At 39.6% G+C, this 72,089-nt stretch overlaps 1 protein-coding gene across 1 annotated transcript; it reads right to left on the reverse strand.

Moving 5' to 3' along the window:
* Positions 1 to 524: 524 nt before the first annotated feature.
* TBX20 (T-box 20) lies at positions 525 to 48,725 on the reverse strand. Its single transcript, XM_027539513.1, has 8 exons — positions 48,073 to 48,725; positions 44,473 to 44,731; positions 43,309 to 43,473; positions 39,252 to 39,360; positions 35,806 to 35,964; positions 26,606 to 26,682; positions 8,005 to 8,117; positions 525 to 5,638 (listed from the first exon to the last, which is right to left on the reverse strand). Exons 1-8 carry the CDS (start codon positions 48,197 to 48,199, stop codon positions 5,298 to 5,300), a joined length of 1,350 nt encoding a protein of 449 aa, XP_027395314.1. The 5' UTR covers positions 48,200 to 48,725; the 3' UTR covers positions 525 to 5,297.
* Between the last annotated feature and the right edge of the window lie 23,364 nt (positions 48,726 to 72,089).

The raw sequence follows: 72,089 nt of genomic DNA on the forward strand, positions 1-72,089 counted from the left end.
GAAAGCACAAGGTTTGATAACGTCAAGCATTTTGAGGGACTGTTACATGGAAGAAGTATTAAGACTTTGAATTTGGCTAATCTTATTTTGTGTCAGTATGCTTTGTGTAATATCATTATAGCACATCCAAGAGCTCATGACTGGAATGAGAGGTAGGAGTTCTTTAAACTTTGTGGAGTCTTCAGTATCATTCAGTACAGAGAAGTGCAAAGACTGGCTCATCAGGTAGAGTGAATGAATGAATAAATGAAAAGAACTGGGTGTAGAAAAATGGGAACTGGTAGCAACTTGAGAGCAGTGTCTTCTCTAAAGACTTTCAAGTACAAAAAGACAAAACCAAGAAAACCCTGTGTAGTACTCCTGTGGGTTGTGTCTGTTCTGGGAGTGACTAGTGGGGACCCCTAATCTTACCTAATCTTCCTCTTTTTATTCCAGGTGAGGAAAGGGTACCAAAAGTCACAAAGCAAAATGTGTGAGATAATGAAAGGTGTAAGTGTGTGCATATATATCAAAAACACACCATATTTAATGAAAGAAATTAATATTCACACATTTGTACTTCTGTACAATTTTGAGTAATATATAATTTTAAGCTGTTTACAAATAGCATGTAATGCTTCAAATATTACATAATGTTGATAATACATTTCTAGCAGAAATAAATATATTGCACTTAAAAAGAACTTCATTAGATGTTACTTCATAGTATTAGGCTTATAACTTCTTTTTCCATAAAACATTTCCCATGCCCTTCCCCCCACCCCCAACACACACACTTCATTACAGTGACTGTTCTCACGCAATTCATTAAGCAAATAAACACAGCAAACAATAGAACTATGATAGAGTCTACTAAAGAGGCTAGATCAAATTTTATCTTTTAGGAAATGAAAGATTTTCTTTTAGGTTTCTGAAACTAACAAAAGCAACAACTAAATATAGTATTTTAAAGTACCAGAAGTAAAATACAAGTTGTATTTTTTGTCCAGATGTACTATTCACCAAAATGTTTTTATTTTCTTATTATGGGGAGGGGGGATTAGAATTATCTAAGGGAGAGACAGAGAAGTAAAGACCAAAAAATACTTAATTGTCTATCAAATATTAATAAATGAACCTTTGCATATTTAAGCATGATGAAGAAAGCTAAGTACTGGCATATTTTATAAGTGACATGGGATAGTAGTGACAAAAGGATGTTATGATTTCCTAAAATTTTAAACGTTTTAACCTTCCCTTTGCTTGTTTACATAAAAATCCTTATTCTAAAATAATACAAAAATGTATAAAATGTATCCACCCAAGCCCAGCTCTCTAAGGGAGGCAGCTGAAACTCTTTTCTGTCCAGTGCTTTATTTCTGTCCAGTCTAGATGTAGAGTATGATATTGTTTTGTTTGTAGTAATTATCAATTCATACACATTTAATAATGAAAAGTTTTCTTTAGTCAATGCAATTGAGTAAAAATGTTGTTTTTCTTGTAATATTTGATCCTGCACATTATACAACTGACATTTTGAACTTTAGTTACTAAGTCATGGTTTGAGTTTGACCATGTTTTCAATGGGGTGGTCAAGTCACTGTTTGTTTTATTTGAAGTTCATTTTTCTTAATATTATTCAACTTAAATATAAGCAGGACAGCCTGAAAAGCTAATGTGAAATCCAGAACTGGGATAAATATCCTAATATCTCTGTGAAAAATTTTTAGTCTGTATGAATAGGCAGATGCTTTGCTGCTAAGGATACTTACTATTCTTGGGCTTTTGGGGTTTCCATTTTACCCCCCAGGATGGGTACTGTGACTAGAGAAGTGCAATGACAAAGATACGGATAATAGTGGAGGGAGATGGTTTTGGAATATCTCACAAGTCAGTGTGACTCCTGCACAGGGTATTTACTAGATGAGACATCGTCATCAGGAAGCCTAACATCTCCTACTCTGTGCCCACCTACTAGAAATGATGGTTGACCTTTCAGACAATATACCATTCCTATAATTCCGCAGTGTAATACAACTTCATTAATGTAGACCTTGTTACCTAATAATTTGTGTTATGTTAGACACAAACTGGATAGGCTTACCTTTATACTGCCAACGGTAGGCAAGGGGCAGGGGTTAGATTTACTAAGTAAGAGAAATGAAGAGCTTACTCAGAATTATTGATAAATATTTTAAAAACATATCACATATGTAGAATCTACTAAGTTATGTATTAATTCTTTGGGGTTAGATAAAGCCATTCAGGCAGAGCTGCTTTTTAGCAGCACTACACATTACCCAAGCTTTTTGATACCATAATATAGCTGGGGGGAACCCTGAATTTATTCCAAATATACCATAAATCATGCTCTTTACCATTCAATTGCCTTTCTCACTAATTATCTAGTTCTTGCAATTGCTTTTGATAAAACAGGCTTTATAGAGTTTTAAATGTTAAATACCCAAAGAGTTAAATAATAAATAGAATAGCTCAGAAGGACCCTTGTGGGGCAAACATCTATCCCTAGTTCCCATGACTAGTGACTGATCAGGTTAAGCTCCATTTCACTTGTGCTTTTACTTTCTTGTTCAAATAATGCTAAATACTTTTTTTTTTAAGTATCTGATTTAGAATTTCAGGTGTGATTTTCCAAGAGCATGCTTTGGTGTCTTTGTCTCTGCTTTTTTCTAGTATGCTACTTATTTTTAGTCTTATATTGATTGATTACAAAATAAAGTTATAAATTCAGGGCTTACTATCATAAAACAGTATTTAATAAAAACATATAAACCTACTTTTAGACACACCAGTTGGGAAAAAATGTCAAAATAGTATTAAAACGATCCTTTCATTCTCCTTGAAAAGAAAATTCAGGTATGGGTTCACTTTAGTAGACCAGTCATTTATTAGAGTGTTAAGTAGCATCATATAAAATAGCAGTCACTTTTGTTATTCCTGCTTTAAGTAGTAGTACTCTATGTTAAAAGCACTGACAAACAGGCCACCTATTAAATAGTAAATCCTTATCCTAAAGTCTGTGGATATTTACTTTAAACATTATGCATAACTAAATTTTTAAAGAAATGCACATCTGAGCTATGTTTGAAAGTAAACTACCTGTGAATACTATAGCATAATGTGCAGGAAGTTAGAAACAAGCTTCAGTGTCTGCCATGGGACTTTGAGATGTTCAGTTAATGCAGCTTCATAAATAAACCTTGGGATACAGTGGAGAAAGGCAATTGCAAGGTCCAACAATAGCATCAGTTAGACAGGCTGTGCCAATTATACCTTGTTTCATAGGCTGGAAATGCCCAGGAAAGGCATTTGATATGGAAAAGCCTAACATTAAAACAACCAAAGAAAACCCCGTGTGTGATACGATAAATATATTACATTTCACTTTCAAATACACTTCTACTCAGCAGCAAGATTTCCCATCTCTTTGAACAGATTCAATACTTTCATAGTTAGAACAAAGTAGAATGGATATTACATTAAAAAAAAGAGTATTGGGGAACTTTGTGAAGAAGACAGGTTAAATCTTGTATCTAGAGTGCATTATATCTACAGCTGAAGGACCACAAACTTCATTAAACCTTTGTTATTAGGGAAATGAACTGTTGCAAAATGCCAAATATACTGCCCTGATTGTAAATGCCTACATATATATGGCTCAAAAATAATACAAGCATAACTATGATATAGTTAAACTATTATAAATATCAAAATAAGCCTTAAGAAGATAGCAAGAGTTGAAAATAAAGTGGATAAATTCTTTAGATTTACTTATAAGCACTTTTAACGTTTCAGTCAGGGTATCATCGTGTTAACATGCAATTTCATATTTATGGACCTAGAAGAATGACTGAGTCACTGAATGTAACACAGTGAGAAAAAGGAACCAATCAGATATATGAACATATAACTATTCATGACCGTAGGTTAAGTGGTTAAGTAGTGGCTATATGGGCATTGAGAATGGTCATTCATAAGCCTTGTCAGTCAGCGGCAGTGGCTGATCAAACAACAAAGCAGATTTATTGAAAATGAGAATTTGATCTGGTGCATTTTAACATCCATAAGGTTTTCCAAGGGGCTTCCCTGGTGGCTCAGGGAAAAGAATCTGCCTGCAATGCAGGAGATGCGGGTTCGATCCCTGGGTTGGGAAGATGCCCTGGAGAAGGAAATGACAACCCACTCCAGTATTCTTGCCTGGAAAATTCCATGGACAGAGGAGCCTGGTAGGGTACAGCCTATGAGGGTCACAAAAGAGTCAGATACAACTTAGTGATTAAACAACAACAAACGAAGTTCTCTCAAAGCTGAAGTAAAAATGAAAGGGACTTTGGTACTCACGGCAGAAAAATTCCTTTCAGAATAGGGCAACCATCTTTTTATTATAGCTGTTAAGTGAAACAAAGTCTCACATGTCAAGGTGTAGAGACTTTGAGTGTCCCTCAGTGAATAAGTAAGCAGTGTATTTACAATGCAGCCTAGAAAAAGAAAACCTCAGTTTTACAATGTAACAAACAGAGCCTCTTATTTCACAATTGAATATGGAAAATTTTTCCTACATAAATGGCAAATAATTGCAAGAAACAGAATTAGGAAGAAAGAAGACAAGACTGTGAAAAAGAACTTGTCAGGTACTGGCCCTTTGGTATTACAGAAAGAACTTTGTGAAGTCATTACCACCTACTCATCCACAAAATAGGATGCATTAGCATCATCTCAGCTCCTTCCCCAGCAAACTAACACAAAGGAAAACGAAACATGCTTGAGCTACAGCACTATAAATACTTCTCTATTGGCTCTCGTTTCCACAGACAGAATTGACTTAAGTTAGTCATTATGCATTATGGTCAGTATGTTATACAGTATTGCCCCTTTGAAGATTCTTTTAACCTGTGGAAACTGGAAAGAAAACCTATACATGTTGACTTTATACATTACTGCATTGACACAGCATTTTTAACCACTAGGAATAATGCACCTTAAGATTCATCTGCTTTGTATTATTAAACTTTCTGGGTAGATTGATATCCTTTCAGTTCCAGGACTTAGGCTAGCTAAGAACTTTACACTGATTCTCTCTCAAACTCAAAAGCTGTCCCCCAGCTACAGATGAAGCCTGGTCCATGGTGCTTTCCCTCAGTGGTAGGTTTTATTGTTGAGTCCAGCTCTCCTCTTTCATAGGTCCCATGTCTCCTGGAGAGCCCCTGCTCCAACACCCCACATCCCACCCACCACCCCTGTCCTATATTTGCATACCCATCTGCACATTCTGGATCTGGACTCTCCTTTTAGAAGAGTCATACAAACGGCGTCATCACAGCAGAGGAATGGCGCAGTCCTTGGATAGCAGCATAGGGACCCTGCTGAAAGTAGTGGTGATACCGCGGCATGTGGAATGAGGGGAATGTCGGGCCACTCCCCTGCATGGAGCTGGCAATGGCTGATGGGGTCAGAGGCATCCCAAGTCGGCTGTATGGTGGCAGAGAGCCCTGTATGGGGTGAGGAATGGGTGTTGCTATGGATGCCGTGCTGGTGCCGAGAGCAGTCAGGGACTGTGGGTGCTGAAATGCAGGAAAACTGGATGAAGACGATACCCAGGAGCTAAGAGACAAATTATCAGATGTTGTAAAGGCTGATCCTGAAAGGAAAAAAAAAAAATCTCATTAGACAAAAACTGTACTTCAACATGCAAATCAAGAATTACATTATCTGTAAGCATCAATTTAAAAAAATATATAGATATAGATCTACAGTTTTAAAAGAGAAACAGTTCAATCAGGAGGCATCTCTACCTTTCCACACAAGAGGATATCATTTATACCATATATGGAAGAGAGAACTTGATAAATAGAAAAAGATTTACTCATTAGATTGCCTGCATACTCTGAGAGTGGCTACAGTGCTAGCACCCTGCCTTAAGATAATGACCTGATTCCCTTTAAAGAAGTTCAAATAGCTTATCACTGTCTTAACCTCCAGCATCCCTGTAAGGCTGGACAGACAAGCTTCAACAAAGCTACCTGGTTGCCAAAGCCATTGTGAAAACCCACAAGAGTGTTTTTCTTTTCTTCTTTTTTTTTTTTTTTAGCTTCTATAACCCTTTTATTTTTGAAATAATGAGAACATTTACTATGTTGATTATATTTAAGACAGATACACAAAAATCAAACATATTTTAATGTGCCAGCTATACCCAGAAGTTGAAATGTGGGAGTAATAAACACCAAAAATAAACAAAAAATACTTAGAAATTACTCTAAAAAAATGCATGATACTTACTAGAAGTTTTTCACACAACTACTGAAAGATGGAAGGAAAGGTTTTAATAATTGGAGACACATGCCATATTCTGGGATGAAAAATAAAATGCCTTTTTAAAATTCATTTATTCCCAAATTAATGTATTGGTTTAGTATAAAGCCAATGAATGGCTTCCCTGGTGGCTCAGATGGTAAAGAATCTGTCTGCAATACAGGTGACCTGAGTTCAATCCCTGGGTTGGGAAGATCCCCTGGAGAAGGAAATGGCAACCCATTCCAGTATTCTTGCCTGGGGAATTCCATGGACAGAGGAGCCTGGTGGGTTACAGTCCATAGGGTCACAAAGAGTCAAATACAACTGTGTGACTAACACCTTAACTTTAAAAACCAGTGAGATGCCAAACTTTTTTCCACGTTCAATTTGCAAAATTATCAGGACAAATAATGTTTAGAATATTAAAATATTTTTAATTATAACAAGCATAGATTTCCCCTACCAGATATAAAAACATGTTACCATGTTTTAAAAACAAAATACTGTGTTTAAGAAAATAGCATAGTACTGACCAAGATTAGAAGCCACATCAATAGAAAATAACAAATTATCACAATATAAAATATATGTGCATATTGTATTATCATATACTTAGTATGTAGTAGGGGGGCTTCCAGGTGATGCAGTGATAAAGAATCTGTCTGCCAATGTAGGAGATACAAGAAATGTGTGTTTGATCCCTGGGTAGGGAAGATGCCCTGGAGTAGGAAATGGCAACCCACTCCAGTATTCTTGCCTGGAAAATCCCATGGACAGAGGAGCCTGATGGGCTGTATGTAATCCATGGGGTCACAAAGAGTTGGACATGACTGAGGGACTAACAAACATTCAAAGCCTGAGCACACATGCACATCATTACAGACTATGAGGAATAACAGCTTAGTTTCCATAATTTTTTATTAGCTAATTAACAAGTTGCAAGAGTAAGTTTTTCTTATATCACAATATCCAGAAGTTTAAACAAAGGTTGACAGTGAATTTTCCAACTGCATAATTACTAGTAGCTCATTTGGATTTATTTACAAGAGATGTCATATGTTTTGTCTGTTTATGCTATTACTTATCATGGACATAAGAATATGTCCATATAAGACTCTCCCTATACAAACATCCCTGTGCCCAGGCACCCTCTAGTCTCTTTTGTCTGAACTCCCAGATACAAAGAGCTCCTCCCTTAACATATGCAACAGAGCAACTTTTTAATATTCCCGGACTCTCACCACCCAGGACACCACCTCTACACAATACGCTCCACTAAGAGAATCTTCATTTTTTAAATATTTTCCATTCTAATTATTGATCCTAATAAGATATTCCTGATATAAGTAAAACAGATATATTCCCTGATTTTCAGATTGTAAAACAGATTCAGAAAGATTAAGGAACTACCCCTCATATCCACTAGTTCTTTGGTAGTAGATAACAGAGAAATAACTCCTAAGCCCTGACTCAGAGGCTCAGTGTCCTTTTACTGGAAAACAAGCCACAGGAAAGCTTCAGGCAACATAATCACTTAAGAGGTAGAGGCAAAATAATGATCAGCCTCAGGCTGTCCCTTCCTGAAGAGGTTCCTAAAATACTTTGGGGCCATCTCTCCCTTGAGGACTAGAAGTCTCATCACCTCCCTGTCTTTGTTCTCCATTGGGCACTCTTGCTCCTAGCAGTTGCATAGCCTGGAAGCAGTCTTACCTCGATTTTGTGTTGTCTGAACCTCATCCCCCAGCACATCCTCTTCTCCTCCATAGGTACGGATGGGTGAGCGGGCATAGGAATGCTTTTGAATCAGGCTCTCCACACTTTCCCTAGGTTAGAGAATGACACATGGTGAGTAAACCAAAAAGTTAAGTAATCAGAGGAGAGGAGTCTTAAAAATGATGTACTAGTCAGTAAAACCATTTTCTCAGTCAAAAACCCACCACTTCAGAGGCAGACAACATTCAAAACATGCACATTTCATTGTAGATGGCTCAGAAACATGACCTCAAGCATACAAATATAAGAAACTTTGTATTTGTTTCTAATAAATACAAGGAAACAAATAGGACAGGATAGGGACAGTCCCCCGAAATTCTACAAAATTAGGGGCAAACGTGAACAAGGAGCTATAAAATATAACCATAAGAATATAGAGATTAAGGACGTTAAAAAAAATAATGAATTTACCACAAGGAGCTGCAGTCCTGTGACTTTATCAGCTAATGAACACAACACTCACCTGATATGAATGGCACTAATTGAACATCTGATGAAATACTGGCCCATAGTTCAAAATATCATTAGCCATACAAAGACTCGGTGTTTACTAATAAAACCAGTAAGTGCATAGAGTATATGACAATTGCTGAGTCACTTACTCAAGGTCTTAATTCATTATAATATTAGAGCATGACTGTCTTTCTGGGTAACTTGGGTAATTAAGAAAAAAGTCAATTGAGATGTGCAAATTTTAATAAAATGACAACTATAATATTCAAGCTGATTAATCTAATTCAAGCTTTTAATCTAAGCCATGTGTCATATTATTTAAAATGAATTTAGGAAAGAATTAGTTATCTTCACATGAGAAAAGAACTTGCTTCAGATACCCTGGAAGACATCTTCTCTTTGTAAAGTCAGAAAGGCTTGATCATCAATGGGCTGAAATCATGGATGATGTATTTCTAAGGTGTATTCCACTGCCCATCCTAGGCATTTAGACTGCTCTCTCTCAGCATTTAAGTTCAAAAACAGAGTGTAGTATCTGCCTCTCTAAAAATGCCCTAATATAAAATTATTTAAACCTTTTTCACATACACCCAAGAAAAATTGTTTAAATAATAAACTGTGGCTTTGTGAAATATTTTGCCTCTCTATAAGAAGTATATTATATTCATTTTTTCCTTGGCAAATCACTGGTATCATTACTTATTCTCATCTCTAAGAGGGAGGAAAAAAAGGATTTTATTGAAGTGATTTATTTGTGTCAGGCCTGGAAGTGAACTGAAAGCAATGGCAGTTCTTATATAAAGGATGGCATAATTAAATTATTGCCTTTTAAGTGATTGAAAACAGTGGTGCAAATCAGGGCCATCTCTTCGAAGATGTTACAAAGAATAGACAGCCCATGTTGTTTACTTTATGTCTAATCCCTGTTTCCAGTAGGATGAAAAGTGCAAAGAATCTGTTTAGCCTGGAAGACTATTGTGAGCATTTCTAGACTACTGTGCTCTGAAAAATAAGGGATGACTCATTTAATGAGTTAAGTGATTTAGGTATTACAAGCTAGGACAGTGCCTTGTAATGCTCAGTTCTGTTATATCCCAAAGCAAGAGACAGTAGTTAGTTTGGATTTTAATAGATAAATAAAATGGGTAACATTATTGAAGGCTGAATTTCCAATATCTAACACTAACTGATTTTTCTAGGAAAAAAGAATACATCATTATCTTAGGTATCTTTAAGAGATCTCTTCGGACTAATACGTAAGCATCAATTCAAAGAATAATATACATGTGAGAGACACAATCATAGCCAGAAGGTAGGCAAGATAATAGGATAGCTTCAGTTATTATGTTGATTCTGCAAAAATGCTCCAGAAATACTGGAAGTCATCTGAACTATTTGTTCAAACTCCAGATAAGCAAAACCAACATACTGTCATCAGTATTGAGTTGACTGCCAGTCCTCTGTCTCTGAAACTTCAGTACAAATTTCTTAATGCTCAAAAAGCAAAATCTTCCTTTTCCTTCACACTCTTCTTTGCACCACTGCTATACCTAATATATTCCTCTTTAAATGCATTTACTAGATGGATGGCAATTATGTGTTTGCATGATCATCTCTACCACTACACTGTTGGCCTCTGATTGAGGGAGAGAACAATGATTTATCTAGGCTGCTGCTGCTAAGTCGCTTCAGTTGTGTCCGACTCTGTGCGACCGCAGAGACGGCAGCCCACCAGGCTCCCCTGTCCCTGGGATTCTCCAGGCAAGAACACTGGAGTGGGTTGCCATTTCCTTCTCCAATGCATGAAAGTGAAAAGTGAAAGTGAAGTTGCTCAGTCGTGTCCGACCCTCAGCGACCCCATGGACTGCAGCCCACCAGCCTCCTCCATCCATGGGAGTTTCCAGGCAAGAGTACTGGAGCGGGGTACCATTGCCTTCTCAGTAGTGGTTCTCAAACTTTAGTGTCTTATGAACTGTTTATGTCCCCCAAATTCTTGTTGAAATCTTAATCCCCATGGTGATGATTTTAGGATGTGCATCCTTTAGTAGACAATTATGTCTTAAGGGTGAAGCCCTCATGATGGGATTAGTACCCTTATAAGAAGAGAAAGAAGAGTTTGCTTTAGCTTTCTTTTCCTCAGCCATGTGAGGACACAGTGAGAAGATAGCTGTCTATGAGGCAGAAAGCAGGTCCTCATGAAAAACTGAAATCTGCCAGCTCATTGATCTTAGACTCCCCAGCTTCCAGAACTGTGAGAAATAAATGTCTGTTGTTTAAATCTCTCACAGTCTATGGCATTTTTGTTATAGTAGCCCAACCAGACTAAGACAGTGTTCATCAAAATTACCCAGAGGGCTGGCCAAAACACAGATTTATGGACCCCACCCTCGAGTCTTTGATTTAGTAAGTCCAAAGTATGGCCTGAGAATATGACTCGCAGTGTGTTTTCAGGTAACACTGATGCTGCTGACATGGAGCTCACACTTGGAGAACCACCACCCTAGTGTAGTAGGTACTGGAACCTGCTTAGCTCAGATCCCAGTCCTGCCACTTGTTCTGTGTGCCTTTGGGCAAATCACTTCACTTCTCTGTGCCTCAGTTTTCTCATCTGCAGCATGAGGATATTAGGTTTTACTAATTATTATTATTAATAATTAATTCTAACGGGAGGGAGGTCTGGGAGGGAGGGACATGGGTGTGCCTATGGCTGATTCTTACTGATGTATGACAGAAAACCACAAAATTCTGTAAAGCAATTAGCCTTCAATTAAAAAAGTTTTTAAATCTCACTAGGATTATGTGATACAGGCTTTAGACATTAGTCATCCTTGTTACTCATTTCACTTTGGTAAGTCGTGCAGGTAATTCATTTTCTATTCACTGGAAACTTCTCGCCAATTATCTTTTACATGTGTGGTCGTAACAGAGATGTGAAGGACTTAGTATATTTAATTAAGTCAATACTAGACTGAACTCAAAGAATAAACAAAATAATATAACTTAAAAAAAAAGATTGAATGAATTAAACACACAGAGTTTATATTGGCATTTGGCATATAATAAGTGCTCAGTAAATGTTTATAGGTAACAAAATTAAAACTATTAAGTTTCAAAATCATATTTCTAAAGCTGGCTACATAATCACAATCACTTTAAATTAAATTGAGACTTCTAGTTGCTATAACATGCTATGCTTCATTTAAACCATCCTATAATATATATGTCACAGAGAAAATTAAGTAAAAATTAAATGTTATTTCAATTTACATTGTAACTTTCTCTTTTTCTAAATATAAACTGGAAAAAAGCTACATTCAGGGATAAAATGTCAGATTCATTAAAATCAAATTAATTTATAGGAAACAAAATATTTAAAGTTATCCTTGATCATCAGTTTTCTAATGTTTATATCATGTCTTACTGAGCCTTTATAAATAACTGCTTGTCACAATATTCTTCTGAAGATTTATGCAGATAATGTTATAAATTACCATTAGATAATATATCAATATTTGTTGCTTCCACAAAGTACTTAATAAATGAAAACTTTAGATAATATAATTGAAGATGTATTATAAATCATTAATTTTAATTTGAGAACAGAAATACACACAATATATTTTGGAAAAACAAAGTAATTCTAATCTTTTTAAAAGCTCTTTCAGATTTTAGTTTATTTTTATTTATTTGACTTAATCTTACTAATTTTTCTTTTCAATAGTAATCTGCATTTCTGGTTTTATATCATTATTAGCAACTTAAGTAAACTGTACCACTGTGGGGGAAAAAATAGTTCCCTGAGTCTAACCTTTGTGACTAGAACCAAGGTCCCAAGCAAAGTACAGATTATGCAGCCTCTAAAAATAAACTTTAGTAAATTGTGAGGCAGGGAACAAATATCCTTTGTACAGATAGAAAGACACAAGCAAGAAAAAAGGAGGATAAATTATGACCATGAATCAACTGTGAATAACTTTGGTACTCTATCACATTCACTGGTTTGTTTGACACTGTTTTGTAATATAAATGTTTCCTCTTAGAAGCTGTGAATAAATGAGTAACATTTTAAATGCAGGAACATAGCTTGCTAGTTAAAAGAGTTTTGTTGTAACTTCTTATCATTCTGTTAAAAGTCATCCCTTCCTTTCTGTGGTTATTGTCATCAGACTATTTCAATTTACTACATTAATAGATTTTATTTAAAAGCAGGCTTTAACCTGGTTACCAAACAAAATAACTTTCATTTTATACATACAGTCTCTTACACTAACTCTGTCTTCATTGGAGATGATGGAAAAGAAGTTTCTTTAATAAGAAGCCATGTAATCAGATTCCTTATCTGTATCTGGTCTCTGCCTTCTCCCATTAAATGAAGGTATAGCAGGGAAATGGTGGGCTGGATAGATGATCTCTAAGATCTATTATGGCTCTAACAATTTATGAACCTACAAATATATAAATAGAAGTAAAAATTTTAAAGAGTCATTTTGAAAAAGTCCAGTACTAGTTGCAAAGAACCCTGAGTTCTAACCCCAAATCTTGTACTGACGAATTCTGTGATCTGGCAGATCACTCTCTAGGTCCCACTTGCCTCATTGGTATAATGATAGGGAAACTAAAAATAGTTAAAAATCTTTTTGCGGTTCTTTTTGTCTTTAGTGTAGATTCTACTAGAGTGTTTTTGTTTTGGTAGTCATACCACCAACCTAATGATACACATTTAAGTTCATGTTTTATTGTATTTTTTCTTTTTTGGAATTTAAAAAAGCATAATTTTCTTATATGGTTATTTAAGAAATGATTTACATGATTTCAAGACAAATCTAGAGCACATGGCATATTCAAAGGCAAAAAAAAAAACAAAAACCCAAATACACTCTAGTAGAATCTACACTAAGGACAAAAATAGCCATAAAAAGATTTTTAACTGTTTTTAGTTGTCACATTCTTGGAGATATCTAGACATACATGTTCTGAGATTGCTATACTTCTATATGCTGTGAGATAAAGCAAAGGAGCAATGACAGAATATTCTATCATAATTCCTGGTGTCACTGAGAACTAGAGGCTCAGCATGAATGAAAAGAGATATAGGTGTAAGGTCAGAGAGGTTCAGTAAAAACCTTATCATTCTGAATAGAAGTGGAAAGGATTAGTATGAACTCAAGTAGGATTTTACCTTTAAGGTACATGTAGGTATACACACACACATACCCTTCAAATGAGAACAGAGTCTGTCTGGGGAGAGGAGGATTCTGAGAGGTGGAGACTCACATTTGACTTATTTAAAGTTGGAGCCCTGGATTTTTACACATTTAAAATATCATTATTTTTCCATTTTATAATGCAAGTTTGGGAAACATTGGGAAAAGTATTTTCTACTTCCTTAATAATAAACTGGATTGTGTCTTAGAAGCTTTTCTAACACTTACTTTCCCAAATGCCTTTTATACTGTTTTCTAAAGGCCCTGCAAGTTTCTAGTACTCTGAAAGAGAAAAAAAAATTACAACCTATTTTTCAATTATTCATAATTTCTGAGGCATAAGACAAGATATATAAAAGTGGCATAGATATTAAAATGTATAGATACTTTTTAAAAGTATGCATCTCCAGGTTGTCACTTTGTCCTCCTGCTCTGCTGCCTTTCTTCTGGCTTGAACTACAGGTGCTAAAATGACCCCAAGAACATGTCTCAAAAAGTACCACTGTAAAGACAGGGAGGAGAAAGTCCTGGCAGAGATCACCTCTCACCACCTTTGTCAACTAGCATCACCACATGGGCCTCGAAATGAAATTCTGAGTTTCTTCATTTCAAATATCATTCTAAGAAGGTAAAATTTCTGGGTAAGAGTTTTCCTTGCTGCCATCATTTCCTCAGGCCCTTACAGCTCTAAGCCTGGGATCAGCAAATTTTCTCTGTAAAGGCCAGATGGGAAATATGTTAAGCTTTGTAGGCCTTAGGATCTCTGTCATATATACACAGCTCTGTCATTGTAGCCCGAAAGCAACCACATATACATAAATTAAAATACATAAATTGAAAAACATGATTGTCCTTTAATAAAAATTTATAGACAATGAATTTCAATTTTATATTATTACATGTCACAAAATGTTATTTTTATAACTTTTTCAACCATTTAAAATGTAAAGACCATTCTTATCTTGAGGGCTATACCAAACAGGTGGAAGACAATAGGGTTTTCAAACCCCTGTTCTAAGCTATTTACCATATTAGAGATGGGCCCCACTTACCCCACACAGCTCTTATGAAAACTTCACTGCCTCAGAAACTCCACAAGCCAGCTTAGAGCTATGTTAGAACCAACACTACTTTCTTTCTGGCACCAGAAGTCCTTATTTCCTGTGAACGTCTTTAGCAGATCTGCCAAAAAATAATTGATGCTCCATTGCCTGATATAGATAAAACTATAAATTTTCAGAATATCAAATTTGCAACCTTGTTTCCAGAAGTTTTCTTCTTTGGCTAAACTAATAGAGAGTATTTGAGCTCTGAGCAAAAGGACCTGATTTCCCATTGGGCTTGTGTCCAAATTTCATGTGTTTGAAAGTTTTGTTCAATGTCAGGGAGTTTTAAACATATTTTATAGAGACTCTCAATATGAATCCTGAACCACTAAGGTGAGATAAGCCTATGTATTTAATTCTCTGCCCCCCCTGACATGACTGAGAAAACACGGTGGCGTGCCAGCTGCAAACTGACATGTCAGTCACAGGAAAGGACGTGAAGGGAGCACCAAACAGCTCGAGTTCGCTGCTCTATACGGAGGAAGGGTACCTGGGGGCAGTGAGGGTGCGTGCAGTGGGGAAGAGATGAAAAGCCCTCTGTCAGAGCTTAACCTAAACCCCACCTTGGAGCAGCAGAAATCAATGATAGAGGCAGGTCTTTGAGCAGCTGATGAGAAGCAGATTCTCACACTGCTGGAGGCTTTGAGGAAGGAATCCCACAACAGCACGTGCTCAGCTGCACACCGTGGCTTTGGTACACTGAAAGGTGTGGGGCCAGTGACCATCACAGGCTCTGGAAAAGGGCCATGAGGTTGCTTTATTGGGCATGGAGAGGGAGCTGCTGATTTCTAGCTACTGAGGCAGACAGGGTAATTTGATCAAAGTTAATGTAAAGTTAAAACTCCCTTTTCCAAGGCTATCTCCTCCTATCTGCAACAACTTCCTAACCCGAACAGAATAATTATATTTCCACATGGGCATACTCACAATAAATTTATAAATTATTACCCCTTTTTCAGTCTGCACCTGAAAGATTTCATAGATTCACATGGTTTTATTCACAATTAATCTCAGCTCCTAACACTAGACAGACACTCCATTCTATACATGAGCTAGAGAAAGATAAGTGGACATTACAAAAATACTCCGCAATCCAAAAGAAGAAAACTAATTTTAAAAAACGTTAACAAGCAATCTCTTTTGAAACTGCCTTGTTCCAGGCAACAGGGAGAAGTATTTTAAGTCTCTAACTGTACTTTCAAGTTTTTAGTGAGACTTAAGAACACCCTGTATTGATAAAGCAGGACTAGCAGACATGAAAAGAAAACAGTTTGGAAATGTAAAAGTATACTTGAAAAATAACAATATAGTAACTACCACATTTTAAAAGAACTCAATAAGGAGAGCAAACAAAATACCTGATGCCATGGAAAACAGACTCAACATATTAGAAGATTCATATAAGAAATCCTTCCAGTATCAGAGTAAACAGTTAAAAAGATAAAAATTATTAAACAATAGATAAGAGAAGTAGGGGATTGATGTAACATATATACAATAGGAATTTTAGTATGTCTGAATAGAGCAGACAGATTAGAAGCCAGAAGAGGAGAAAAAAATTTTTCTTGAGATGAGAAACAACTTGATTTTTCAAATTGAAGGGCTCAATTATATTGTAAATATTAATGAAAAAAAAATTTACAGTTAAATACTGGTACAATTTCCGAATTTCAAAGAAAACTTTCTAAAAGCATATTTTATCAGACAGAAAAAAAAAGGCAACTTTCCCACAATGGAAAGTTTCCCACAGTGGGTTTAGCATCAGCTTTTACCCTATCTACAGTATTTAAAAACTAGACAACAAAGAAAGGTTGAAAGAGTTCTGAGGAAAAAAGCTGTGACCCTAGTCAGGTTTATGATAATGGCAACGGATCCTCTCAGATATATAGGAACTAATAAAGAGAATAACCCATATCTCCTTCCTCAACCAATTACTCAACATTTATCAACAGCTGAGAATAGCCTGAACACAATTTCAGTAATGAGTACAACAGAAGTGAACATTAAACAGTGAAATGAATAGGACTAGAAGTAAATTGAAGTGATTTCAGTTGATGGATTTCTGATCCTTACATTAAGAAAAAGAATTTAAAGAGAAGATGAAGAAGATACATGAATAAGAAGCTGGACTTTAAGTCCCAGATTATTTAAAACAAAAGTATAGGTTGAGGGAGGGGCACTACAAGGAAATAATCACATAATAAATATCTCCAGTATTCTGGCCTGGAGAATTCCATGGGTTGTACAGTCCATGGGGTCACCAAGAGTCGGACATGACTTTCACTTTCATTTCACTTTCAAATATCTCCTATTTTACAAGAAAAGAAAATATATAGTTTCATTCCTAACAATAACATAGAAACATCAATTTTACAATTAAGTCTTTCAGAATTTAAAAGCATATTTAAAAGAAATATAATGAATAAGAGAAAGGACTTTGGTTTCAGACAAACCAACCTGGGTGTGAGGCTCAGCTGTCACAAATTACACTATGTGAATTTGCATAAAGTATTAATCTCTTTAAGCTTCAGCTGAATAGGAATGATAATCATTCTTTATTATAGAATTATTTTGAAGTATAACTGAAATAAAATGTGTCAACTATATAGCCCACTGCCTGTAACACGTGGTGGCTATGGAATGTTAACCATAATAAAGAGGAAGAAGACTGGATAAATTTAACAAAAGACAGGAAGAGAAAATAAAAGGTAAAACGAATAGCTGAACTTAACAAACAGCAGAAACAGAAAGAAACAAAACAAAACATATCAGCAGGAATACATGTAATACTTGTAATACTTGCAGACAAAATTTTTCTATTAAAACACAAAGACCTTCAGACAAGTTTTTAAAAATACACATACTCTATATGACATTTTACAAAAATACATATCATTATTTACTCAACAAATATTTGAGTGTTTACTATGTACCAGGCACTATTCCAGGTTCTGGGGATATACTAGGAAACAAAAGGCAAAGCACTGGACCAATCAGCAATAGGGGCTGCATATGTGAGTATAAAGGCCCTAACTGGGGCTGAGATGGACCTGGCTATTTAAAAAAAAAAAAAACAAAAAACAAGCAAGACAAAGGTAGATGAGTTCAGAAAGATAACTGGGAGGGTCCGGATCAGACTCTATGGAACCTTTCAGGCCTTGTCTGGACTTTGAGTTTTACAGTGAACGGGAAGATGAGTCACTGGAGAGTTCTGAGCAAGACTGATGTGATCTGACTTTTTTCTTAAAAGATCATTCTGATTGGTGAACTGAAAGCTGACTTAAGAGCAGTAAGAATGGACATAGAAAAATCAACAGAAAAACAGATGATAGAGTCCTAGATAAATCTAGGAGTGGTAGCAGCAGGAATGGTAAAAAGTAGTTGGACTTCTCTGGATATAGTTTGAAAAATTAGTCAACTGTAATTAAGAGACGCTTACTCCTTGGAAGGAAAGTTATGTCCAACCTAGATAACATATTCAAAAGCAGAGACATTACTTTGCCAACAAAGGTCCATCTAGTCAAGGCTATGGTTTTTCCTGTGGTCATGTATGGATGTGAGAGTTGGACTGTGAAGAAGGCTGAGTGCTGAAGAATTGATGCTTTTGACGTGTGGTGTTGGAGAAGACTCTCGAGAGTCCCTTGGACTGCAGGGAGACCCAACCAGTCCATTCTGAAGGAGATCAGCCCTGGGATTTCTTTGGAAGGAACGATGCTAAAGCTGAAACTCCAGTACTTTGGCCACCTCATGGGAAGTGTTGACTCATTGGAAAAGACTCTGATGCTGGGAGGGATTGGGGGCAGGAGGAGAAGGGGACGACAGAGGATGAGATGGCTGGATGGCATCACTGACTCGATGGACGTGAGTCTGGGTGAACCCTGGGAGTTGGTGATGGACAGGGAGGCCTGGTGTGCCGCGATTCATGGGGTTGCAAAGAGTCGGACACGACTGAGCGACTGAACTGAACTGAACTGATGTAGAAGTGAAAGTCTCTCAGTCGTGTCTGACTCTTTGCGACCCCATGGATTATATAATCCATGGAATTCTCCAGACCAGAATACTGCAGTGGGTAACCTTTCCTTTCTCCACGGGATCTTCCCAACCCAGGTATCAAACCCAGGCCTCCCACATTGCAGGCAGATTCTTTACCAGCTGAGCCACAAGGGAAAGTGAGAGATAAAGACAAGCCAGGAAGGGTGACTCCCAGTCTTTTGGCTGAGCAATGGGAAAGATGCAGCTGAGAAGGGAACTGTAAGAGAAGCACAGATGTAGAAGTGTGTGATTGGGCATCCTGTCATAGATGTGTGAGATTTGAGGTACCCTTAAGGGAGAGGGAAAAAGAAGAGAGACAGCCAGAGCTTTGACTCTAGGGAAACCAGAACCAGAGGTGTAAATTTGACAGAAGTCAGCATATAACAGCATTTAAAAGCAGGAAACTAACTGCTCATATCACTCAGGACGGGGATGTGGACTGAGAAGAGAAGAAGTCCAAGGACTAAGGCCTGGACCGTATTACTATCTTACAGATAGAGGACAAGGGGAAGAACCGAGAAGTGGATGGAGAAAGAATGGCCAGTGGAGTAGAATAAAAACCAGAAATTGTGAGAGGTCTTGGAAGCAAAGAGGAAAAAGGGAGAGAATAAATGACAATGTCAAACGCCAGTAATAGGTGAAATAGGACTGAGAAGTGACCATTGAGCTTAGCAGTGGGGAGTTTACTGGTGACCTGGACATGGGTGGACTGGTGGAGTAGTAGATGAAACTCTAAAAGACAGGGTAGAAGAGACAAAGGGAAGAGAAGAACCGAGAAGAAAATGCACAGAACTCTTTTTAAGGAGCTTCACTATAAGAAGGAGGAGAAAACTGGGAGAATCAGTAACTCAAGAGACACATGGCATCAGGAGGAGGCTGTTTTTCACTTGACGAAAGAAATGTCAAGATATTTGTTTAATGATGCAAGAGAAGAGAGGTCTCTTGCTGTTAGAACAAAGATTTTTAAAAATTAAAAGGCAAATAAAACCAACAAATGTTAAGGTATAGCAATATAAGGTTAGACAAAGCAGAACTCAAGACAGGCATTAAATGGGATAGAAGTAAATGCATATCTGACTGATAAACTATGGAACAAACCAAAAAAGTAGTTAAAGGTACTTAATTCACCCCAAGAATTCTCCAGATGAGTTTATGCACAAGATTGTAAAGGATCACATCTTTGGATTTAAACTGATCAAGCAATAAAAAGCAGGAAGATATTTCAGTTCATTCAGACTAGCAGAAACCTGATACTAAAAGCTGACAAGGAAGAAGAAACAAAATGTATCTCTATTATGAAGACTGATACTAAAAGTCTTAAGTGTTAATAAAATATGGGTAAATTAAATTCAGCAATGTATTACAAGAAAAACAGAATCCAGATAGGATGTATTCCAGAAATACAAGGATGGAAGGATGGCTCACCATAGACAATATGACTAGAATTAATCCTATTGTTATGTACAGTAGAAAAATAATTCAAATTGTCTCCATGCATGTTAAAAGAGCATTTAAATTCAGTAACATTCAGAATAGCAAAAAGTTCTTAATTTAGGCATGGAAAGGTATTACTTCAGTATGATAAAGAATATCAATCCAAAACCAAAAGCCAATGAAAACCATATATAATGATAAAATACTAGAGGCATTACTAAATAAGTCAAGAACAAGAGAAAAATGCTAACTATCACAATTACATTTTAATAGTGTTCTGGAAATTTTAATCAATGTAATATAACAAGAAAAAGACATTGTAAAAAGCATGAATATTAGAAGGAAAAAGATAAAATTGTCATTTTTGCAGTTGATATGGAGATCTAAGTGGAAAACTCAAGAGACTAAAAAGAAAAATTATTAAAACTAATGTTTTCTAAGTTCAGTAAAATGGCAGGATGCCAATGACATATAGGAATCAATAACTTTTTATAGATTAGAAAATTCTATTTTCAAAAATAAGCCACCCCTAAAATAACCTTCTAGTACATGCAAGACAAAAGAAAGCTATCATGAGCCATATATGTAATTTTAAATAGTCTAGCTGTCAAAGTTTTAAAAAGCAGATGAGATTAATTTTAGTAATTTATTTAATGCAATATATCTGCAAAATATTATTTCAGCATGTTATCAGTATCCTAAAACTACTGTTGAGATATTTTCCATCTTTTTTCACACTAAATCCTGACAATCAGTGTCTGTTTTTTGTTTTTGTTTTTTTGGTACTTACAGTACTTCTCAATATGGAATAGCCACATTTCTTCACTAACCATCTGTGGCCATTGGCTATTAAACTGGACAATGTAATTCTAATAAACCTAGCTATGTGCCTGAAAAAAATGTGTAGGACTTACAGACTTGAAAACACCCTAACTTCTAAAGAACATAAGTTTCATAAAAAGACAAACATATGATGTATTCCTAGAAGTCTCAGTACTGTAAAGACATCATTTTTCTCCCCCAAATCATTATACAAATTCAACACAAGCCCAATCAAAATTCCAATGACTTTCTTTTTTTTTAGAAGACTGGACAAAATGATTCCAAACACTGGAAGTATAAATGTCAAACAGTATCAAGAAAATTTGAAAATGACAAGTAAAAAGATCTGGCGTTTGTCATATCAGATACCTGACTCCTCTTTTCTCTCCTGTTGCCTGGTAATGTCTATTCTACCTTCTCTGTCAGTATTCAGCACTATATATAACGTATTCCTTTCCCACTTACTCTATTTGTACAAAATAAAAACAAAAAAACCTAACAGAAGAAACTTAATTTTGAACATTCAAATATCTTCATAGTCATCTCTCCTTTCTCAGAAGTAATACCATGCGTTCACTTACTATCTTTCTTTCACTTAGAAAATGTCCCTTCACTCCTCCAAAAAGAAAAAAGAAAACACCAACTGACAGACTATCTGTAAGCTATATTTACTATACGGCACTAGTAGATAATTCTCTCCCTGAACTAAATAGCTATAAATCAGATTATACTGAGAAACCCTTTTGGACTTTTGATTTACTTCTTAGCTGTCCATTGTAGGTATATGTACAAAACATCTAATGAAAATACCTTCTACTTTTGTTAATGACACTAGTTTTCTTTTACAAATAAGGGTGATGTTGTCCCTGGGAGTAAGGCTACATGTGAAGAATGTGACACATTCAGGTATCTCAACAGAACTTCACAAAATGAGAGTGAGAAAACCAGAATGGCTTTTAGAGTATCTACAAAGCTTGTGCAGATGTAGAAGGAATAATACTGTGAGTTTAGAGGTATAAGGCATACATATCCAGTCCTAAAGGCATTTTTGTTTGGGTATCTCATACAGTAGCTGTAAATCTGGGAAAGGAAACTTGAAATCATTAAGGTCACATATTTATAACACCATATTCAATTAGGTTAGAAAAGTGCAATTTCTGTCATCATGTCATAAAAAGATGTGTTTTTCTCTCAGATCTCTTATTTTACAAAAGCTCTCTATATTGTTACAAATAGGGCTGTTTTCAATCAGTTACAAGGGGCAATTCAATTACTAGATGGTTTAGTGCAGTAACTGACTCCAGACTAATTTAATTTCTTTAGGTCTCCAAAGATCAATTGATCTGATTTGTTCCATCCCCAAAGGCTGTTTAGGAAAAATTCAGACTTAAATACCTGGAAATGAAATCCAAAACCTTGGCCAATTTCACACTACTTAGGTCATCTTGCAAACTTGCAGCTAGTCTCATAAGATGCTCTTTTACCCCTCAGACCACTGAAAGCTTCTAAGTTTCATGTACATGTGAGTTCCCGGCATCAGGATGTTTACTCAGTTAAGTGGAATATGTGGCTGCATCATTATCAAGTCCGTCACCCTAAATGGCAGTCAGTCTGGGTACTTGTCTCTCATAAACATAAGTAAAACTTAAGGGGCTATTTTTATTCTAGAAGTATTTTATTAAGATTATTGAAAGTAACTTGGATGGAGTAAAACTATGCTCATCTCAGCTCAGTTCAGTTCAGTCACTCAGTCATGTCCGATTCTTTGTAACATCATGGACTGCAGTATGCCAGGCTTACCTGTCCATCACCAACTCCCGGAATTTACTCAAACTCATGTCCATTGAGTTGGTGATGCCATCTAACCATCTCACCCTCTGCCAGCCCCTTCTCCTCCCGAATTCATCATTCCAGGCATCAGGGTCTTTTCAAATGAGTCAATTCTTCACATCAGGTGGCCAAAGTTTTAAGAGTTTCAGCTTCAGCATCAGTCCTTCCAATGAATATTCAGGACTGATTTCCTTTAGGATGGACTGGTTGGATCTCCTTGCAGTCCAAGGGACTCTCAAGAGTCTTCTCCAACACTACAGTTGAAAAGCATCAATTCTTCAGGGCTCAGCTTTATTTATAGTCCAACTCTCACATCCATACATGACTACTGGAAAAGCCATAGCTTTGACTAGATGGACCTTTGTTGGCAAAGTAATGTCTCTGCTTTTTAATATGCTGTCTAGGTTGGTCATAACTTTTCTTCCAAGGAGCAAGCGTCTTTTAATTTCCTGGCTGCAGTCACCATCTGCAGTGATTTTGGAGCCCAAAAAAATATAAAGTCTTGTCACTGTTTCCATTGTTTCCCCGTCTATTTGCCATGAAGGGATGGAACCAGATGCCATGATCTTTGTTTTCTGAATGTTGAGTTTTAAGCCAGCTTTTTCACTCTCCTCTTTCACTTTAATCAAGACGCTCTTTAGTTTTTTTTTGCTTTCTGCCATAAGGGTGGTGTCATCTGCACATCTGAGGTTATTGATATTTCCCCCGGCAATCTTGATTCCAGTTTATGCTTCATCCAGTCCAGCATTTCTCATGATGTACTCTGCATACAAGTTAAATAAGCAGGGTGACAATATACAGCCTTGACGTACTTCTTTCCCAATTTGGAATCAGTCTGTTGTTGCATGTCCAGTTCTAACGGTTGCTTCTTAACCTGCACACACATTTTTCAGGAGGCAGGTCAGGTGGTCTGGTATTCCAGTCTCTTTCTGAATTTTCCACAGTTTGTTGCGATCCGCACAGTCAAAGGCTTTGGCATAGTTAATAAAGCAGAAGTATATGTTTTTCTGGAACTCTCTTGCTTTTTTGATGATCCAACGGATGTTGGCCATTTAATCTCTGGTTCTTCTGCCTTCTCTAAATCCAGCTTGAACATCTGGTCACCTTGGGTGACCCTACATGGCATGGCTCATAGTTTTGTTGAGTTAGACAAGGCTGTGGTCCATGTGATCAGATTGGTTAGTTTTCTGTGACTGTGGTTTTCAGTCTGTCTGCCCTCTGATGGAGAAGGATAAGAGGTTTATGGAAGCTTCCTGATGGGAGAGAGGGACTGAGGGGGAAACTGGGTCTTGTTCTGATAGGCAGGGCCAGGCTCAGTAAACCTTTAATCCGATTTTCTCTTGATGGGCGGGGCTGTGTTCCCTCCCTGTTATTTGACCTGAGGCCAAACCATGGTGGAGGTAATGAAGATAATGGTGACCTCCTTTAAAAGTTCCCATGCAAGCACTGCTACAGGCAGTGCCCCCAACCCTGCAGCAGGCCACTGCCAACCCACGCCTCCACCAGATGCTCATCTAGTAAAATATAATTATTTTACGTTTTCAGATTTTTAAAGTGCTTTCATAAATGTCATCTTACATGGTCCTCATAATAAAGTGAGCAGTGTTATGTTCTCCATTTTCTACATGAGGAAACAGACTCAGGGTAACCTCTGAGAATCACTTAGAAGTGATCTTACTTAACTTACTTACTTAAGATCTTACTTAAGTGATCTACTTAACTTAGGTAACTTCTCTAGGATCACTCAGCCAGGGAAAGGCAGAGCAGGGACTCTAACCCATGGCTTTGTCTTCATATACCATGCTCAACCCCTGACCTGAAACAGAAGATATGAGGCACACTATAAAAACACATCACTACTGCCCCACTGAACCACTGTCTTCATTTTTGCCTGATACCTGATTAGAAAGCAGAAAAAATTCACCTATTATAATCCCACCTGCATAAATCCAGTGTGAATCAGTGCCTTTGGCACTCTAGAAACAGGAGATGAGAAAGATCACACCTAAATGGAAGTAGCCTTTTTAAAACACCTCCTGGTGGCTCAGATGGTAAAGTATCTGCCTACAATGTGGGAGACCCAGGTTTGATCCCTGGGTTGGGAAGATTCCCCTGGAGAAGGAAATGGCAACCCACTCCAGTATTCTTGTCTGGATAATCCCATGGACGGAGGAGCCTGATAGGCTACAGTCCATGGGGTAAAAAAGAGTCTTTGTAAATGTGGACTCCTTTGTCACCCACACTGCTGATACCGCTTTCTCACTGCTTTGGATCTTGTGGCCTATTTGCATGCCTATGTTCTACCTAATCGAAGAGTTACCTCCTTGCCATCCATTTTGCAAGGCATTTTCAACCACAAGCTCAAGTTCCTTTCCCTGATCTCAGTACCCCCAATCACTTGTCAGACTCTCAACTAACTAATCTTTTCTACTCAAATGCCTGCCCAATTTTCAGTCTCTCCTGCTGGATTCTTTGCCTCCTCACTGAGCTTTTATATCTTTCCCCCCAAAATCAAAACCACACCTTTATGCTCTGGCATTGGGAAGGATGATGGAAGGATCAGACAGATGTTGCTAAAACTTATAATAATCCTTTAATTTGAGTTGCCAGGACAGGAAAGAGAAGTGCTGAGGTCAGGACATATGACCATGTGGTAGGTAACAAAGAGTGTGACAGAACCATGTAGCAGTTGGTGGGGAAACCACCTAAAGATCTGGAGATAAAATAAATCAGAGGGCTGGTAGTTAGGGTACTCCACCTGTCTGTAAAGATTCCAGGACATATAAGAGATTAAATACAGAGGATGAATAAATCTTATGATTTAATTATAAAATGGTGACTTTTATAATTTAAATTTGCAAAGACAGTAGAATTTAAATGTGTTCACAAAAACAAAACAAAACAGAGTAAGTACAGAAAGTTGCATAGTACACTTAGGGGTACAAATAATCAGTTAGGTTGAAAAAAATCTTTTCTTTGAAAAAAACTTTTTTTTCCATTCACATTGGGCAAATATGCATCTCAATATAGTCATTACTCATCACATAAACAGTCTCACACTGTGTGAACCATTTCAGTTAAAATTAGGGTAAATTACAGGCACATGATTGTCACTTGCCTTAAAGGTCCAGATATCCAATAGCCTTCCTATTAAATACAAGCATTCTACGCTGTAGATAAAATATGCACTTTGATTTAAACTGCCTCTTTTTGCTTCAGAATTCCAAGCTACCTTTATAGTCTTTATGTTAGCAAATATATCCACTTCAGAAGGCAAAGGCTATTAAGATTCTATTTTCTCTGTGGATTGCCACTTAAGACACAAAGCTTAATATCATCAAGAGGACTGAGTCTTTGATAACAAACAAGCCCTATTTTTTGCAGTTGAATTAATGTCCTGTTCAAAGAAACCACTTCACTCAGAAATGGAGCATAGAATAGATTCAACTGCAGCAACTGTCAGATTCAGCAGTTGCATATCTGTAGGGTTTATAACTGGACGTGAAGGTGGGGCAGAGAACGGGAGACTGTACAGAGTACTGGAGACTATATACAGTAAAGTTATGTCTCTTTGGTGTTGCAAGGAGTGTGCTCTTACAAACTAGTACTTTTCTTTATCTTATCAGGGCAAAAAAGTAAACAGAAAATTCTCATTACCTCTCAATGTCCGTGAGCCTGGAGGAGTCCCGGAATCCTTTGGCAAAAGGGTTACTATCTATTTTCAGCTTGGTTATCTGGAAAGGGAAGATGAGTAACAAAACAGTGTCATGTCTGTGGTCAAGGAAACAAAATCAGAAACAAAAAGTTTGTTCATTTTCCATCACAGCACCCCAAGAATGTCTAAGAATATCTTAATGTCACTAAGTATTGTGATAAAGGTTGAAATTGCTAAAGAAATTCACAAATTTGGGTGAATTGGTCAGAGAAGGCATCAAGGAAAAGGAAGTATTTGAGGACAGAGTATCTGTTCCTAAAACAGGCTGGAAGTCAATAAATAGAGACAGTTAGAAATGGGGGCCTTTTATGAACAGTGTGCCTGATGTGAGAAGTATTTAAGAGCAGTGAAAGGCTAGAGCTGGACTAGGGAATGAGGAAACTGTCCAGAATTGGACAATACCCGCCAGCATTGGTGGGTAAAGGGAATAAAAACAAGAATGTTGCCTCATGCTGACTTGACAGCCTCATTTGTTAATACCATGGGCACCTATATATACCACAATAGACACCCCAATAATAGCTTCCTGTTCAAAACTGTACTGAAAAATATGACATAAATACATGATATAAACTTTTCAGCATATAAATTTACCCCATTCCCCTTACTATCTGACCAAATTAGAATCAAATTAATGGGTCTCCAGACTCTACACTTATATGGAAAAAAGTATTGCAAAAAAGATTCTTATTTCCTAATAAGAATCACAGTCTGAAGTATTAAGTGTCTATGCTGTGCTAGCCATAATTCCCACAGTACACAATATTAATGTAGAAAGATCCATTAAAACATATGTACTTCATGTTTCAGAAAAAATATATTAGGTACAAAGAAAATAAGTAAATAAAGGAAACACTAATTAAAAGATACTTGACTTGCAAAATTCCTGAGTATTAGAGCTAAAAGGCATGGAGGAGAATGTAGGACACAACTAGTTAGTATCTGAGTTAGAACCACCCTTTAAAGAGAGTCATAGCTCATTTGTGTCCAAATGAGAGCCCACATTCATCTTTGGAAAGAGAGATAAACACACACACAATAGTCTTAACCTGAAAAAAAGTTAGAGGTTGAGGGAGGCATGCCTTCCTCTTTCAAAGTAAATAATAAACACAATTAAAAACAGAACAACAATCAACAACAGTTTGAAATACTGTTTTGCCAATACTTTTCCTTTGATCAGAATGTATCTACTGTTCACTTTAAACCATTACCACCTGAAGAATTGCTTTATTCATTACAAAAGAAAATCATTGTTTTTCTTTCTCAAGTTTTCTCAGTATGTGCTATTCAATGTGGAAACTACAAAAAGCTATATACCTCACTCAGAATAGAACCTCCCACACTGTCCTGGCCAGAGAGATGCTACTTCTCTATCATTAATATTGGCAAGTTGTAAGATTGATTCTTTGATAGTAGTTTTTTTTCTTATACAAGTTATTTATTTTGAGTTTCTAGCATATTTTATTTATTTATTTAAATTTTATTTTTAAGGACACTTGGCAGCACCTCAGAAATTCTTATTTTTAGCCTATGACATTTACTCTAGAGCAGCCAAAAATAAAATTGCTAATTTCCTTTTTAGCTTAGTTAATGGAAAATGGTAAACAGTGAAGAAAATAACCTAGATAAGTAAGAAACATGTTCTTACTGGACAGCAACAGGACTTTAAGTGTGCATAGAAAGAAATATACAGGAACTTCTGAGGTTGTCCCTAATATATGGCCATCAATAGTTTGTAGAGAACCTCTCTCACACTCAGCCACCTCTTTAATTAAGGGCATGGATTTCTAAAGGGTGACTATTTAACTATTTTAACTATTCTTTTCAGACTAGGATTTAGTACTGAAGGTCAATTTTCAGGGCAAAGGCAAAAAATTTTGTCTGAAATAAATTATAAACATCTTATAAAGCCCAAGCAATCAATATATTCTTGGATTATAAATTATCAACAAGATTTCTGAATTCTCAAAGACAGGATTTTTTTCATCTCTTTCTACTGAATAATTATAAATGAAAATGTTTCAGATTTCTAAATTGCTTTATAGTTCATGAAAACACTTTCACAATAATTCATCAACAAAACTGAGAACATGCAGTTCCTAAAATTCCACGGAGCAGGCAAAGGGATACACAGCCGACCAGAAGTGGAAGTCATTTAAGTGTTACTAAAGAGGGTGGCACTACATCCACTGCAGTCAGTGACGTTAGGGGCGAACCAAACCCAGAAATTTTCAAACTGAAACTGTGAGGTACATGAATAAAGTTAAGGCTCCTTTCAAGTTTAGTTCCTACAAGCTCATTTATAAGATTAAAAAGTGAATGGATTTGCCAGTGGATAAAATTTTCTGAAGACAAAAGCAAATAATATCTGATGGAGAAACAATTTTGAACAAAGTCCTTTTGCAACCATCCCTCTAAAATGTGAACCAGCTCAGGAATTCCCTGGCAGTCCAGTGGGTAGGATTCAGTGCTTTCACTGCCAGGTCCTGGGTTCAATCCGTGGTCAGGGAACTAAGATCCTGCAAGCCATGCAGCACAGCAATAAATAAATGAAATACAATTTTAAAAAATGTGAACCACATCAAGCTTTCTTGAACCCAGGTCTCCCGCATTGTAGACAGACGCTTTACCGTCTGAACCACCAGGGAAGTCCTTCATAAACTAAAAGAATATAAAATATTATCTATATAATAACTAAAGACCTTCTAACCACTTTGTCCCTGAAAAGGATTTTGAGAATTGTATTTGTTGTTATTTGTATTTCCAAAAGGTAAAGACTATTAGCTTAGAATGTGATGATTGTGGAGTTACTATAGAGAGTAAATATTTTCAGTGTGTGTTGTCAGCTAATGTGTTACCATATCTAGTATTACCACCATAACTTTGAATGAGAAGTAAATCCAATTCAGCACAGGTTTTCAGATTTCTTTGGAATTTTCTTTCATTTATTAGAATTTTTCTCTTTCTAGTATCTTTATAGTCTTTCTTTCATCATCCCCAAGAGCATCAATGGTAACTTTTCTACTTTATAATTTGATATAATTTCAAACTGTAGCTTCAAGAACAGTATATACAGCTAGATTTACCAATTGGTTCAGCAGTGATTTAAACTTTAGTGTGCTAGTTAGAGAAGCATCTCAGGACATTAACCCAATATTTACTTTCTCTATGGGCCATGTTACCTAATTCCTGTTATCTAATAATTACTGTTGAAAGTTAGAGGATAAAAGCTGAATAGATCTCTTACTACCATTGTTTGGGGGCCCTGAACTAACCACTACAGTCTTGAACAGGCTTTATGAAGTACTGATTAGCAACAGAGGAACTGTGGGTTAAACTTCTTAATGAGCTCACTGTGGTATCACTAGACTCAATCTATCAGGGTGCCAACAATAAGTTCCCCAGAAATGTTTGTTGAACTTTGCTTCAAAAACAAGCAGTCAGAAATATGATTTCATGTTTACCAGTTATAGACTAAGTGAAATTCTTTTTAAGTTTATATAAAAAGCATTTCATTTTGTTTTGTATTTTCAGAAAAAGAAATTTTTAAATAGCAAAGTTTTAACATTCTAGTTAATCATACATTTTTAAAAGTTTAGGCACAGATTTTATCCCATAGATACTTAAATAAAAACCAGTAGCTAACAGAAATTCATTTTTGCAGATATAGTTTTACATCCCTTTATGAAATTTGGGAGAACTGAAAAAGTTATACATTTGAGAACTGATGAAAGAAAGGATCTGAGTTATATACAGTGATTTCAGTTGGACATCATTTTTGTAATATAAAATGCCTGCAGCTTGTAATGCCATTAAACAACGTCACCCATGTCAAAGGTAAAACTAAAAGAAGGATCCCAAAATAGTCAATTACTGAACATAATATGTATAGAACCCATGTGAAACTACCGAAATGTCTTTATGATTCAACAACAAATTTTTAAAATGCGGTGTTTTTCATTTTGTGAGGAAAAACAATTAGCAAGTAAGGACAGTAGTATGTGCTTAAGAAATCCTGCGGTTTCAAGTGTAGCTGCTGCTGCTGCTGCTAAGTCACTTCAGTTGTGTCCGACTCTGTGTGACCCCATAGACAGAAGCCCACCAGGCTCCCCCGTCCCTGGGGTTCTCCAGGCAAGAACACTGGAGTGGGTTGCCATTTCCTTCTCCAATGCATGAAAGTGAAAAGTGAAAGTGTCAGTCACTCAGTGTATCTGACTCTTTGTGACCCCATGGACTGTAACCCGCTAGGCTCCTCCATCCATAGAGTTTTCCAGGCAAGAATACTGGAGTGTAAAACAAACAAAAAAAGAATACTGGAGTGGGTTGCCATTCCCTTCTCCAGGGGATCTTCCAGACCCAGGGATCGAACCTGGGCCTCCTGCATTTCAGGCACATACTTTACCACTTGAGCCACCAGTGAAGCCCATTCCAGCAAAAATACACCCTTTTTTTTTTTTTCTTTCATGTATTATCTTGAAAATATGGATCATAATGCATTTCCTAACCACAAAATTCACTTTTTCAACATCTCCTTTATCTATAGATAAGTGTATGCATAAATAGAGGGCAGATTTTTACACTGCCAGCTGCACCAAAGAGAAAGGGACTTTTTCCAATAGTTATTATTCCATATGATATCACTGGACTCTGAGTAGAGCTGGGGTTCCCAACCACAAGGTGAAATTGGCCCTCAGAGACCATTTCTCCAATTGTCAGGAAAAGATCTGTCCAAAGGCATTTAAAAATGAAACCTGACCTACACTTCAACTCTACAGCAATGGCTTGCCTGCTCAAAAACAATGTATGACCTTTAAATCTTAAATTATAAAATAGTTTGTTGAGAGTGTAATGTATTTAGCTTTAAACTAATAATGTAAAGAAATTCAATCATTTCCTCACAAAAACCAGAGGAAAAAAATAGCAAAAAATAGGGGAAAAAGTACCTTTTTCACTTCTTACAAATAAAACTACAAGACACCATAAATGAGAAGCTTTTTCACAAATTCTATTAGAAACTTTGATCTGGCTTTTAATAGATATGAAAGTAATGTCTATCCAAAGTTTAAAAGATATAAATATGATCTTAAGTGTGAAATTTTACATCTTTTCTTTATTTTCTATTATTTAGCCATGAAAAAATTATTTTATACTGTACTTAGAAGGCAATGGCACCCCACTCCAGTCCTCTTGCCTAAAAAGTCCCATGGGTGGAGGAGCCTGGTAGGCTGCCGTCCATGGGGTCGCTAAGAGTCGGACATGAGTGAGCGACTTCACTTTGACTTTTCACTTTCATGCACTGGAGAAGGAAATGGCAACCCACTCCAGTGTTCTTGCCTGGAGAATCCCAGGGACAGGGGAGCCTGGTGGGCTGCCGTCTTTGGGGTCACACACAGTCGGACACGACTGAAGCGACTTAGCAGCAGCAGCAGCACATATTTAATTCCTATATATTTATTTTATGTTTATTATAGGTAAATCAGTAGACAAGCATGATATAGCAATGTTTATTTCTATGCTTCTACCTTTAAAGCCATAACCCCTAGCACAATGCCAGTGTGTGTGGGCGGGGGGGCGGGGGGGGGGGGCGGCGGGATGTACATATACATACACACACACACACACACACACACACACGTGCACGCACGCGGCATTGTGCTAGGTAGGGATTATGGCTTTAAAGGTAGAAGCACAGAAATAAACTCAGACCTGGCAGGATCTATTGAGAAAATCAGTTCTGATTTTAGTCATTTTTATTGTGGGTTATTTAGCAATGAAATGATATACTAATCATATCACTCACTACACTTAATGATGCAGTGAAAGCTAGATAGGCACTGGTAGGTGGATTTTTGAGCCCACTTATAATCTTAACTAGAAATAAACATTTCTCAAGAGGAGTAACTGGTTTTGGGATATGTGGTTATTAGAATCTTAACCTATTTTAACTAAGTATTTTCAAATTCAGTTTCGAAGCCCTTACACTGTCAGTGGTCACTTTCTTAATCCTGCATTCTAGCATGATGCTTTCAAAAAGTAGGAATTAACACCCAAAAGGAATTATCCCACTTACCAGATTTGGGCTAGTGTATTAGCCCATTAGCCCATTCTGAACCTCAGTTTCTTCATCCACAAAATGGATCTCATAGAGCCTTATTCAGGGGATTAGTATCAGAATTAAGTGATACATTATTAAAAATATATAGAGTTTTTTTTTTCTAAGTTAAAAGTAACATCCAAACCATGAACCTTTGGTGGATACTAGTTTAGGGGAAGGGGGCAGGAGTTATAAAGACATTTGTTGGTCTAACCTGAAATTTTTAATACTAACTCAGTTTTAAATGTGTTAAAAATATTGTGGTTACAAAATAATCTTATTGTCAGTCTGGGCTTGTAGAAGTACTTACAAGTAAAGTATCATGATGCATACAACTTAGTTTCAAATGATTGAGAGAAGGGGGAAAGTAGATACCTAAACAGAGGTTGAGAAATGGAGCAGGGAAGGTAAAGCAAACTGGAAAAAATGTTAATTGTTGAATCTGGGTAGAGAGCACATGTGCTTCATTTTACTATTTGTTTAACTTTTGGATTTTGAAAATCTTCCAAATAAATGTTGACCAGGAACAAAAGAATTCAATGAGATAATGTCACTAAAGCATACAGCTCCTATTAGAAACAGCTAATGCCAGCGGATATTCTGTCAATTTAGAATGATTACCATCTTGTTACACTGACTGCTATCAGTGTGAGGGGCTCCCTGCACATAGCAGGTAAGCAGTGAGCACATGCTGAAAAGAAAAGAAATTAACAGAAAGAACTAAAATTCTTTAAAAGGAATGTCTTCAGTCCATCAGGGTCACAAGCTGAGAGGAGGTGAGGTTCTGCTTTCTTGGGGACACCAAGTGCCTAAGCTTAGAGGTTAAGAACACTGACATTTAACACCTAACCACCTGGATTTAAATCTATGATGGAAGCAGCAAGGTCTCATTGGATAAGTTATTTAACTCCATGCCTCAATTCTTTTGGCTATGAAATGTAACATAAAAATACTGTTGTTACTATCTCAAGATATCATTGTGAGGATTAAATAAGACAATGTATGTTAAATGGTGCTTTGCACATGGTAAGTACCCAAATATTAGCTATTATTATAATCATGTAGATAATAGCCTCCTGTTCCATTTTCTGTGATATGAGAGGTCCTGCCAATATTTATTCAGGATTGTGCTTTTGCCAGTTAGACCAAATCTCAGATGTTATACTTAAAATTCCCTTAATTTTGTTCTGTCCGTAATTTTCACAGATAATTTTCATAAAAGCAATGAAGTTTTCACATGACAAATTTTTGTTTCATTCTCAAACATCAACAGGATCTCTTGTATTTCCCTAATAGCTCAGATGGTAAAGCATCCACCAGCAATGCAAGAATCCTGGGTTTGATCCTTGGGTTGGGAAGATACCTTGGAGAAGGAAATGGCAACCCACTCCAGTATTCTTGCCTGGAGAATTCCATGGACAGAGGAGCCTGGCAGCTATAGTCCATGCAGTTGCAAAGAGCTGGACACAACTGAGCAACTAACACACACACACACACACACACACACACACACACACACACAGTGTTATATGAGTCTTTCCCTGGTAGCTCAGTAGGTAAAGAATGTGCCTTCAGTGCAGGAGATGTGGGCTCAATCCCTGCGCTGGGAAGATCCTCTGGAGAAGGAAATGGCAAACCACTCCAGTATCCTTGCCTGGAAAATCCTTTGGACAGAGGAGCCTGGTGGGTTGCAGTCCATGGGGTTGCAAAGAGTTGGACACAACTGAGTGACTAATACTTTATTTTTTCAATGTTTATAGTATAAAAAGCTACTAATTCAGTTAGTGTAAGTTGAATGAATGTTTCAGGAATCTTTTCTGAACCTGTGATATCTATATTACCTGGGTTCTCAGATAAATTGAAAATGGGATTGTTGATGTCAGTGTTCTAGATTCTAAGAAAAGTAGCATTAGTGTTTTAGGCCTCTGTGGGCTTCAGTCTATACCCAAATTTTTAGCTTGGGCATTCTCTGAAAGTTGCCACTCTTGTGTTATTTTAGGGATAATAAAAATGGTATAGTACTTTGCTTTCATTTAAAGATAAACAGTATGATAATATTCATACATTGATTTCATTATTTATACATTATTTCACTTTTTTTAATGCCATTAACTTTTAAAAATCCATATGGTGACAAATCCTCTTTGGACATTCCAGAGACAGTCTAATAGTCACAACATGCCTTTTTTTGATAGAGTGCCTTAGAGTTTCCAAAGGCATATTTATGCACAGCATCCCATTTGACCTTTACAGGAATTCCCTAAGATGGTCCAGTTCTTAGTCCCAGTTTACAGACAAAGAAAATGGCAGCCACAGTGATGAACTGAAGTCTACTCAAAGTCATATAGAAAGCCTTCAAGTTTATGCTGACTATGAAAGAAAAATGAGTTGGGAAGAATCTTAATAGCATCCAATCCTTAGCAACATTTTGATAATTATTTACCAACTTAGTCTAAGCCTTAGAAATGCATAAATTTTAAATATGATTTACAACAGAGTAGAAAATACAAAACTCAATATTATAAATTAGATATCTTGATGTTTAGATAATACAGTTTATTATCTAAAGAGGTATTTAAAATCATTCTACTATAATTATCTTAGCCTAATTTCAGCTGAATAAGTCTCACAAAATATCTAACAAATCAATAGTTTGGGTAGTTGGCTAGACTATGTGTGCTAATTTAGCAGAAAAACTGAACTTTAAAATTTTATGAAGTCGTGAGTATATGGTTATGTACATCATGAGGCCCTACCAAGAGGAGGTAAAGGAAACTGGTAAGAAGTCAGTTTGGGATAGGTTTTGGCAGGAGAATGGGCAGTAAACAGCTTGACTGGGAAAGTAAAGGTTCTAGGAAACACAGATCTTTAAAACACTGAGCTGCAGTCACTTAACATACTTGGAGGTCCTGGGGCTGATTCACCATAGCTTTCTTCAAAGTAAACTTCTGTTTTGAGTACTGGGATGGCCCTTCTCTCCAAGAAGATAAAAGCATCTCCTAAAACCTCATCTTTTTTGGCAAAAAAAATTGTGAAGGGTACACTCACCAGTTGATTCTGGTAGGCAGTGACCGCTGTAAAAACTGTTTCTGGAAAGATGAATGTTCTGAATTCTTCAGACTTCAGATTGAGTAATGAGGCTGTGTGGTCTTTCTTCTTAATGATGTGCACCCGTGGCTGGTACTTATGCATTGAGTTCAAAATTATCTACAACAAAGAATGGAAAGTACAGTACTGAATTTTAGGTTTTTATATTGCTAAACAGGCCCAATTACAATGAGGCAAAGAAAGAATCATAAAATCTACAGTTTCAAATGTAGTTTTAAGATTAAAATCTACCCTTTCCATTCTCCAGGCAAGTAATTTGTACATAATACTGCAGAGTCATCATTGTGAATCACATTTTACCAAAACAACTGCAAATAACACAGGTTGTTTCAAGTGTTCTTTCTAAAATTATAGAGGACAAAGTCATCTGGAGGATAGGTTTATTTTGAAAAAAATAGTTTTTGTTTTTTAGTCTGGTTAGACCAAAGGCAGTATGTCTCTAAATTTTCTAAAGTAAGAAATTACATATTCAAGGAAGCCAGATTGTTACTTGGCACAGTGGGGGTTTGGGGGTTTGGGTGGGTGGCGGATGGTAGGGAAATAAAAGGCAGTGAGGTGTGAGATGGACTTTGGTTGGAATACTGAATTGATACTTTCTTGCTCTTTTAATCTCGGGCCAAGTGATCTAACCTTTCTCACCCCATTTTCTTAAATCCAAAAGCATTTAAGTTTTAAACTCTCAGGAGTTGTGGTGAGAATCAGATGATGTAACTCTTGTAAATCACATAGCAAATAGGAAGTGCTCAGTAAATATAACTGTATCATCATCATCATCATCATGTCTGATAGCTTCACGGATTCCAACTTCCAGTTACCAACTAAATAGGAATGATAATGACAGCTGTCTTCCATTCTATAGCTAATAAAAGTTGCCCGATACTTAGAAACATACCCTTGTTTACAAAGGCACTATTTTTCATGTATCATTGAAATAAAATACAATTGCCATTATGAAATTTGAGCAACAAATTTACTTTCAGATATTAAAGATTTTCTACATCTCCCCCAACACCACACCCAGACAGCTACCTAAGTATACAAAATTGAGTATGTTTTTCTTGGGATAACAGGGCTCACATTGTATGCCCTTCACCCCAGGAGCCTAGCAGACAGCATGGCTCTCAGAGGAGGTGTTTGATACTTGCTGCGGCAGGACCAGGGCCAACAGCATGCAGTATTGTTGCTCTCTTGTTTCCTTGGCTAACTTGGGTGTGTGGGTGAATGTTAATGCTGGTTGACTTTAGGAGAGTTAACTACTAGTCACTGTGAGATAACTGATACAGAATCAATCTGTTTCTGTCCTGAGATATACACCAACAAAGTTACAGGGCATTAACTGGCATCTTTTTCTGATCCCAAATCTGAATAGGAATTACTAAAGCAAATGAGAGCTTAAAATGAATCAAAATAAACTTTAAAAACTTATCTCTTTGTATAATGCATTTATTCCAAGGAATTGAAGATATCTGTGCTCAGTCCTAAAACGAATAAACTTGAAGTGACAAAGCCAAACATTTGCCTCCTGAAACTGGTATAAGAAAAACCTGAGCATTCAGTACATGTTCTACTAAGAAGACAGGAGTTTTCAAATCACATACGCACACACATATATACACACTGGAAAAAGCCCTAAGCTTTAAATAAGGTCCCCTCTTCCTTATTTATACCAGCCCTAGGTTAATTTCCTTTAGGAAAGGGTATTGACTCTGACAGACTATCAGGCAGATAGTCTGACAGACTCAGGTATCTGACAGACTCAGACCCGAGACTGAGTCTCAGACCCCAGGGCTTCTTGAACCTCTGCTCAGGCTTTCATGGATTTAAGAAACATGGATAGAAATGTAGACTTTATTTCATTGGAGAAATAAATTCCTGGAAATAAGAAATTTTCCTATTATAAAACCAAAAATGTATCTGTAAAGGGGGGCTTCTTCAGGGCTGATTCAGAGAACTTGTCTAAACAACACAAGATCTAAAAAATTTCCTTGTAGTTTTCAGAACATACTGTTTCTGTTGAAAAAGAGATATATTAAATAATAAAATTTTAAAGCCAAAATGGATATTAGCAATCATCTAAGATTTAGGCAAACAATTTGTCACGGTCTGATCTTGGCATTATCAGACTAGAACCCAGAGCTCCTGAAGTATGGCTTAGTGCTATTCCTCTCCATGACACTGATGCTGAAAGGAAAACACACCAATTCTGGACAACTGAGTTGTAGGTTAACCTAGTTACTCTGACTTGGTCAGGATAAACAAGGTCTCCTGTGGGCATATGGATGGTGGCAGTGCCTGAAGTGATTTACTTGGTTTTACGTTCAATCCAATTTTTTGAAACCATGTCTAGAGCTCTCTAATTTATTATCTATGTATATGTAACCAATTTTTTTGAAAAGTTTTGAGACTCTTCTTCTAAATTGCATGGATCCAATAAAAATTAAAACCTTAAGTAACAAGAGCCTTAATAAAAGGGATAAGAGAGAGAATAATTATATCAGAATATCTAAGCCAAGGAGAGAAATTATGAAAATACCAACTTGCTTTCTGGCAAACAGGGCAAAGAAAAAAAAAAGAAAAGAAACAGTATTCTCATCAAAAAGAAGCATACATGTCTGTCTGAAGTTTCCTTAGCATAAAATCTAAAACACTTTTTAAAATGTAAATCTTTACTTAAGCGCATGAAATAACATCACAGATAGTTCCTTAAAAAGCATTCTTAGCAATTGTGTAAAAGCCTGTGTCAACGGCTGTTCTATTAAATGTTGATAGGAGCTCAGAATTCCAGTTTCTCTTTTCTCCACATTTGATGAATTCCTTATTGATATATAAAATCAAATAATTTTGTTTTTAACTGCAAGACTTCTCTGTGTTCTAATACTCATAAGATTCACTACAGAAGAGATATGTAATGAGCGAACAGCACTTTTCCAAATGTATTTGTACGTAAAACCCTTTGGTCCCATTGTATCTCACAAGAATGTATTCTGCAGAACATACTTTGGGAAACCACCATAGGAGGTCTCAGCCCCATTCCCTTTATGCTGTGTTATCTATCACTGATAGAAATTAAATATTTAATCCAAGAATGGGCTGTAGTAACCTCCAAAATGCACATTCCCTTTGTTTAGTTGGCACAGGTGGTAAAGCATTTGCAGAAGTGGGATTACACAGTGCCAAAGGTCCCTGACCCTATTACATAGAAATGGCATACAGCATCTCTGTATGTATCAGGGTTCCCCAAAGAACACAAGAATGTTCTCACAGAATGACTCAGAGCTGGAAGGTTGGAGGGGAAAAGGGAGAAAAGGAAGAGACTTCAACAGAGAAAGTTTCACGTGTCTTCTCCATCTTACCCCGGGAATCCGCGTAGTCCCAGCACTACTTACATGGCCATGTTGATCCAGTTCATTGTTTGTGAGTTTCACCTTTTCAAAAGACACCATCTGTTTGAGTAGCTGCTCGCCAGTAAAAGGAGAGTCTGGATGTACATACAACCTAAGAAAATTATGACAGAATTTTATTGAGACATTTTTAAAAAATCTCACTGTGGGTTTTAAAATATCCTGATTCTAAAGGAACACAGAAATCTCATATAAATGGTGAATTTTTATTTGCCTCATTTAATCTCAAATTTAATAATATAGCAATGCCAAAATGATGCTAAAACATACAAATGTGTTTCTTTGTGTACCAATGATTTTAAAGGGGTAATACTTAATACATTTTCTATTATTGATTTTCAAGGGATAATACTTAATACCTTTTGTATTATTTACTGAGCAAGTTGTTTTTTTAAAGGTGTTTTTTTTTTTTTTCCATCTAATTAATCAACTACTGGTCTGCTTCTGTCAAATATAAAATTCAATTGTAGATATTTTCAAAGCAAAGTCTAGGTTATAGTAATTGCATAATGAGCTCCTAGTATAAACATTGCTAAAAAGCAGTGAAGACAAATAATTTAAAAGAGGAAACAATTCTAGAGAATCTATCCATTTAAACTCGAAGGTGGCTCAGGTTAAAGTTTGTTTTCTTTATAAGCATGACAGTGCCTAATGCAGTGACTCGGGGAACTTTTAATAGATCACATAGTCTATTTGCTTCTCCTGGTACCTTAATATTATTTCTTTCATCATTACCTAGTTAAGTGCTCGCTAATGAGAGTGAACACAAGCTGGGTAAGCTTCAAATTATTTAGTGTATTTATCTGCAGATAGCCTAAGCACTCCCCCCTCCCCCCAAAAAAGCTTTGATGGGGGAAAAATGTACTTATCAGGTATTTGTCTTTTATTGATCAGCTGCTATGTTTTTGGCTAGCTTTTACCTACTGACAGTTAAATGCAAGTCATTTGCTTTACCTGCAAAGCTTTAAACTAAGTACAACTCTTTGTGAATCACAATCCTAATATCCACTTAACATAAGCTTTTCTGAAGTCGTGGGAGATTATAGATCTAATAACAGGGGAAGGAAATGTCCTTGATTTAATGGGATAAATTCCTTTATCCATGCCACAGGTTATTTATATTTATATTTTGTATAGAATCTTTGTAACTACCATTAAACATACATATTATGGAGGGAACAAAGGGAAGGAAAAAAGTTAAAAAAAAACAAACAAAAAACCTTTCCTAACAATATTCGTGTAAAGAACAAGAAGTCTATGCCATGGTTTGTCACACAGAGGACTAACAATAGAAGAATTGGGATCGCAGGCTTCAACTCACAAAGCCCACCAGAATCTAAGCACAAAAAGGCCAACAGTACCAAAGATTCTTACCACACCCACACAAGAACTTTAAAGGTTTTAGGTATTTGTGTGCCTGAATAATTTTTTAAAGGAGTGCTCAGAATTGCCTTTCAGTTGAAGTATTCTTCAATGACACAACCATAATATTAAATAGCTTTTCAAATATCACCCTTCTAAGGCTATTACTCTATATATACAGTTGTTTTACTAATAAGCACCACACCCTGATTAGAAAAGACACTGATGCTGGGAAAAATTGAAGGCAGGAGGAGAAGGAGACGACAGAGGACAAGATGGTTGGATGGCATCACCGACGCAATGGACATGAGTTTGAGCAAGCTCTAGAAGATGATGAAGGAAGGGAAGCCTGGTGTGCTGCAGTCCATAGGGTCACAAAGAGCCAGACAGGTCTGAGGGCCTGAGCAACAACAACCACATCCTACCCACTCCTCCAAAAAGGACTAAAAGTATTTAGTCCTAAAAGTTGGTGAGATGGTCCCTTTTTATGTATCAATTTAACACATATAAGATTAATAAATATTAATTTATTTAAATATCAACTTTTTTAAAAAAGGAAATGTCCTATGAAATTTATTTCATAAATTTATTTATGAAAATAAAACATTATTTAGGTTATATACAATGTCTTGCCCATTACTATGATCAAATGATACTGTCAAGCATCATTTCTTCTGATTAGAAACAACTGACTGATGAATTTTAGTCTAAAATAAAGTCTTTCAAAGAGCTAGAATTGCAAGGAATTTCTACCATAAGTACAAAAATGATCACCTCCCAAATTCTTTACCTTTCCCATATGTAGCTAGAAATCATAGCACTGTCTTTTAATAGCAATAAAAAATAGTTGCTTGTATAATCTAGAATATTTCTATCCTATAAGGCACAAACATTTTAATCTAATATCAATATAAATAAACTGAACTAGGATGAACGAAAAAGCATACAGGAAGCCCCGCTTCTCTCAAGTCTCGTGGGACTTAAAATTCCAGCAATAGCTTAAACATGCTTCAGTTAAGATAGTGTATTGGTACATGCTTTCTTTTTCCAGCCAGAACAGATTAGTAACATAAACAAGGCATGTCATATTCCCAACTGGCCTAAACCAGTTCCCCATACCTTTAGATAGGAGGAAAATGTATGCTAAATAAGAGTGATTAACTTCTTAGAGGAAAGACTTAGGGAAAAAAAAGAAAAGGGGTGGGAGAGGCTGCTTGTAAAAATGGTTAGGAATCTGCTAAATTACTCCGCTCTCTGTCTCCTTTCTTCCTCTCTCTCTTTCCCCTTTAAAAAAAATTGTAAATATTGGAAAGAAGCTCTAGATTAGTGTGAACTGGCTAGTTAATAGGAAATAGTAGAGAATACTAGTTATATTTATTTAAATATCTATTGTAAATTTGTCATTTACAGTCACTCAAAATGAGTGTCATTAAAATTTTTTTTAGTCCTGATTGTTATTTAATATATCGATTTGGAAAGGCTGGGATCCTTCCTAGTCTCTTGTGGGAATGGAAAACTCAGAGAGGCTCCTTTTAATCTCTAGTGTATTTAACAGACTGTAAGCTTAATAATGTGATCGACTACTAAGTAAGCTTAATATTCCATTTGAACTGTATGTGTAAATTATCTGTGTTGATTCTGTGCCTTGACTTAAGACTCCAAACTATATACTTAGAAAGAACCATACTTTGAACCATAACATCAAAGTCCCTAAACCCGTACATTTAAATAAATTCTTAGCCTTGATATGAACTGCTTATCAATTATAAAAATTACATAGTCATAAAACAACTTTAAAGCTGTAAGTTTTGGTTTTAGAGCCCTAAATGTATAATCAGCTATGTAAATGTGAAGTGTAAAATGTAAAGATTCATTGTTTGTATTAAAGAGTGACTGTTAGATTTCTGTTCTTCAGCTAGTCATAGTCACATAAAGTAAAAGTACCGTTTTCTTCCCTTCAGAATGCTCATTTGGGCAAAGCAGCAGCAATAAAGGTTTGCATGTGATTTGTTAAACAGGGTTCTCCTGGAAAAATATCACCAATGACTAGCACAAAAATGGACATGTTTTGTTTGGGTCATTACCTAACATATTAATTGAATAATTTTTCAGTAAAAGTATATTAACCTGATGTTGAATTACATTTATCCACTAATTATGGAGAGGGGGGAAAAAAGAGTTTGTTTTTCATACTTAAACATCTCTGAGCCTTTTACTAGTCAAAAAAACCCCACATTTACCAAAATGATGTTTACTATATGAAGTTATAACCACACTATGACAAATACCTACTAAAAGCTACAAATGTACTAAAATGCACACTTTTAAAAAGAATTTTAGGGCAGTCACTTCATCAGTAGGTTTATTCTGTTGGGTGTTAGCCAAATAGAAATGAGGGGTGTCATATGAAATGGGTCCAGATTTCTAACAAATATTCCAATTGAAATTTAAGAAAAACTTTGAAATGAATTATGAAGAAAGATAAAATTAAAAGCAGTGTTCTGAGTACAAACTCTGCCTTTCTCAGAGACTAATCCATATTTTGTATAGTTAATCCTGGAGTGCCTGGGCTTGGAACGCTTTCTTACCAGAACTCACGGCTTTAAAAACAGACCTGCTGAAAATTCAAACAGCCAGGGCAGGAGACATTTTGCTTGGCTGAAAATCTGGAGACACAAACCTGGCTGGCAGTGGAGGGTCCGCTTTGCCAGCCACCAGCCAGGAGGACCGGTGGTAGGCATAGCGGTACCTCTTGTTGTCCACAGGGACGATGTCCATCAGGACTATGTACTTGGCCTCAGAATCCACACCGGAAAAGGACACACGGATGGTAGGAAACATCCTCCTGACACAGTGAGACAAAGAGAATCACCAGAATTAGAGAGGAAGAGAGGTCCCTTCCCTCTCTACCCAGCCCCCAAACTCTTTGTTTCCTGCAAAGCCACAGAGACGTGAATACAGAGACTGACCTTCTCCCAAGCCTAGATAATCTTAAGTGTCATCTCTACAGGAGTCCTCATTAATACCCAAAGGTCTGCAATTAGGGAAAATCCTGTGCTATATCATCAAGCCCATTAGGCTCTGAAGCGAAGTCTCCAGAGCAGAGAGAGTCCTGTAACCTCCTTATGTTGCAGGGAGAAAACTCACCCCTGCCTTAGTAGAAAGCCAGAGCGGAGTTCTCAGGTTGGTTTTCTTTTTGGGAGACTCTGAGAGGGTGCATCCCAGAGACCTGAGAGCTGGAGCAGTCAGGCGCCAAGGGGCCACCGATCCCTAACCCTTAGCCCCAGTCCCAGGAACTGCCTTCCTGCCTTCCCTGAATCAGCCCCGACTCGACTTCGGCGTCGAGGGGCCCCGCACCAGAGCTCCTTCCTACCAGGAGTGTGGTCATTTCAAATTTCATTCCATCTCCCTGATTTTAATTTTAGTTTTTAATGGGAGCTTCTGCAAATAAAAGGAAGATAAAAAGGAAGCCATCTGCCTCCCTCACAACATGGAGCAGCTCACCTTGCACCGCAGCAGGCACAAGTCGAGTTCCTGCTTCCCTCCAGATGCAAACTCAGCACCCAAAAGACACAACAGGCTGCAGGGAGGAAGAGAGCCCAGTCTCTTGCCCTTAGGGTGGGGGTAGGGCTTCCTATAGCCAGATCCCAAGAAAGCAAATGCCTGGACATCTGTCTCAGTAGGTCTTACCAAAAGCAAGTCAATGGAAGGAAACCCTCCTTGAGCAAAGCTTCCTCTTCAAGCTCAGTACTGGCAGTTTCACCCAGCTCCTGGAGACTTCCTATGCCGCACAGGGCACCGTTCCCTCCTCCCCACTCCTCAGCCCACAAGGCCCTCCTGCTACCTGCCAGACTTGGTGATGATCATCTCCGTGCCTAACTCATGGAATTTGTCCCAGAGCTCCTTGGTCTCCAGGCTGCAGGCAATTTTGGCCATTTCCTCGCTGGGGATGATGGGGGTGGTGGGGATCAGTGGCTCAGTGCACAGAGAGGAGGAGGAGGGGCTGCTGCTGCCCGCACCGCTGCCACCAAACTCCCCGTGAGCATCTAGGCTGGTCAGCTCTCCCAGGGGCTGAGTGCAGGAAGACTTCTCAACAAATTGTTCTGCAGGCAAAAAGAATTGAGAATGATAGCTAATCCTGTCAATCAGAGATATAAGAAGGACAGCAGCACAACTAAAATAGGTACCTAGATTTGACTTTGGAAAGTTACGCTCAGGATGTCCAGGAGGGCAGTGAAGACCATTCACTATACAAACCAAGCCTGAGAGTCCTGTGGAGTGGCATGGCTCCTGCTTGCTTGCTTGCTGAACCAAATGAATGAGTTCTAGGACCAGTTCTTGTTACCATTACTTGAAACCCATTTTGGAGAGGAAAAAATGTGAGGAGTGGATAATGGGGACGACAATGATCATAAAGAATTAAAAACAAATATTCCTGTTGTTATCCCTCCACATTCTTCTCAGTTTGTGGGTCCTGGTACCAGTTCTTCCTCTCTGACAAAGAGGAGACACTTTTTCCACGGAGATCAAAGCAGCAAAAATATCAGTTCCTTCCTCACTTTGAGAGGAACCTCCCTTCCCTCCTGAAGCCCTCTCCCCATGAGAGAAAATGAAAAGGGGGTATGGTTTGCTGTGGTGTTGGGAATGTGTTTTTTTTTTTTAAATTAAGTCACTTCACTTCTTTGCCCAGTTCTCAGTTTCCCAGACTTTCAAATGTTAGATTGGAACATTTTTATAATTTCCCTCCCAGTCTGAGAGATCTTATGAAAGACTAACATATTGCTTGTTAAATCACGGGAGTACGCTCTCCGATTTTTTGGACTTGGCTTGAAACAATTACTTGAGGGACAATGTGTGTATTTTCTCTCTCTCAAAAAATGTTCTGTGAGGAAAAGAACCCCAAACCCAGACTAGCAGAGTGTTAAAGTAGGAAGAACAGTTTTCCATCAACCATCAGGCTGGAATACCACTGCCTATGAACCAAACATTCTCCTCCACAGCTGATAAGGGCCTGGGACTACACCAGTCACTTTGATGGAATACAGGAGGAGTTTTGTAATTGGCCCAATTATCTTGCGTCCCTTAAAAAAGAAACTACTTGAATCGACAATGTGAAACTGAACTCCAAAACAACTCTGTTCTAAGTGCCTTCAAGGAATTGAAACAAGTTCTAAGTACACACACACACACACACACACACACACACACACACAATGTTTTATTTCTCTTTGACTTGGGGCAGGCAAGCAAGAGGTAGAGAATTTTAACCTTCTCTTACAATAATCAACTCACGGAAAAAATTTTAAATAGGAATAATCAAATTAATGATCATATCCTTGTTTTCAAATTCAAAGAGAACCATGCGATCACAAAATTATATTTTCTACTAATATTTTCAGAAACACATTCACATAACATCTTTATAGAGAATTAATAAGTAGCCTTAAAATTTTTCTGACAATTGAAAAAGGCAAATTCCCTAAGCTCCAAACTAACCAGTGTGTCAGGATTGGGAAATGGAAGAAAAAAATGATACAGAAATGTTCTGACACAATATTTTATGTCAGTTATATCTCAATTTTAAAAAATTTAATGACTTAGTTGTCTGAGGTGGTTCTTTTGAATAGACCTAATGTGTTTGAATGAGCAGTCATGAGACACCTCTGACTCCCACCCTACAGTTTCTTTAGCATCTGGCTAGTGTTGCATTCTCTCTTAATAGGTATTTCACGTGCTGGAGTCCTTGGATTATAGTCAGTTAATAGTGCTCTGTTGAACTGGCCCTAGAAAGGGACTAAGATGCCTTCAGGTTCTTTCAGAGCCTGTCTCAAAAGCCCCAGGGCAGGAAGGATGCTCATTTTACAGACTGGAATGAAGTGGGGGTGCTTTGAGCTGTGAATGGTTTTATAGTTTAGAATTCAGAGGAAGGTGTTTTTTTCCCCCTCAGGAAAGTAGAGAAGGAAGCAATGTTGAAACGACAGGAGAGCTGAGGCTAACATGTTTCCCAGTCTACTGTACATCTATCAAGAATTTTAACCTGAAATTCTCTTTTCCTGCTAGCTGCCAAACAGTAATGGGGGCATTTATTTATAAAGAATTTGGAGGCCTCCTAAATAGGAGTGGATAATGTTGGGAAGGGCCACAAAGTTAACTTTGAAATTGGTGGTGAATTTTTTTCTGCACAGTTGGAGTTTATCTGATTGGTTATTTCCATTTCTTTGGCAGGTTTACATTTACACGGGAGGTTAGATGGGAAGAACCAGGGAAAGGGAGTGAAAACCATGGAGGAGAGACTTTTTGACATGTTTTCTGCAGATCTTCCCGTTTCCTTTGCCTTGGTTCTAAGTTTCTGCAGGGATTGTAGCTCTCTCTTCTCTCTGCAGAGGCCCCTTATTTTTCTTCTCTAACATTTCATCTTCCATATTATTATTGTGTTTCAAGGTGTGAGATGTTAAAATGTTGAGAAAGGACAGGGAGAAGAAAAAAATTGAATTTAAAAAGTTAAAAAAAAATTAGCCTGTTTACTTGATGCTTTTCACTGTTTTAGGGCAACCAGATGATCAGGATGTGAACTAATTATTACCCAGGGACCCAGAAGGTGATGATGAGAACACTTCTTTCTCCCAGTTGTGAAGGGACTTGAAACACATCTCCAGCAGTTTCTTTCTCACACTTTTCACTCGTGCTAAGGGGAGTATAGTCACTTTTCTCCCTTTTCTCTGAGCATAGTGTCTTCTATAAATGGTAAAGGTTGTTAAATAAACAGTATAGCTAAAAGTTGAAGAATCTGGGAAATGGTTACTGGCTAATGTTTTTGCCAACCTCCACTGAAAGTGACAGCAGCTATGAAATGTCTTACTGATATATCTGGAGCTTCTCTGAAGAAAATGGTTCATTCCGCTAGAAGTGGCTTATTCTACAGCACCTGACAGGGGTCTTAAGGAGCTGACTTTGTGTAATCTATTCAAGTCAGGGAAAAACAAAATTAAACGTGTTTCTTGTGAAGTGACAGTCTCCTTGGTTGCAAATGCACAAGCAGGTGTTAGATGCATCATAAATTCTGTCGAGTCTTAAAAAGGGGCTCTTATCATTATTCATCTCTAAATCTTTTACCTCAAAAATGTTACAGACACACACACACACCCCGGATGTTCAACCTGACAAAAGGATTCTAGACAAATCGTAAGGAAAGGGACATATGAGGTATGAAACTGGTTGCATATAACAACACTGTGAAGCCCCCAAAGAATCTGGGTCTAAGAGGAAAAAAAAAAAAAAAATTTCCCACCCGCAACGTACAGCCCGCGGGTCAGAGCTGCCGCGCGAGCCGGAAAAGGTGGCCACCCTCAAGAGCGTCATGCAGCTAGGGGACAGAAAGACAAACAAATGTGCAGCTCCCCCCGCCATGCCTGCCCATCCCCGACAGTCTAGCAGCCCGACTTACCCAGTGGTTTGATGGTGTTCTCCGTGGCTTCCTTCTCTTTGGAGCCGCCGCTAGACATCAGCGCGGCGATGGAGAAGGCGTTGGCCCTGGAAGAAAGCTGGGGCTTGGGCGATGCCGTGAACTCCATGGCCCCCAGTGTGCGGTCCTGGCCAGGGACCGGGCCTGCCGAACTGCTGTCCAGCTTCCCCCAAAGAGACAAAGACCGAAACACAGCGCAAAGTTTCCAAGTGCAGCCAGAGGGGAGCCAGGGACTCTAGATGAGTCAGCCCCAACCTCCCAAGAGCTCCACACCGGTGTCTCCTTTCCCCCACCGCAAGAGTCTTTAGCCGCTGAGACTTCGAACTAGCCAGAGAGTACCAACTGCGGGCTCAACCGGGTGTGCAAGTACCGGGACGCTCCGCAGGGGCACAGGCTGCGCCGCCGGAAGCTGGAGACTAGCATGAGCTGCGCAAAGCCCAGAGGTCCTGCAGCACCCGCTCCACGTCTTTCCTCCCTCCCCACTCTGGGGACAGTCGGAGCGGCTCAGAGTCGCTGAAAGGGGGCGGATGCCTGGGAGCCTGAGCGTAGCCGTGCGAGCGCGGCGGGGCGCGGAGGACACTGCGCCCTGGAACTAGAAGCCCTGCGCCTTAATTTGCTGGCAGCGGCGATCCCGGCGGCCCGCAGCCAGTCAGCGCTGCCACACGTCACCGCTTCCTGATTCCGCCGCCGGGGGCGGGGCCGCGGGCCGGGTGGGGAGGGTGCGCCCGGGGCGCGGTGCCCGTGTGGCCTTACTCACAGCCCGGTGGAACCTGGCATCCGTTCGGGGAATGCGGTGCCACCACCAGGCTAGTGCAGCGACCGCGGATGCAGCCCGTTAGGTCTCGCAGTTCCGGAGTGGGAGGGAGGTGCTCGCTGTCGGGAGGGGGCATTTTTGTCTCGCCTTAAGACATGGGATCCTAGGAGTAGCCCACTGCAGGAATCTAGACCAGAGGAAGCCTCGGGGAGTTCTTGATTCTCCCATTCTTTTTCTTACTGGTAATCAAAGTTCCAAAAGAAAGTTGGAAAGTGCTAGAAGTAGGACAGAAACTGGCGCCGCAGAGTCGGCGCCAACGGGATAGATCCCATTTGCCGGGCAGTGTGAAGGGCTGGATCCCAGAACCCGATGAGCTTCAGAATCTGACTGCTAGACAATGGGTCTGGAGAGAAGCAGCGTTGAGAACGCGCTAAGAGTGGGCTGTAAGCATTTGGCAAAGGATGCTCTCAGAACCATGGCTGCTTCTACACATTGGTGCGCCTCTCATTCGGGGTTCTATTCCCAAAAGGGACTCGAAAATTGGGCCTTGACGGAAGGGAAGGTGAGGGGCGGTCGACGTGCTGGTGGCGCGGCACCATGCGGGGACCCTGCGACGCGCAGTGGGAGAGTGTGAGCCCCGCAGCTCCCGGGCTTGGCGGACGCCGAGCCGTCTTCACAAACTCGGACTTCCCACGGCCTTGTGGGGGTCGTCTTGTTGGCCTTGGTAAGCTTGAATAACTCAAATTCTCCAAATTCGCGGGGTAATCCGCTTCACTCGGAGCCGTGTAAACTCAGGCTGACACACACACTCAAGCTGTACATGTAAATATTTGCGCTCCTTTCCAGTCGGTCTGGCGATTAGGAGCCTCTTGGTAGGTCTTTAAATAAAGAAAAAGAAGAAAGAGAAGACGGAAAACAGCCCCCCATTTCTCACCCCCACATTTTCCTCTCTCCATGGCACAGACATTCTCCACCCCTTGAAATAAACTTATGAGGGAAAAAAGCTGAAACTCAAAAGTTGAAATCAGCCATGTAAGTAACATGATGACAGGTGGAGGACTTGTGAGTTAAGCCTGTCTTGTCACCATATGTCAATAGTTTCTAACAACAAACTGTATAACAGTGACTAAGGAACAATTTTGAAATATCTCTGTGTACAGAGTGTAAATTTGGGGGAAATTCGTAAAACTATAGATTTTTGTGCTGGAAACGATTTATACTGTCTAGCCCCTGTCCATTTGCTTTTGACAGTGAGAAATCGAGTCTGGCTAGCAGGGTGATGCATCTCCCCTAAAATCGACCCAGCCAGCTAGAGGCACAGGACCTGCACTCCAGGCAGAGATCTTGATCACACCCCAGCTCTGCAGCTGTGCTTGGTTTCTTCCTATGGGAGATCCATAGTAAAGTAACGCTGGTTGAGAATGCTTTCAGCTTAAACCTTAGTAAGAATAGAGGCAGCACCACTTCATGTGCCTGAAGATTCGTTTCTATTCTTGAGTCTCTGGTCCTTTGCTGTTTTTGGACAACCCAGACCCTTGGATTAATAAATCTTCCCCCCAGCAGGCAAACACAATCCACCTCAATCAATGCAACTGTGACATTTCCCTTGTTTAAACGTAAGGCGCACAAGCTTGTTCCTGTCCTGTCTCAAATGCTTAGGGTTTGGCCAGGAAGGAAGATTTCTGTCAAGAGCGGTTGTCTTTTTTTCTGCGGTGTGGGGGGGAGGGTTGGTGTGTGGGGGGTGTGGCATTGTTTGTTGGGATGAGCCATGGCTTAGTCAGTCTAGAATTTTACGCTTCAATTGAGCATCGAAAATCTTATTTGCTGGTTTTAGTTTTCCAAGACCTTATTGTGAAATTATACCTCTATTAAAAAAAAAAACAAAACAGTGCATTTCTACACAAAGTAAGCATCATATCTTTTCTTAATTATCTTAATGGTTGAGGCTAGAATTTGAATAATTTCATGACAGGGACAGTTTTAGAAAACTTGGCAGAGCAAGGGGGAAAATGCTATGCCCCCAGTCAGCTTTCACTTTTCCAATTGCCCACGCACCCTTAGTCCGGTTCTGGGTCTTCAGTGGGCAGCGAACTTGGACTGTTCATCCTTCTAAAGACAAAATAGGAAGCTAAGCTACTAAGCTAGTGCGCGGAGGGAGGCGACAAATAAGAGGAACTGAAAAGTCCACTTTAAACAAACTCGGGGCTCGAGAGGTGAGCCTTTTGGGGATCCCTAAAAAGCAATGCATCTTGTTGGTGTTGAAACCACAGCAATAAAATGTATACTGCAACATAATTATCTGGGGCGCACTGTCCCTGCTCTTAGATTTATTGCCTTTGCAAATCAATACTGTGCTGTAAAAGCCGGGAACCGGTACTTGGCAGGGAGGTGCCATCACAGAGTGATTAAAAGCCCACCCGAAGAGAAGATCGCCGGGTTCTGAGGTCCCTTCGTGTTAGCGCGGGTTAATAGGTAAAGCCACCGAGGGAGTTGGAACTAAGTAATCACATTAACACTTCCCAGAAAGTCCTTCTTAGGCTGACGTCGGGGGGGGGGGGGGGGGGGTAGGGGTGAATCTGGGGAGAGAGGGGTCCGGAAAGTCCATTGCACTTGGAGAAGACTTTGAATCTTGACTTTAACCGGCTTTAGCCCTCCCTGAGACTCGGTATAAGTTACCTCAATTTCTTAAAGCCTTAGTTTCATCATCTTAATTAATTTATTCCTACCTAGAATATCGCTGTAGATTAAACGAGATAAAGTGCATAAAGCGCCTGAACAGTTACCCCAGTATAAATGAACTATAAATACAGAATTTTATTGTCTTTAATTTTTGAACTGCAATTTTGCGATCTCAGAAATATTTCTTTCGCGTGCTCACATGCAGGTATCTGTGCAGACAGTTTTGGGAGTGTATGGATTGGGATCTCATGGTGATAATGGACGATTATTTACAAGTTGCTAAACTTTGGGACTCAGGAATTAAAATTTGAGGTTATACGCCTGAAATTGGTTATACGGAGTTTGATTATATGGGGGACCGGAAGATGTCTCCTTACACACAGCGCCGCTTCAAATTTTCCTCTGTAACCTCCGAAACTCAAAAGTTGGTCGACTTCAGAACTGTGCAGGAAGAAACGGTTTCACGATTTCGGCCAATGGCTTCTCGCTTAAATGAATGTTGAAGCTAATGCAGAACCCTCCGCTGACAGCGGTAGAAACCCTCCACCGGCATAGGAGATGAGAGCTGTGCCGGAGCTGGAGGACCCGGTGCCCGACCGAGAGCTCCGCCGGGTACCCGAAGGCGAGAAAGGAGACCGGTTTCTCAACACCCGGGCAGCTCTACTCTCGAGATCCCGTCCCCATCCTGTCCTCCGCTCTTTTTGGTAAACGCCTTAAAAGCAAAAGAAATGGGCTTCGATGCCTTTGGATTCCTAAATTCGGTTTACCGAACAGGAAACCCACCCGAAGTAGTGTGGAGAGCGCGGCCACAGCCCCTTGAAAGCAGCTGCTACATGTCCCGGGGGCGCGCCTAGAGTAGCGCGCGTCGTCGTCGTACAGCGTAGGGAGCGCGCAGTGCGGCCTCGGATTTCATTGTGCGAGGAATGGAGTGGTCCAAACATTTCCTCAGAGGAACCGCGGAGTTCCTCTGGAGTTACATGTGCACATCCTGATGGAGTTAAGTTTTCTTTAATCCAAGTGTCTTCGAGAAGCTCCCCATCCAGCTTTGGCTGCAAGAACGGGCCGGTCCGCTGGAGCTCCGGTCCACCCCAGAGGCCCCAGGACCGGGCGAAGCAAGGCACCCCACCCAATTCCGTTTCTAAGGGCGAGGCAAAGATCGGTTCTTCAAGAGGCGCGGCCAGAGTGTGTTATCTGACTGTCCCTGTGTAGAGGTGGGTGGATAGGTGGGTGGGTGGGTGTTCCCACGCGCGCTCACATGCGGCCGGGACTTCACCCTGGCGCCCGGCTGTGGAACCGAGGAAAGGGATGTCGTATGGGCCTAAGGCAGGTCGCACGCATCTGCAGGGCCTACGCCCTCAGACAGTGAAGGGAAAAATTCTTCGAAGGCCAGAACCCCGCGCACTCCTCAGGCTCAAGGAGGCCTTTGACTGTGGGTGCGCGCCACCACCAGGCTACTGGAACTTGCACTCCCGGGGCCTTCTCGTGTTCCCGTCGCGTGGCGCCACCGAGCCTAAACGCGGAGATCACTTGCGGAGTCCCAGAGTCTCCTCACAGACTGTTCCCTCAGGGCTGCTACCCTCCAGCTCCTTCCCTTGACCACTCGCATGCTTGTACATCCCCCAGGAGCTCGAGGCTGCAGGACCTAAGCACCGCAGGCCTCCTCCTGACCAGAGAAGAACTTGTGCGCTAGAATTAGGTACACAACTCGCAGCGTGATCCCAAGAACAGCAAAGATCTCTTCTGATCTTCTGAGCTAGGAATCCAGACCTGTTCTCTTTCACCCCTTCTCCACCCTCCCTCCTCTTCCACCACACTTGCTCCCGCCCGCCTTTTTAATCTTCCTTTTGGGACATCCTCACCTTCTGTCTCTCAAGGCCTGGCTGCTGACCAGTGTGTTTAACACTTAGGTATTTCGTACATCATGAATTTTTGCGTGAATTTTGATTCTTTAAATTACTGCATTAAAATATTTTTTTGTTAGCCTTAAATTTTAGGCTTCATCATAATCTCAGCCGGCTTAGGGATGTTAAGAATTTGATCGAAATTATACTGATAATAAGCAGTAGAGCGGAGGTTCCCACGCAAATCTCTAGTCTCCAAAGCATCCCTTCCCCCGTGGCTATTATCACGCACATGGGACTGACTCAATGGGAACTCCTGCTAGGAGGAGGAAAGCGGGCAGAGGATGGTCCCCTGCTTCAGGATGAAGGTCTTGGCCAGGTGCCCTGGTCCGGCAGTGTGGAGGCATGAGGCTTGCGTGGATAGGGAAGGCAGTAGCCAGACAGGACGACTGAGCCTGCTTCCTGAGCTGTGGTTTCTTAGGTGTTTAAAAACAAACTCAAATGTAAATGAGGCAACTTCCATAGAAGAGCAACCACAACTCTCTTGCAAGCACCTCTCCTCCCGCAAAGCAGCATCAGTTTTGCAGATATCAGATATCAACTAATGAAACTTACAGCGGTTACTATATTTTGGAAGGTGAGCCAGCCTTCCAGCAACTAAGTGATTGCTGGAGGAGGTTCTGCCTTTGCTTTTCAGGAGCTGGAACCTGCTGTTTGGTGACAACTTGTCCAGGTCCTTAACAAGAGATTTGGGAGCTCAAGGCAGGGAAGACCCAGGCAGGAAGTAGTCCTGCAATGTCTCTGCAGCCTGCTCCCATTGCAAATCTACCCAGAAGCAATTTGATTGAAGCTCATCTTAGTCTCTTCCCTGTGGAGGGCAAAATACACTCAGTAACGACTTGGGGGCCTGTTCTCAAATGTCAGCATGTTCTAGACGACTTGAAGCATGTATTAATGTAAGGGAACAAAGATGTATGTATCTTACAAAAGATAAAGAGTGCAGAGTATTTGTTCATTTATCTGATATTACCTGGTACTTACCCTGGGCTGGGTACTGTGCTTAGTTGGATGAATAAACCACTGATCAGAACCCTAATATTTTTGCCTCATGCAACTCACAGTCTGGTGGGAGACAATAATAATAAGCACATAAAACCACACACAACACACACACACACAATAGAGCTTGTGATAAAGACTTGAGGAAACAGGGAGCAGCGATCATTGCCGATTCAACCTATTTTGGGTTATGGACATTCCTTCCTTCTGGACAAGGCACTGGCTCATGGAGGGGTGGGGATGGTGTTGGATAATTTGCATATGATTCCTGCCTGTCAAGGATTCAAAACCTAGCTGGAGATTATAAAAGAGCATCAATGTGAAAGGTATACATTACAGTCTTCTCAACATTGAACTGAAAGATGTAGGGGCATAAAGGCAGACTAAACAACTTTAATTTAAAAAGCTTGCAGAAGAAGGTATAGGGTCTGGCATTAGAAACATTAGAAACACCAGTTTGGGGAAAATGCCTCCATTTTCATATTTGTAAAAAACAAACTACATTAAGTGTGTTGTGAAGATTAATGTCTTCGTGAGGGTAAAGGACTTCACAGATATTAGTATTAGCCAACTCCTGAACTTGGGTGAGGCCCCTTTTCAGTTTAATACATATTTACACATTTGTAGTGGATACAGATTAGATCTGATGGAGAACTGTGTGCAAGAGCCCCAGTTTCCACATTGGAATTGTAAGGAATGTAAGAAACAGCTTTCTCTCTGGGGTCTGTGAAAGTGTCTGGGTCTCATTCAATTTCTGTGGTGTAAGAGAAACCCATAGGTTGCCACTAGGAAGGGGCCAGGTCCCTGGGGATGCTCAGACACTTGGCCTCTCTGTCCTGAATGCCCTCCTTGGAAAGGCTTGGAGGTCCACAGTTGGCCTCTGGACTCCATTTCCTTCCATTAACTCACGTGATTGGAAGGCGTTCTATGTACATTTCAAGCCTGGATGCTAGTTTTTCAATGCATTACAAAGAGCTATTGCCTACTATTATGTGTTAGTCTCTGCAGTAGGCTTTCCAAGAAATAGGTAATGTTGATAATATCAGTCGCGTAGCATTATCGTGTGCATTTTAAAGTTGCAGAAAACGAGGCTCCGAACGCTGAACGCAAAGTAACTCACTTGATCTGGGCACACGAATAGGTAGTTTCACGGGGAAGAGCAGTTGATCTTGGACTGTGTGAGCCGAGTTTTTCGGCTCCACAATCTTAACCTCTAACCCACATCGAATGCTGTCGCTAACCTGGCTAGTTTCCAGTTCTGGAAACAGAGGCAGTTCCGAAGAAAGGGCTGAATTTTCTCCATCTGTTTGTAAATAGCAGCCCCAGAAACCCGTAAACATCTGCCTGTTTTGTTGTTGGTCCACCTGCTCGAGAACGTTGATCCTCCAAATGTGGGCAGATATAACTCGCTTGCCCGTGGTCCACTCTCCCCGCGCGCAAAGGAGAAGGAGGGCCAAGTAAAGGTCTTAAGTTTTCGCACGTAGACCGCCGAGTCCAGGCGCTTTGTCACTATTTTCTTCTTTTCTGGGATTAATTACCGATTAATCTACAGGTTTCGAGGAGGCGGCGAGGGGGATGGAGGCGGGGCGGCCTTGGGGATCGTGCACAGCTTGACTGGCCTCTGCGTACCCCGCCAAGTGTGGGAGGAAGACTTGCTAGCGTTGGAGATTCGAAGCCAGCTTTGTCCTTGGCTAGTCAAATGACCCTGGGCTATCTGGACTGCTCTAAGCCTTAGTTTCCCTAGCGCGAAGCCAGAGGCTCGCACAGTGCCCGGCGCCGGCTGAGCACACTGGAAGCCGCGGCCCCAGTAATGCAGATGCGATGGCAGGAAGCCGGCACTCCGCAACCGAGAGGCACAGACTCACCGAGCCCTCGGGCTTGCAAGGCTCACTGTCGCCTCGCGGATTTGCTGGTTCTCTCCCTCCAACCCACCCTCTCCTTTGCGGCTGTCATAGGGTCAGACCTCCACGTTGGAGAGACCACGACAGACCGGAGTGAAGGGGACAACCGCACTGTACGCCCAACTCCACCAAGTTTCATCACTTGGTGACGCTAGAGGTGGATTCAGATTCCTAAAGATGCTTCCTAAAACGACGCCGTAGGGGTCCCTGCGAACGACCGAACGGTGGAGAAGCAGACCCTAACCCACTTCTCTGCTAGCGGTCCTCGGGCCACCCTCCCGCACACGCGGCTCCAACCCAGGACCCGAGGCCCAAGACAGTACCCTCAGCTCCAACCGCCGCAGTCCCTGCGGCCGGGACGCAGACATTAAAGTTACAGCCCCCGCCACTGCCAGTCCCTGCCTAGTCGGCGCGGTGACGGTGGCTCTGGCGGCGGCGGGGGCCTTCCCTTGGCTGCCCCGCCATTTAATCAGGGCTATTATCAGACTGGGCTTGCAGGATGGCGCCGGCCGAGCTTTACCCCCATTAGCGTAGGGCAGGGTGGGGGCTGGGTCCCCAGACCGCCGTCTGTCCCAACGCAGCTGCAGCGCTTCTGGGGCGCTTTGAGAAAGGCCGAGCCGCGGGGTCTGGTGGCGGCTAGCGCTGTCTCAAACCAGTTCTTCTCAAGCTGACAGTTTATTAGACTATTATTTCCTACCTCCCAACTCGACCTTTACTAGCTCTTTGGCGTTCGAGCAAACCACTGAACTTTTTTGAGACTCAGTTTTTCATCTGTAAAATGGATCTGCTTAGATACTTAACTCAAGGTTCTCTTGAAGATAAACTCAGATGATGCATCTAAGATAAACTAAGAAGGTTCAGACCACAAATGGTGTTAATACTATTATTACACTAGAATTATATCTGTTTTTTTAAAAAAGCATTTCCCACCCCACCCCCGCTGTTTAATTAAAAAAAAAAAAAAAAAGTGTAGAGGGACCAAAGAAGTCCAAAGATTACTTAAAGACCTGCTGGATTTATTCATGACTTGCTGGGATCTAATTTCTCCTCTGCCACTTGCTTTCCGTGTGACTTTGGGGACTTCACATCTCTTAGTGCCTCTTTGCCTTAGCTGTAAAATGGATGGAATACTACCACCTTCCTTATTAGACTGTTGGGCACATTAAATAAGATGATACATGGGGCTTCCCTGATGGCGCAGATGGTAAAGAGTCCACCTGCAATGCAGGAGACCCAGATTTGATCCCTGGGTGGGAAAGATCCTCTGGAGATGGGAATGGCTACTCACTCTAGTATTCTCACCTGGAGAATCCCATGGACAGAGGAGCCTGGCTGGCTACAGTCCGTGGGGTCGCAAAAAGTTGGACACGACTGACTAACACATGCACGTGTAGAATGCTGAGCACAGAGTAGGGTCTGCTTAAGCATAGGTTATTAGTTATTAGCAAAGTGTTTTTACAAACCACATTCTTTAGGTTTGTTTTTAATCTTCCTACAAGGAAGCAACTGTCCTCTGATGTTAAGGAATATTCATGTTGGGGTTGGGGTGTCAGGTTTAGGGCTGAATGTCAGGTCTGGAAATGCCAGGAAAGAGAATCATACAACTGTGTCTTCTAGCGTCTGAAGTTTCCTCTTTGCATTCCCATCACAATGCCCTATTGACGTGGTCCATTTAAAGGTAAAAGTCCCAACAGCACAATCAGTCACCGTTATTTTCAGATGGCTGCTAAAAAATTAGCACTCTCAGCAACCCCAGTATTCTCGGCAATAGTTTCTAATCAATTAACAAAGCAAGACTAATTATTAAAGTGACCTTCTAAGGAGTGAATGTTTGTGAATATTCTTAAGTGGGATGTGCTGGGCACAGAGCCCAATACTTAAGGACTGTGCTCAGCTTCAGTCAGCACTGATCTCACCTCATCAGTCTCCCCAAAATCCTAGAGGTGCTATTGAATTGACTTTCTTCATCTGACATGAAGTAAACGGCGCATATAATGGTTATTTCAAGAGCTTATATGTGCTTGGCAATATCCTAAGCACTTTACCTTTATTATCTCATTTTCCCCACTTTACAGATGAGGAGACAGTAGAATTTCATGGACAAAGGCGCAGAGAAGTTATTTAACTTACTATAAATCACACAGCTAATGTTGGTGGAGTATAGGTTTAAATTCTTATTTTCCTTTCTCTCATGCCCCCATCTCCCAGCACTTATAGCCCCTTCTCTTTTGCAACTCCAAAAACACTTTAAAACCAATGTATCTGGAAGAAATCAAGCAAACAAAATACCTCAGAAAGTTCTGTGCTTCTAAGGAGGCACCTAGGGATAGAAGCTACCATTCGTGGCAGGATTCTGAAGGCCTTTACTAGACAGGATGACTTCTTGTCAGTCCCTTGTCCTTTGTGCCACAGTACATTCTCCTGGAAGATGATTGAATGCTTCTTATATAACTGCTAGTTATAGTGTATAAGTAACATTTGTGTGTGTGTGAAAGTCGCTTAGTTGTGTCCCACTCTTTGTGACCCCCATGGACTGTAGCTTGCCAGGCTCCTTTGTCCGTGGAATTCTCCAGGCCAGAATACTGGAGTGGGTAACTGTTTCCTTCTCCAGGGGATCTTCCCAACCCAGGGGTCAAACCCAGGTATCCCGAATTGCAAGGTAGATTCTTTACTGTCTGAGTCACCAGGAAAGCCCTAACTAACATTTCAAAGTGTGTGGTAAGTGGTTTTATATACATCATTTCATTGTAAAATACATTTCATAGATTTTATTTGATAGGAAATATTTTCTACATCATAGGGCTTTTGTGATGACCCAATGGATCACATAATTAGGAAGTATTAAAAAATATGACGTTATTATAAATAGCTATACTTGAAAAATTCTTAAAAAAATACTTTTTTGGGACAGTGATCTTTCACTGTGTGGCTCAAAGTCTACCTGAATCCAAAGCACCTAAGAATTTTGTGTATTTCTTTCTTCTACTCAGAGTGACTAGACTCAGGTCCCCTGGTGCCTAATAGAGCACCCCAAGAGACTCCTGAATTCCAGTCTTTTTCATGGCATTACAGTCTTCCTATTGACGACATTTAGCTTTGTATTTGACCAAAGCCACTGAGAAACAAGAAATTCCCAGCACTTCTGAGAAGCCATCTGTGATTAATCAAGATGTCCCACACTGAAACTTACAACTTTCATAATTTCCCACCACACCTTTAACAGGAAAGGGTGGCTTCTTATTCTGATATGTCTGTTGTTTCTGTCAAGGGTAAATACTAGAAAATGCATGACTGACTCTGCACAAGTTGAAAAAAAAAAGAACCACCAGCAATTACTCCCCATCCCAGCCCACCCCACACCACATACAAACATGTTACTTAGAGGGCTGTGAGGTCCTTAGCTTGGATTACTATATAGCAGGGACCAGGACATTGTGGAATGTTTGAAAAGGCCAACAGGGTCAATAAAATTCAGCCTCTCCCATCTTGTGGATGAGGAAAATTGAAGCCTAAATCATAAAGTGACACACCCAAAGTCACTGCTGCTGGTCATATCCTTGAACCAGGTTGCTTGACTTCAAATTAATGTTGATTCTCTGACAGGGACTCTGCTTAGGGGCAAGAAAGCCTTCTCATTATCTATCATTGTTTCCTAATTTATGTAGCTACACTCTTTCAGTCAAGACTCACACATATTAGGTTTTGGTGATGCTCATGAAGTCCAAAGGACCCAATCTGAATTCTGCAGCAAGGCTTCATCTGGGCATGAGCACAGAAGAAAACTCAGAGTCCTGCCCTTGGCATCAGGGTTTGACTTCTAGAGCAGTTCCTTGTCATCTGGATTGCATTGTACAGCAGTCATCTTTGGATTTAAGGTTGCCAGGCCTACAGGATTGATTTGCTCATTTTGCTGGGGGTGGTGGGAGGGTGGGAGTAGAAGAGAGGGATTTACATATGACCAGACAAAATGCAAGTGTATGAAACACAATTTTAAGAAGGGGGAGGGGCTGAGATAATGTGTACACTGGTTAGGATTCTATGTTGCTCAGCTCAGTTCAGCCTCTCAGTCTTGTCCGACTCTTTGCGACCCCATGGACTGCTAGTGGCAAATTTTTTCAACTTAGTTTAACAATAAAAGGAATTTGTCAGCCTATCTATTTAAATAGGTAAAGTGTGAGTCAAAGCACAAAGGAAATCTTTTTCTCATTTCTGCTTCTTGGTGTTGGTGGTAATTTTTCTTAGGCTTTTTTTTTGTTTTGAGATCACAAGATAGCTGTCTGCTGGTCTCATGGCTATGTTCTTCCTTCTCGGTACCTACCTATTAGGAAATAGTCATCAAAGGAGTCCAGAAAATATCATTTATATCTCATTGGCCCTGGTTTAGGATAATGTGCCTTGAACCCCTCAAACCATGATCCAAAGATTGGGGTTCACTGATTGGCTTGTTTGGGAGTTTGTAACCCCTGAAGTTTCCGGGTAGTGTAAGTCCTCCCAAACCATGTGACTGAGACCAGAAAAGAGGTGACTTCATTAAGGAAAAATGAGGTTACTTTTGGCCAACATGAGCTTGGGAAACCTTGCTAAAGAAAGGTTTTTTTTTTTTGCTTTTCAGGAAACTTGGGTATGGTTTCCCAAAGGAAGCTTATGAGAACCCAGGTTGCTTCAGATGTTTCCTACTTTTGTACATCTTTCCAACAACAAAAATAAATTTTATCATTTTCAAATGGTTTTAAAAAAATCAAAAGAATAATAGTATTTTGTGACATACGAAAATTATACCAAACTCAGATTTCAATGTCCACAAATAACCCGTTTGCAGGGGTTAGCAAACATTTTCTGTAAAGGGCCATATAATAAATATTTAGGCTTGCAGGCCATATGGTCTCTGTTATAATATTTCAACTCTGCCATTGTAAAATAATAGCAGCCATAAGCAATATGTAAACAAACAAATGTGGCTGTGTTCTGATAAAAATTATGTTTATGGACACTGAAATTTGAAAGTCATAAAATTGTCACTTGCCACAAAATACTTTTCTTATATTGATATTTTTCAACCATGTTAAAATGTAAAGATCATTCTTGGCTGTGCTGCGCTAAGTTGTTTCAGTTGTGTCCAGTTTTTGTGACCCTATGGACTGTAGCCCGCCAGGCTCCTCTGTCCATGGGATTCTCCAAGAATACTGGAGTGGGCTGCCACGCCCTCTCCTAGGGGATCTTCCTGACCCAGGGATTGAATCCGCTTCTATTAACGTCTCCAGCATTAGCAGGCAGGTTCTTTACCACTAGTGCCAGCTGGGAAAGTGGTATTCTTGGTTATTCAACCACCAAACAGGTGGTTGGTCAGATTTGGCCCATGGGCCATACTTTGCAGGCCCATTTTACTGGCTGCCTTAGGCCAGCGGAAGAGCTGAGTAGTTGTGACAGAGACCACATGGCCTAGGAAGCTTAAAATATTTACCAGTTCGCCTTGTATTAAAAAACTTTGCCACTGCTTACTCTAGAGTGATACTTTTCATGCTTCAATTTGCATACAGAGCACTTGGGGATCTTGTTAAAATACAGATTCTGATTCTGCAAGTTTAAGTCAGTCTGCATTTTAGCAAGTTCTGAGATGGCCCACATTTGGAGGATTTTTTCAATCCTTCTTGGGGCCTCCTATAACAGAAAGCTGAGAGGAACTCCTCTCTCACTCCACACCCACTTGTTGAATTAAAATCATTTTTTCAGAAGGCTAGGGATCTGCATATTACATAAACAGATTCTAACTCTGTGGTTCTTTTTGAGAAGGATTAATGTAGATGCTTTAATGAAAATTCAGTAACAAATTCACCGAGGACAGGATTAGCCTAACAATTGACTTGAGAGCTGGTGAGATTTTGGTGACATTTGTTCAGCCAAGGATTAATACTATATTTTAAAATTTTTATTTATTATAGCACACAGATCATTTATTTGTTGGTTAGTCTCCAAGGAATGAATGCTGCTTATACTATCTTGATTTCCTGTGGAGACAGTGATTTAGGTATACTGATTGCTGGTTGACTGGCACATATACCACATTTCCCCCATTTTAGTTATACATTTATGATCTGCCATATCTGCTAATGTACATGCATGTGCATGCTCAGTTGTGTCCAGCTCTTTGCAACTCCATGGACTGTAGCCTGCCAGGGTCCTCTGTCCATGGAATTTTCCAGGCAAGAACACTGGAGCAGGTTGCCATTTCCTTTTCCAGGGAGTCTTACTGACCCAGGGATTGAACGCACTTCTCCTGCATCTCCTGAATTGGCAGGCAGATTCTTTACCACCGCACCACCTAGGAAACCCCAATTAATGTACAGATAGGTTTAAAGAGTAAGGCTTGGGTTTTTATCTGTTCTTTATGTAGTAGCAAGGTAAATTTTCAGTAAAACCCCATCGAATCCTTTCTTTGTTGACTTTCTCCTTCTTTCTTCCCTCCATTCTTTCCTTTTCTTGATGGCCATCATCTTCATTTTTTTATTTCCAACTTTAGTAAACATCTCAAGCATTAACAATTGAAAAACATTCAGCTTTTATATTAGAGCTAAGAAAAAAGGGGGATAATGGAGAATCTTTACCAGACATGGGATTTGGGGCTTTCAGAATGTGAGGACAACTAGGAGCAGCCAACCTGAGAGCCCTGAAGGGTGGAGACTGAGCAGCTATGGAAGTAGAACACTCTCACCCCTAATTGAGTGGGGAATCTGTGTTGTGATGTGTGATGTGTCAGACACTGTTCAAACAGCATTCATGACACTGTGGTCACATGAGTGGAAAAGCACTGTTCGTTTTCTTCCTTTTATACTTGCTAATGACCCAAAGTCAGCTTCCTAATTCAATCTGTGCACTTGGTCATATAAGCCAGGCCTGTCAGTACTGTCTGCTTCTTGTGGGAGCTTGATAGGAGATGGGGGGATGGAGAGAAGGGTGGAAGTAAATGTTCCATTTAAAGCCTGGGGGGAAGTGTTGGGTGGGTTGCAGAACTACTAATCTATTATTAAGTTTTATTTGCTTCATATTGGATCCGGATGGGTATTTTATTTTTATTTAAATTAGTGGAATTTCTTAGGAAAAGAAAAAACCGAGTAGGTGAAACTTAATAATGATAATTTTTAGAAAGGCTATCTTGAAAGTTGTTAAATGGTTAGGCTTATTTAACTAAGTCATGTTGATAGAGAAAAGCAAACTTCTCCTACTAAAAATAAAAACAAATGAACTTATCAGAATTGTGTAGAGAGAGCTTTCTATTCCTGACTTGATTCTACCATAATGCAGAATGATTAACCTTCTAGCTTAAAAGGCTGCAGAGTAAAAGAAACCTGAAAATGAAAATCCCCTTAGACCTCTTAGAATAAATTATGTGGATTTGCTAAGTACACAGACTGGCCCTCTTAAAAGGGAGATAACCACTTTAACTATTGCTTTGGAAACAGAATCCATAAGACCAATTACGAGTCTTATTTTACATTAGTGATTTTACACCAGTAAAAATAACCACCTTGGGTCCTTCACAAGGTGTTGTTTTAAAACAAAACCCAAATGAATTTGGAATCTGTTTACATTTCAAAGATAAAACAGCAAAGTATAGTAAAGAGCCTGCCAGACCAGGAGTCAGAAAACTGTGTTCTCTGCACTCCTTCTGAATAACCCCAGCCTGCTGTGAACCTCAGTTTTTCATCTATGAAAGGTAGAGAAAAACATCTGCCCTGCATTCTTCATGGTATTTTTTTTTCTATTAGTTGATTGTGGTACTTTTGTGAGGCACATTTGAAATTAGAAGAATATGAAATTTCCCTTTGAAAATTATGAATTTTAGCAAAAGATATTTTGGAAGGTTGGAATTGATTTATTGAGATGTAAAAGCATTTACCTAAGATAAAACTATATTCCATTTTCCTCTTTCCTCTCCTAACCTCAGCTTTCTTAAAGTAAAAATTATATATAAAATATCAGGAAGGGAAGGAAACTGGTCTTTTAAAAAATTTTTTTGTTCTTTTTTGGCTATGTTGCATGGCTTGCAGGATCTTACTTCCCTGACGCACTCTCTTGGCAGTGAAAGTGTGGAGTCCTAACCACTGGACGCCAGGGAATTCCCTTGGTTTTTCTTTATGCTGATCACAGGTTCTGTGGTAGGCAGCCTCCATGATGGCCCCCTATGAATCCACGTTTTGGCATCACATCCTTGAGTGGTCCACTCCTATATTGTTCCAAGGTTAGTCTGTGTGAGTGGTGGTGCATCACTTCCAAGATGAGGTCATAGAATGCTGAAGGTTTCCTGTCCCTGTTTCTCTATCTGTCTCTCTGAGCTGTCTCTGTGTGCAGAACAAGCTGCCATGTTCTGAGCAGCCCAATACAGAGTCCCATGTGCCTAGGAACTGAAGTCTCCTGCCAACAACCAAGGTTAGAAGCAGATCCTCCAACCCACATCAAGTTTCTTGATGATTCAGTCTTGCCCAGCAGCTTGACTGCAGCCCCATGAGAAATCTTGACTTAGAATCACCCAGGCAATCTGCTCCCATATCCCCTGCCCTTGGACACAGTCTGAAGTAATAAACATTTGTTATTTTAAGATGTTAAGTTTGGGGGTAATTTGTTAGGCAGCAATAAATAACTGATACAGGTTTTAACAGGAAGAGAAAATGTCAGACATGCAGCTGATGAATTCTTTTAACTAGAGAATGTAACCAAGAAAGCCTGTTGGGTACACATTTCCTTACTCATCAGTTTAGCTCTGATAAGGATTTGAGAGGCAAAATGTCAAGATATAGTAATTTAATCAAATAAAGTGTGTTTTGACGTTGATGCTGCCCTTGACAAATCATAGCAGACACTTGAGACAATTGTGAAGCATGGGGAAAAAAGGAATTTACTGAGACCAAGGTGGCTTAGTCAGGCTCTAGTTAGGAAAACAGTCCACGCCAGGGAGCTCAGTAGAGGGAATTTGAGATGGGGATCCAGGTGCAGAGATTGAGAAGGCTAGCAGAAAATGGAGAGGAAACTTGGATTAGCAATAACAAGAAATTGCTACTGCCCCTGTGACTGGAGAAACTCGGAGCTGTCATGAGCCAGGGACTGGAATGACAGTGCAGGCTACTCAGCCAAAGTTGAAACCATAGAGAAGAAGCAACACTGATAGAAATGCTGTCCTAATACAGAGAGATAGAGAGAAGCACTGTGGCCCTACTCCCTTGGCAGGGCTTCATCACCCACCAGCCCCGCAACTGGTGGCCTAACTAGAATCCATTTAGAAAGAGAACCTTGGAAATACAGTTTGCCAGAGTTGTCCCCCTTGTGAAACAGAGCAGGGAAGGTGTGAAGAATAGATCTGAGAGCAAACAGGCATATGGCTGGCACAATCCACCATTTCAGCTAATCAACAGCTGTACCATATTCCCACTCATTTTTATTTCCCAGACACTATGAACCACATGCCTCTATCATTCACACAAATAAAGACTCTCACTCTCCTTAGAAGCGGAGACACAAAGTCTTATCAGTCATTTCAGAGTCTACTTCTACCCATTCAAGGTATAGAATCACCAGGTGATACAATTCTCTCTTTTAGGATCAGATGTGACTCCTATGGTCTGGTGATTTATAAGTAATTTCCTACACAAACAATAGAGGAGGAGAAGGAAAAGAAATTATTGTCTGTGTATGCGTGCTTGCTAAATTGCTTCAGTAGTGTCTGACTCTTTGCTATCCCATGGACTGTACTCCACCAAGCTCCTCTGTCCATGGGATTCTGCAGGCAAGAATACTAGAGTGGGTTGCCATGCACTTCTCCAGGGGATCTTTCTGAACCAGGGATTGAGCCTGGGTCTCCCACATTGCAGACAGATTCTTTATTGTCTGAACCACCTGGGAAGCCCAATGTTTCTGTATATATTATATCATATCATGCATATGTGCTAAGTTGCTTTAGTTGTGTCCAACTCTTTGTGACCCCATGGACTGTATCCTGCCAGGCTCTTCTGCCCATGGAATTTTCCAGGCAAGAATACTGGAGCAGGTTGCCATGCCCTCCTCATTACGTCATATCACATTATATTAAATTATAATGTCTTATATACATACAGAATTACAAAATATGCATCATTACTATAGTCCTTATTTCTATAACTGATTAGTAGGCCAAGTTAATGTTGATGTTGATCACTTTCTTTTTTTACCATACATTTCATGTTCCCTTTGTCCCCAGCTTGCATCGCAGTTAGAGATTTTTATTTGGTGAGAAGAACCAAAATTTCATTCTTGAATTTTCTGTGGTCATAGTGCTATTGCCTTTATTGAATTGCTGTAGTCTTCTATTAAACTTATACAGAGGCGATAAGAGTCATTAAGTGTAGAGGGCTCACTGCTTGATATCACCTCCTTCCATTCTTTTATATCTAGACCACTGTATTATGGCTATTGGAGAGAAAGCACCACATTGGTTGTGGTTCAGAGTGTATATTATCCTAAAGGACAGCATCTCAGGTAGGTAGAATAATGCCACACTCCCCCCCTGCCCACTCCCCAAGAATATGTACATATGTACCTTAATCTCTGAAATCTGTGGCTATGTCAGCCTACAAAGCAAAAAAAACCTAACATTACAGATAGAATTAGAGTTCATCTTAAGATAGGAAGAGTAGCTTGAATTATCCAGATGGGCCCAGTGTAATCAAAAATATGCTTAAAAGTAGAAGAGAGACAGATGAGAAACAGAGGAGCAGATGTGATGATAGAAGCAAGGTCAGAGTAGTGAGATATGACATGGACTCAACTCTCCTTTAATTGCTTTGAAGATGGAGGAAGGGAACCATGAGCCAACACAAGCAGATAGACTCTAAAAGCTGAGAAAAGCCCAGGAAATCCTGGACTCCTGGATTCTACTTAGAGCTTACAGAAAATAACGCAGCTCTACCAAAGACTTAACATGAGTGGGACCTGTACTACAGGAATACAAGAGGATAAAATTGCATTGCTTAAGCCACTAAGTTTGTGGTGGTTTTTTAACTGTGGAAACAAAAAACCAATATAGTACCTCAGTCTCTCAGGGTGTTTATCCCTCAGTGCTATATAAATTTGCAGTAAGCCATTCTACTATCAGGCCAGATGCTTATGAATGATGGCCTTTATCATGAGATCAGTAAGTTCTATGAGAGTGATTTCATTGCTGGATTTTTCTCACCATAAAATGAGTTCCTTGGTTAGAAATGTAATGGTGAATTAATCCCACAGGTGGTGGTGTTGGCAGGGACACTAGCAGAGAATATAAATACAGAAAGTATCCAAATCAACTGGATAAGGTTAAGCCCATGGTTACTCTCTCCTTGTACCACCATGGCTGTTTGGTACATGGACCCCTGGCAGTTTTGCATATGGGTCCACTGAGCATGCAAGCACTGGAGTAACTGAGGAAAGAAGATAAATTTCATCCACTGAATAGGTCATCTTTTCCACCTGAATATCAAGCATCTTCTCTGTGGTAGATGCCCTTTGAAGAGTATTCACATGGGACTCAATTATCTTCATACTCTATAGCCATTCTAGGTCATTCAGCGGCCTGAATTATCCTGAAAGTATATGATACTTTCTTGTAGTCAACCTCATTCTTTCCAAGCCTTTGATCACCTGGGCAAGTTAAACCATGAATCTTGTCTATGAATAAGAGTAGATCCATACCTTAGGACATCTCCCCTTCCAGGCAGACTAGACAACCAGATGTACTACTTGAAGATTTTTTGCACTGAAAGTTCCCTTTTCCCATGCCTATAAGGCCACCCTAGACTGTAACTTTTAGTGTGGCAGCTGGCATTCCCTGTTATAACCAGCTTGTCGTGCATATTTATTTGTAAACCAGGCCCAAGTGTTTACTTCCTTCAACAAGGAGTTGGGACTCCTCATGAGTTCCATAGAATTGGACTGAGGGAAGTGGTGGTGCATTGAAGGAAATGCCCAGATAGTCTAAGAGTCAACTACCTGTTCAAGCATTTTACTTGAGCCTTCCAGGCCTGCTCAAGCGCAAACTTATATATGCCATTCCCCCTTGATAATGGGTTATTTTCTTGTCCACCCTAACTTGTGGCTTGCTGGCTCAGATAACACTGCAGTTTAATGCGTGGCTCTATAGTATTAAGTGTTCAATCTCTTTCAGGGCCAGTAGTAAGTAAGAGGCTATTCTCAAAAGGAAAAGTTCAGCAGTGTGGAACATAGGCTAGGTTCCAGAGTTTAGGGGTCCGTGTAAGATCTTCTTCTTGTGGCTTACCACAGAGCCCACACAGCATCATTCTTTGTAACAGGTACTTCTGGCACTAACATGTCTGTGAGGTCAGAAGATCTGAGTCACAGAGAAACTTGTATCATACCTTGGAGAAAATAAAGAGCCTCTGAAAAGTATTGATAACAATCTCATAGGTAACTCAGTAAAAGACTTGAAGCAGGAAATTTCGATGAGGAGTCTATTGTCTTCAAAATGTAAGAGGCTCAGCAAGCATTGTACCACCAAAGTGAGAATCAAGTCATTTTTCATTTTGATCAAAATGTTCCACTTGTCTTTCACCAGTGTGTTCCTGAACATCTAAAAATGTTTTTGAGTGACAGGTCCATGATTTTTTATGGGATTACCTTCTGCTTGCTAGACTATATGTATCTTACTAAGGCATACAAAAAAGATCTTCACCACCCAGATAATCACAATGGTGTGATTGCTCACCTGGAGCCAGACATCCTGGAATGCAAAGTCAAATGGGCCTTAGGAAACATCACTTACGAACAAAGCTAGTGGAGGTGATGGAATTCCAGTTGAGCTATTTCAAATCCTGAAAGATGATGCTGTGAAACTGCTGCACTCAGTATGCCAGCAAGTTTGGAAAACTCAGCAGTGGCCACAGGACTGGAAAAGTTCAGTTTTCATTCCAATCCCAAAGAAAGGCAATGCCAAAGAATTCTCAAACTACCACACAATTGCACTCAACTCACAAGCTAGCAAAGTAATGCTCAAAATTCTCGAAGCCAGGCTTCAACAATATGTGAACCATGAACTTCCAGATGTTCAAGCTGGTTTTAGAAAAGGCAGAGGAACCAGAGATCAAATTGCCAACATCTGCTGGATCATCGAAAAAGCAAGAGAGCTCCAGAAAAACATCTATTTCTGCTTTATTGACTATGCCAAAGCCTTTGACTGTGTGGACCACAACAAACTGTGGAAAATTCTGAAAGAGATGGGAACACCAGACCACCTGACCTGCCTCTTGAGAAGCTTATATGCAGATCAGGAAGCAACAGTTAGAACTGGACATGGAACAACAGACAGGTTCCAAATAGGAAAAGGAGTACGTCAAGGCTGTATATTGTCACCCTGCTTATTTAACTTATATGCAGAGTGCATCATGAGAAATGCTGGGCTGGAGGAAGCACAAGCTGGAATTAAGATTGCTGGGAGAAGTATCAACAATCTCAGATATGAAGATGACACCACCCTTATGGCAGAAAGGGAAGAAGAACTAAAGAGCCTCTTGATGAAAGTGAAAGAGAGTGAAAAAGTTGGCTTAAGGCTCAACATTCAGAAAACGAAGATCATGGCATCCAGTCCCATCACTTCATGGCAAATAGATGGAGAAACAGTGGATACTGTGGCTGATTTTATTTTGGGGGGCTCCAAAATCACTGCAGATGGTGACTGCAGCCATGAAATGAAAAGACGCCCTTACTCCTTGGAAGGAAATTTATGACTAACCTACACAGCATATTAAAAAGCAAAGACATTACTTTGCCAACAAAGGTCTATCTAGTCAAGGCTATGGTTTTTCCAGTAGTCATATATGGATGTGAGAGTTGGACTATAAAGAAAGCTGAGCTCCGAAGAATTGATGCTTTCGAACTGTGGTTTTGGAGAAGACTCTTGAGAGTCCCTTGGACTGCAAGGAGATCCAACCAGTCCACCCTAAAGGAAATCAGTTCTGAATATTCATTGGAAGGACTGATGTTGAAGCTGAAACTCCAATACTTTGGCTACCTGATGCAAAGAGCTGACTAACTGGAAAAGACCCTGATTCTGGGAAAGATTGAAGGCAGGAGGAGAAGAGGATGACATAGGATGAAATGGTTGGATGGCATTACCAACTCAATGGACATGAATTTGAGTAAACTCCAGGAGTTGGTGATGGACAGGGAGGCCTGGTATGCTGTCTTGGATGGCAAAGAGTTGGACATGACTGAGCAACTGAACTGACTGATCTGACTGAAGGCATCTAAGATACTTGCTCTTACTGCTTACCAGGTCCAGTCACCATGATATTATTAATGTGGTGGGCCCAGCATGATGGTCTTGGAAGGTTTGATCAGAGACTCGATGGATGATATTATGACAAAGAGCAGGAGAGCTGACAGAGCCCTGAAGTGAGACAGTGAAGGTATACCACTGTTCTTACAAGCTACTGTTTTGATTGTGTGTATGCTCAGTTGTGTCTGACTTTTTGTGGCCCCATGGACTATAGCCTGCCAGGCTCCTTTGTCCATAGAATTTTCTGGGCAAGATTACTAGAGTAGGGTGCCATTTCCTTCTTAAGGGGATCTTCCTTACCTAGGGACTGAACCCACATCTCTTGTGTTTCCTTCAATGGTAGGTGGGTTCTTTACAGCTGAGTCACCAGGGAAGCTCATCTGTTAATTGACACAGAAAGAAAAGCATTTGCCATATCATGAGTTGCCTAAGTACCAGGTGCTCTGTTAAATTTTTTCAGTAAATATACATACATTTGAAACACCAATTACAATTGATACACAAGTTTATTAATTTAACACTAATTTCTATCCTCCAAATGGAGTCATTCTCTACCTGACTTTTGCCCAGGTCAAAAACAGATGGGTTAAATTGGATAAGAATAGGAGTCATCACCTCTGAATCTTTCAAGTCTTTTGATGCTACCATGAACCTCTGCAATTCTTCCAGATGCATTGTGTATTTTTTGGTTTATTGTTTTGATTGAAAGGGATAATTCCAGGGTCTTCAACTTGGTGGTTCCTGCCAAAGTAGCCCTTACATCAAGTCAGGGAGCCAATGAAGATATTTTTTCCATTCTCTCATAGTATGTCTTTTCCAACTATGTTCTCTCTGAGAAAATAGCTGCATGGATAGGGAAGTAGGCCCATTCTAGGACTGACCAGGACCCAAACTCCATTTATCATCTTAGACCTCCATAAACCTCCCAGTGTATCTAATGGATCACAGTGAAATGTGTCTAATAACTTCTGTGTCTAATAACTTTGTCTAATAACAAAGCCAGTGTCTAATAACTTCTGAAGTATTGGTATTAATGGCTTTTTTTTCTTTTACTGGTGCATTGTGGGGATGTGAGCAGGTAGTTAAAGAAAATACTGTCAGACCATGTTCATGTTATAAAGTTTTATGGAATTCCTTTCACTTTCTGGTAGATTTTAGTAAATAATCAAAGGAAATGTTGTGTGTAACTCTTCAGATTATTTATTTTCTTTATCTGTGCCCCTTTTCTTGTACCATAAAATTATAAGTTCATAAATGTTCTGGTGCCTAAAGACATTAATATGCTTTTTTGTATCCTAACTATAAATAAATCAGAAATAATGTATTTTGGCAACCTACTTAGTTGAAAATTGTGATGATCAGAAAGAAAATAAATCTGAATGAAGAAAGCACTGGCTAAAAAAATATGGTCATAGACCACTTTGGGGAAGATGTGGAGAAAGATTTACAATGTACACTTATGGCAATGGAAC

Source organism: Bos indicus x Bos taurus, chromosome 4, assembly GCF_003369695.1.
Source record: "Bos indicus x Bos taurus breed Angus x Brahman F1 hybrid chromosome 4, Bos_hybrid_MaternalHap_v2.0, whole genome shotgun sequence".
Lineage (NCBI taxonomy): Eukaryota > Metazoa > Chordata > Mammalia > Artiodactyla > Bovidae > Bos > Bos indicus x Bos taurus.

Coding starts and splice junctions, on each gene's coding strand:
- TBX20 (XM_027539513.1), bottom strand. CDS start 48,199: ATGGAGTTCACGGCATCGCCCAAGCCCCAGCTTTCTTCCAGGGCCAAC. Junction 39,361..43,308: donor GACCCTCCACTGCCAGCCAG/GTTTGTGTCTCC, acceptor TAATTTTCTTAG/GTTGTATGTACATCCAGACT. Junction 8,118..26,605: donor AGGCTCACGGACATTGAGAG/GTAATGAGAATT, acceptor TCTCTAACCTAG/GGAAAGTGTGGAGAGCCTGA.